Here is a 72,089-nt window from a genome sequence, read left to right on the forward strand (position 1 = left end):
TTATTGTTACAATTTGTAAGTTGTAATTTGAAACACTGACGATGTAAATAGGTTAAAGTTCTTAAATGTGGTACATTTGTTATTTAGAAAATATATGGATTATATTCATTAATACATAATTAATTACAGGGTATTTCAGAATTAGATTAACATAGATTTCAAGATTATATTAGCATAACTTCAACATTATATTTACATAATTTCAAAATTATATTAACATTATATAAAAGAGAATTCCAGCAACAAAGGCTATGTGTGCAGGAGCATTTGAGTCACACTGTGGCCGTGGACCCACACAGCTTAGAGGGAACAGTGCCGTGAAAGATTTTTGGGGTCAAACGTATGGATAAGGAGGAAGGTTTTGAGGAGAGCGTTGAAGAAACGGGAAGTGTGGAGATTACGGAGATAATTGCAAATATACTTGGTAAACTGAATTTAAAATCCAGTAAACACTAGTCACCAAAAAGATCAAAGCTTCACGCTGGAATAAGTGAGGTTATTTAAGGAATACAAGTTACAATAGAACTGCCACAAGTTAAGACTCCGGTGCATGTAAGACTGGTTAATGGGCATGAGCTTCACAGTGGTCAGTCCATTGCAGGAAGTCGGAAATTTTGATCAGCAATCCTTGCGACAGAAACATTTGTTAAACTTCTTGCTAAAATAAAATGAATGAAACAACAACGTTGGTGAAACGAAGAAGTAAAGGGAATACACTTGGGGGGAGTGGTGTGGGTCCTTGTCGAAGACCTCCTCCTTCCCTTGCTCTTCACAGTACAATGCACAATCACAGCTGAGGATTTGGTCCCTTTGGGACCTCAAACAAGGAATCGTGCTGCGCCATTTCAGGCGTCTCTTCAAACAGCCCCTCGGGGCTGGAAAAGCAGCCGCAGCTCGACGTCTTCCGGGTCGATCAGGTCAACGGGTAGCTCCCCATCGTCATTCACTGAATCCACTCGAGCTCCCTGGGACAATAGGTACCTGGAAGGGCGAAAGGCAGAGTGAAACACTGCTACAAGAACAATTAAAGTGGAGATAATAACTTCTGCCTCTGCGCAAACATAACCGGGGCTTCGAGACAAAGTTAAGTTTATTTTCATACGCATGTGTGTACACATAAAGCCCACACAAAGTGGCCAGGAAAATACCTCCCCGCCACGGAGCGCATCTACAAAGAGCGCTGCCGCAAGAAGGCAGCATCCATCGTCAGGGACCCCGCCACCCAGGCCATGCTCTCTTCTCACTGCTACCATCAGGAAGGAGTTACAGGAACCTTAGGTCCCACGCTACCAGATGCAGGAGCAGTTATTACCCCCCAAACGTCAAGCTGCTGAACCAGAGTGGGTAACGTCACTCGCCACAACGCTGAAATGATCACTGAACACAACCTATTTCAAGGACTCACATTCTCAGTATCAGTTTTTAGAATTAATTAGTATTATATATTTTGTATTTATTCAGCTTGTCTTCTTTTGCACATTGGTTGTTTGTCAGTCTTAGTTTGGGTGCGGTTTTCATGAATCCTATTGTATTTTACTGTGAATATCTGAAAGAACATGAATCTCAGTGTGTGATAACAAATATACATTTTGATAATGAATTCACTTAGAACTTTGAACTTACACAGATGTAATAAAATTCTCTCTTGCCGTAGCATCATTATGATATAATATTAGGGACACAACAATCATCTGGAACACATAAATTAAGTGCAATTTTTACAAGAAAGACAGATTAAACAGAAGTTTTACAAAGAAGAACACAATTAGAAGAAAAAAACATAGTCCATTGTAGCACAAAGTGGTCATGGTATTATACTGACTAGGGTTGTACTGGTTGGCTCAAGAACCAAATGGTTGAAAGGAAGTAGATGTTCTTGAAGCAGGTGATGTGGGACTTCGGGCTTCTGGACCTTGTGGCTGAAGGGGACGTGGGCTGAGTGGTGGGAGACTGGAGCACCCAGGGGAAGCTCATACAGGGAGAACACATGAACTCCTTACAGACAGTGGCAGAGATTGGAAGCGGGTCGCCGGCGCTGTAATAGAGTCATTCTAACCGCTATGCTACTGATGGATGAGGAGGAACCACTAACGTCCCGCCATGCTCCGACAGATGTTTCAAACATTGACCTTCAGTTGTCAGTGTTGGGGTGAGTTTGCGCCTTACTTTGCAATCTCCACGTGTCCGTCACTGCAGGCTATGTGGAGGGCCGTCCAGCCATTCTCGTCCCTCTGTTGAATATCAGCTCCGTACCTGAGGAGCAGCTTCACGCAGTCCAGGTTGCCCGTGAGGACCGCCTCGTGAAGAGCTGCCATTCCTGAAATTAAAACACATGCAGCATTATGACACAGTGCAGAACCTTCAACCTACTCCAAGGTCCTTCTAACCCCTCCCTCCTACATTTGCCTTCCAGTTTTCTATCACCCTTTCGTGTTTGTTTTGCTTACCACCCTCGATTTTGTTCTCTTAGGCGGTGCTGTTGATGAATGTTGAGGATTAGCTGGGTAGAGAAAGTTTCAAATGAGCGGGGTTTGCCCGAAGCTGAGAGACCATGGACATTGCTGAAGAAGATTATGAAGTTAAAAGTTGCTTATTGCGGGCACGTTACGCGGAGAGATAACATCTTGTCGGACTTGCTATATGGAAAGGTGGAGGAGGGAAAGAAAGGAAGAAGAAGGGAAAGAACAACGTGGCTGGATAACATCAAGGATTGGACCAAGCTGGACAAGACTAGGGATATTGTGGACAAGTGTCAGGACAGAGCGGCGTGGAGGGAAATCGTCCGCCAACTGGAAATTACAGGTGCGACCTTACGACGACCACCAGGTGCCTATATAATAGTCTCTCAAATTTCCCTAATGTTTCTGCCTCTACCACCAACCCTGGCACATATTCCACACGCCACTCTCAGTGCAAAAGAAAGCCCTGCCTCTGAACCAAAAACCTGAAGTTACGCCCCCTCGTGTTAGCTATTTCCGCTCTGGGAAAAGATCTGTGGCTGTCCACTCAATCTATGCCTCTTATCTTCAACACCTCTATAAAATCACTTCTCACACCCTCCTTGAAAGAGAAACACCCCTAGCTCACTCTGCCTTTCCTCATAAGACATGTTCTATAATCTGCATCTTCCCTTAAGTTTCCACATCCTTCCCATGATGAGGCGACCAGAACTGAACACAATGTCCCAAGTGTGGTCTAACCAGAGTTTTCCGGAGCTGCAGCTTTTGAACTCGATCTCCTGACTAAGGAAGACCTTAATCACCCTTTCAACCTGCGCGGCAACATTGGGGGATATTTGGACGTGGGCGCCAAGATCCGGTGTCCTATCAATTTGTTTTTCACAGCTGAACTGACCAACAATAGCGCTGAACAGGATTTTGTTTTTTTTTAACTCGGCCTGAAAGCTGCACCGCACATTATTTAAGAGAAAACTCCGGCTGCGCAGCAACAATGGCGACGTGCGCGGGAGCATTGCGGATACCGTGCGGCTCAGAGGGAAGAGTGCGAAGATCCCTCTGTTCCTCCACACTACTAAGAACCCTGTGTATCATCTCCAAGTTTTACCTTCCAACCTGAATTACTTCACGCACTTTTCTAGGTTGAATTCCATCTCTCAGCTCAGCTCCGCATCCTGTCAATGTCCCGTTGTAACCTCCAACAACCTTGTACACTATCCACGACACCACCAGCCTCCAGGTCATCTGCAAACTTACTCAACCCTCCCCTCCACTTTCCCGTCCGTCGTTCGCGAAGAGCAGGAATCCCAACACAAGTCCCTGCAGAAACCCACTGGTCAGGCAGAACTCGCTCCATCTACGACCACACTCTGCCTTCTGATTGGTTAGGAAAAACAGCCAATTACACTGATTAATTTTCAAGGACTATTTTCAATTCCTGTTCTCAGTATTATTTTTATTTGTAGCTTGTCCTCTTGCACCTTGGTTGTTTGTACGACTTTGTCCGTTTATGTATAGTGTTTCGTATCGCATTTTCCCCCATCAATGTCTGCGAGATAATGAATTTCAAGGCAGTATACGGTAACATATACTACATACATTGGTAATAAATTGACTTTGAACTTTAAAGATGGTCAGAAGCTTTTTTCCCACGTGGAAATATCAATCACTTCCACACAGCTTTGAAGTAAGGGAGGGGGTTGAAGGAGCTCTGTAGTTGAGAGTAGTAGGTACCTCAGTACCTGAGGGTGGTGCGTGCCTGGAACGCGCTGTCAGGTGAGCTGGTATAGGCCACATCGTTTAAGAGGCGTTTAGACAGACACGCGAACAGGCAGGCATTGGAGGGATATGGACCATGTGCAGGCAGATAGATTAGTTTAAAATGGCATCATGGTCGGTGCAGACGTTTGGGCCGAACTATTCTATGTTCTAAAACCTGCTCCATACTTTGGCCCTCTCACCTTAAGACACGCCCTCTAGAATTGTCTGGGATTACTCTCCCCGCTTCCCTTTACACACAAGGGCAAAGGTTTCTCATCTCCTCCGAGGGCTGTCCGCAACACAAGAGGAGGAGGTGCCCCTTAGGGAAATTACTCCCATGGCGCCTTTTCCAGCGCCGAGGGGCAGAGAGTGACCACATTCCCCCCTACAAAACCCTCGGATCGGAAACTCACCAGACGGGTAGATGGAGTCCAGCTTCACCTTGCTCGCTCTGATGAAGCGCCCGACCTGCTCCAGATCGCCCTGCCGAATGTGATCCTGAAATACTATATCGTTCGGGAAACGGACGGCGCGGGTGGACTTCAGGCTGGCGGGAGCCACCGCGTACCTGGCCCGGGTCGAATAGTACTTCATGGTAATCGGTTTGGACGAAGGGCGATAAACCGCAGATAACTCCTCGCACTCGGATCGGCGGCGAGAACTCCCGTGCGCTCTTGCGCACTTGCCTATATACCGCTGTCCGCTCTATTTATGGGAACCTTGTCTCACTGGCCGTGCGCCCCACCTCCCTCCACACCCCCACCCTTCGGCCTCAGTCGCCAGCCAGAGGAGGGGGGGGGGAGGGTTTATTATCGAGTGGCCCATTAAAGGGTATGATAAAAGACTCTGAGACACGAGTTGCATTTATGTAGCCTGTTGACGCTGGCACAGACCATCCGGAGTGGTGGCCCAAAATCTGGCGTCATCTCCTGCCGTGGTTGATCAGGGCAGGGTCAGAAAGTGGCGGGGGTAGGATAAGAAGAGCGGGGAGGTTTGGGGAAGGGGGTCTCATTTATTTGACCCCCTCTTTGAATAGAATGGACGTGGAGAGGATGTTTCATATGGTGGAGGAGTCCAAGACCAGAGGGCACGGTCTCAGAGTACAAGGACGTCCCTTTAGAACTGAGATGAGGAGGAATTCCTGTGGAATGAATTGCTACCGACGGCTGTGGAGGCAAAGTCATTTGGGTATATTTAAAGTGGAGATTAATAGGTTCTTGATTGGTCAGGGTGTCAAGGTTATGGGGAGAAGGCAGGAGAATGGGGTTGAGGGGGATAGTAAATCAGCCTTGATGGAATGGCGGAGCAGACTCGATGGGCTGAATGGGCTCCTTCATCTCATGGTCTTATGGAGGGCCAAAACAAGTCATGGCGGGAATATCTGCCATCAGCAGCAAATAATCTGCCGGAGGAACACAGCGGATCGAGCAGAGTCTGTGGGAGGAAAGGGTCCTGATGCAGGATTTCCACTCGGCTCCTTTTCTTCCGCGGATGCTGCTCGACCCGCTGATCCCCTCCCGCAAATTATTTCTTGCTGCGAATCCCTGCACCCGCAGTGTTCGTGTTTCTCTAATATTAGACCCCGCTACTTCCAGGGGCCTTGGCCGCGCTGTGAAGCCTTCCCGTGTGACCTTGAGCTAACCGATATGCCGCCAGATTCTGCAGCATCATTAGATTACCGCAACTGAGACCTCGGGGGTGACCTTATGTTACAGAGCTCCAGTCAGGTTTCACGGTGTTGCAACCGTCCCTGTTTACAACTCAGCGTGTTGCCAGTCTTTGCCTCTCGCCTCACGTGTTCTGAAAACCGCGGTTACAGAGCGCAGTCCGTAAATCCAAAAGCGAACGATTAACCCGTACAACAGTGGGGAACCCACTGGTCAAAAAGCGGAGGGAGGGTGTGTGGCTGTAAGATCAAGGGTGTGCAGCGGTTACTGTAAGATCGGGGTTCCATTGACCCTGTGGGTTCCGGTTTCCTCCCACATTCCGAAGGGTTAGGGTTAGTAAATTGTGGCGCTGGAAGCGTGGCGAAACTTGTAGGCTGTCCCCGTCACGCCCCCGATGTACTTCACTGAATGTAACGGTGTTGCGACGCACACGTGACAAATAAAGCTCATCTTTCTTTCGTCTTTATTATAAACACTGACAGGCACTGACTAGGCCAAGTGACCTGTTTTGGGTTGTGTCACGGGAGAAGGTGCGAAGGGCCAGATTGATTGACCAAGAGATCCAGACAAGTATTTCGCTGACCACCCAAAGGTCACAGTACAAACCTCCGCGCGCGCTTCATTCGTACATAAGACTCTCTAATTCCATGTGCGAACTTGCAATAGAGTCTGACACACGTACACAAGTTGTTTAACCCTGCCGCCTGGTTCCGAATCAGAATTTCACAACTCGGCATGGACGACGAGTTCTCACATCCACACAGTAACCGCCCTGGGAAGTACAACGGTCAAAGCAATAGAGCAAACAGAAAGTGCGTTGAAGAAAGCTGTTTCTCTTCCCACAATGCCGAGTGCCTTTGGAATTACTAATATCTGTGGAAAGTCTTCACCGGAGTTGGACAAGCAAAGAAGCAAGTTCTCGAGAGTTGATTGAGTGCTTAAGAGGGTCGGAGCATTGAGTTCAAGGGCCGTGAGGTAATGTTGCAGCTCTATAAAACGCCAACTCTAGTTAGAACATTAGAAAGTTTCTGACAGCAGGCCATTCGGCCCACAAAGCGGGCCAAATTCCTATTCACGTAGCGCGTTGAAATAACTATTGAGTTTAGATTTGAAAGTCTCTAAGGCGCTACTCTCAGCTACACAACTAGGTAGTTTGTTCCATGTGCCCATAGCTCATGTGTAAAGAAATGCTTCCTGATGTTAGTCTGAAATCTCCCCTTAACCAATGTCCACCTGTGGCCCCGTGTCCTTGATTCATTTTCAAGTAGCACCTGTCATCCAATTATACCCTTAAGGATTTTGAACACTCCTATCATGTCTCCTCTCATTCTACGTCTACTTAGACTAAAAAGATTAATTATTTCAATCTTTCTTCTCGCTCATACCCTGCAGACCTGGAATGAGTCTGGTCGCCCTTCTCTGGACCCTCTCCAGCGCCTTGATATCCCTCACACAATATGGAGACCAAAATTGTACACAGTACTCAAGCTGTGGCCTCACACGCGCATTGTACAGCTGAGGGAGAACGTCTCTTGACGTGAACTCCTCAGCGCATTATATAGCGCAATATTCTATTTCGCTTCTGTGCATCGTCCAGATGTTGATAGTGATGGGTCTACCAGGACGCCAAATCCTTCTCATTCAGTGCGCTGTCTAACTCAAGAACCCCCTCCCCCCCACTGTATATCTATATCTAACATTTCTACTTCCTATATGTAATACTTCACATTTATTTACATTGAATTTCATCTGCCCATATCTGGATTTTGTTTAGATCTAACGGTATTGATTCAGCTGCCTGAATGTTATCAGTCCGTCCCACTAATTTTGTGAATTCGGCAAACTTTACTAGTTTATATGTTATCCTAATCATTAATGTAAATTAAAAACAGCAGCGAACCCACAATCGATCCCTGTGGAACCCCACTTCTAACATCTTCTAGATGTGAAAATTATCCTCTCCCCGTACCTCGTTGTTTCTGTTTTTGAGCCAATAGTAATCCTTACTTCCTGTAATTTGAATATTAACCTCTCATGGGGTGCCTTGTCAAAAGCCCTCTGAAAGTCCAAGTACATGATATCAACTGCTCTTTGTTATCATAAATTTTAGTTGCCTCTTCATAGAATTCCAGCATAGACCACAGTTCCGGTCGCCTCCTCATCGGAAGGGTGAGGAAGCCTCGGAGAGGGCGCGGAGGAGATTTACCAGGATAACACACACAACGTGCTGGAGGAACGCAGCAACAATAGAACTTGATAAACAGTCGACATTTCGAGCGAGGCCCTTCGCCAGGACTGGAAAGGACGATGACTGGTGAAGTGGTTAGGAAAGGTAAAGGGCTGGAGATGAAGGACTCTGATTGGAGAGGACCAAAGAGGAAAGGGAGGGAGGAGGGGACCCAGGGGAGCTGATATGCGGGTGAGAAGAGGTAAGAGGCCAGAGTGGGAATAGAAGAGGAGAGACGTAGGAGAAATCGATGCCCATGCCATCAGGTTGGAGGCTGCCAACCGGCACGCAAGGTGGTTCTCCTCCACCCTGAGGGTGACCTCATCTTGGCATGGGCCGACAAGCCGGAACGGGACTGGGAATCGGAATTAAAAGATTTAGCCACCGGGAAGTTCCGCTTTTGGCTGTTGAAACGGAGGTGCTCGACAAAGCTGTTCCCCAATTTATGGCGGGTCTCACTTACAAGTATACAGAGGCCGCATCGGGAACACTGGACACCAGCAGATTCGCGGGTGAAGTGTTGCCTCACCTGGAAGGACTGTTTGGGGCCCTGAATGGAGGCGAGGGAGGGGGGTGTATGGGCAGGTGTAACGCTTAGGCCGCTTGCAAGGTAAGTGCCGGGAGGGAGATTAGTGGGGAGGGACGTATGAACATTCATGATTTGGGGTGCTGCTTGGATTAGAGAGAACGTGTTTTACGAGGGTAGATTGAGCGAGCTCGGGCTCTTTGGAGTGAAGGATGCGAAGTAGCTTGATAGAGTGTGCACGGTAAGAGACACAAACAGACCCGAGAGCCGGTGATTATTTTCCGAGGGTAGAAGTGGCTAATACGAGAGAGTGAATTGATTCCTAAGCTCTGGAACCTGGGTCTTAGCTCTCAGATCTGCAGCTGGATCTTCAACTTCCTCACAGACAGGACCCAGGCTGTAAAAATGGGGGACAAGCTCTCCTCTACAATCACTCTGAGCACCGGTGCCCCACAAGGCTGTGACTCAGCCCCCTGCTGTACTCACTGTACACCCATGATTGTGCAGCCAAGTTTCCATCAAACTCAATATATAAGTTTGCTGATGACACCACAATTGTGGGACGTATCTTGGGTTATGATGAGTCTGGGTACAGAGAGGAAATTAAGAACTTGGTGGCATGGTGCGAAGACAATAACCTATCCCTCAATGTCAGCAAGATGAAGGAATTGGTTGTTGACTTCAGAAGGAGTAGCGGACCGCATGACCCCCATCTACATCGGTGATGCGCAGGTGGAACAGGTCAAAAGCTTTAAGTTCCTCGGGGTGAATATCACAAATGACCTGACTTGGTCTAACCAAGCAGAGTCCGCTGCCAAGAAGGCCCACCAGCGCCTTTACTTCCTGAGAAAGCTGAAGAAGTTTGGCCTGTCCCCTAAAACCCTCACTAATTTTTATAGGTGCACCGTAGAAAGCATTCTTCTAGGGTGCATCACAACCTGGTATGGAAGTTGTCCTGTCCAAGACCGGAAGAAGCTACAGAAGATCGTGAACATAGCCCAGCACATCACACAAACCAATCTTCCATCCTTGGACTCACTTTACACCGCACGCTGTCGGAGCAGTGCTGCCAGGATAATCAAGGACACGACCCACCCAGCCAACACACTTTTTGTCCCTCTTCCCTCCGAGAGAAGGTTCAGGAGCTAGAAGATTCGTACGGCCAGATTTGGGAACAGCTTCTTTCTAACTGTGATAAGACTGCTGAACAGATCCTGACCCGGATCTGGGCCAAACCTTCCAAATATCCGGACCTGACTTGCACTATCTTACTTTCCCTTTTCTATTTTCTAATTATGCTTTATAATATAAATTTTTATTATATTTACTTTGATTTGTACTTCAGGGAGCGCGAAGCGCAGAATCAAATATCGCTGTGATGATTGTACGCTCTAGTATCAATTGTTTGGTGACAATAAAGTGTAATTTTAAAATGATTAGAGGAAAGTGTTGGGGGGCGGTAAATGCCGGAAGTAGGTATTTAACACGGAGTGGCGGGTGGGTGGAGCTCAGGGTGCCGGAGTGAATGATCCCCAGGATGACACATTCCCGTCTTCTCCAGCACTCAAACAGGTTCTGTTATTCCTGTGGTCTGGCTCTTCAGTTACTAGACTGGGAATCCAGCAGACCGGTGAGCTCACAACTGCGGGAGGTAAGGAGTTAACTGAATGATCCGGAGTCAAAGTCCAACATAAATTTATTATCAAAGTACATATGCGTCACCATATGTAACCCCGAGATTCATTTTCTTGCGGGCATACTCAATAAGTCCATAACAGAGTAATAATCATAATAGAATTAACGAAAGAGCGCGCCGACTTGGGCGTTCAACCAGTGTGCAAAAAAAAAAAACCCAAACCGGACTGCTGAAATAGAAAAAGAAGGAAATAATAAATAAATAAGCGATAAAGATGAGATGAAGAGCCCCTGGAAGTGAGTCTATAGGTTGTGGGTGCACCTCGGTGATGGGGCAAGTGAAGTTATCCTCTTTGGCTCAGAAGTCTGATGTTTGAGGCGTAATAACTGTTCCCGAACCTGGTGGTGTGAGTCCTGAGCCTCCTGTACCACCTTCTTGATGGCAGCAACGAGAAGAGAGCATGGCCTGGGTGGTGGTGGGTGTCCCTGATGATGGACGCTGCTTTCCTGCGTCAACGCTCCATGTAGATATGCTCAATAGTGGTGGGGGGGGGGGGGAGAGTTAGTTTTACTCATCGTGGACTGGGCTGTAGCCACCACTTTTAGGGTTTTCCAAGCAGAGGGCATTGGTGTTTCCATACCAGGCCGGTCAGCACACATCTGTAGAAGTTTATCAACGTTTCAGATGTCCCGCCGAATCTTCGCAGTAAAACCAGCATTAATAAAAATGGGTTCGGGCGATGTGGTTTGCGCCGTGTCACTTTCTGTAGTTTGTCATCTTACTGCCAGTGACCGAGGAAACGTTAACGCAAAAGAGTTTGCAGAGGCTGGAAGTTTCGATCAACAATGCCAAATGCTGAAGGAACTCAGCAATTCAGGCAGCATCTATGTAGGAACAAACAGCTGCGCTTTCGGGCCGAGATCCTTCCCCAGGACTGGAAAGGAAAGGGGAAAGAAGCCCGAACAAGAAAGTGGGGTGGGGGTGGGATGGACTCCAAGCTCTGAAGAATCCTGATTAAATATTTCCGGTTACACGCAAGGTTGACTTTAAGCAATGTGTGCGTTCCCACCTGGCGGAGTCCATGTGTTTTGAAGGACACGGGAGAGTAGCGGGAATTTACATCACCCAGTTACAGCGAAGAAGAAGCGGAGCACAGTGGGTGGTGATGGGTCTCACACGCACACTATCAGGGTCTCACACGCACACTATCACGTTGACAGCATCTGCGGAATCCGGACGGATTTGTAGCGTGTGGGATGGCGACCCGGACGTCGCAATTGGGAGCAGCCATTTCACAACGCTTGGTTTGAAATCAGCGTTGCTTTTCGTTGCAAAGACCTGGCGATTCTAATAGGTCATTTTGTCCTTCCTGAGAATAATCAGCTGGGGCGCCGTGCTCTGGCGGACTCAGTACCCGCTGTCAGTTGCGGGAAAGACATTAGACGGACGGAACAGAATCCCACGTGGAGAAGGGTAGAACAATCCGAGAAATAACTCCCCGAACGACCAAAATACCCTAGTACAAGGGGCAAGATGGGCCCAGAGTGCAAAGAAAATTTACAAGGATGTTGCCGGGTCTTGAGTTATAAGGAAAGGACCTTATTTCCTGGAGTGTAAGAGCATGAGGGCAGATTTGATAGAGCTATACAAAATGATGAGGGATATAGATAGGCTGAATATAAGCAGGCTGGATGAGGTTACAACTCAGGGGAATATGGGTTAAGGGCGAAGGATGAACTGTTTAAGGGGAACCTCCTTCTTCGGAGACTGGAACAAGCTGCTGGTGAAGTGGAGGATGTGGGTTCAATTTCTACATTTAAGGGAAGTTTCGGAGAGGTGGGGGGGGGCTATGGTTCAGGTGCGGGCTTGTAGGACTAGGGGCAGAATAATAATTCCTGTTTCTGTGCTGTAATCAGTATTCACAGTGCTAGGGAAAATCAAAATGAGTGAAAAACTGCTAGCACCCAATATAAAAATTGTTTTTTTTTTCTAATCGACGTATATTAACTGTTAAGAGAAGCGGGGATCCTTAACTGGCCGCAGGTAAAGACAATGTTAACATGAACAAGTTACAAGTCCGAGCACAGAAGTACAGAAGAGTCACAAGAGTCAATCTGTGGCGTCAACTAAAGGTGATGATCCCCAACACATTGAAGGCAACCGCACAGGCGACTCCCTCGTGCCAAATGATGACAGATAATTCACTTTTACTGCATCATTGAATTTGACAAAAGTTTTTTTTTGTTTTAAATTTCTCCATAATTCATCTCTAGGACGCCAGTTTCATCATCTTTTGTCTACTTCAGGGAGGCCAACAGATCAAGTGAGCTCTTTACACCAATCTCGAAGGTGGGATGGATAGATGGATAGATGGATAGATGGATAGATGGATAGATGGATAGATGGATAGATGGATAGATGGATAGATGGATAGATGGATAGATGGATAGATGGATAGATGGATAGATGGATAGATGGATAGATGGATAGATGGATAGATGGATAGATGCTTTATTCATCCCCATGGGGAAATTCAAATTTTTTCCAACGTCCCATACACTTGTTGTAGCAAAACTAATTACATACAATACTTAACTCAGTAAAAAAAAATATGATATGCATCTAAATCACCATCTCAAAAAGCATTAATAATAGCTTTAAAAAGTTCTTAAGTCCTGGCGGTAGAATTGTAAAGCCTAATGGCATTGGGGAGTATTGACCTCTTCATTGACAAGTTAGCAACAACTTCTTCCCCTCGACCATCCGATTCCAAAATAGATATTGAACCCGTGAACACTACCTCACTTTTAAAATATATTATTGGCTTTACACTGTTTTAAACTATTCAGTATACAGTACTTACTGTAATCTATTTATTTGTCCTATATTATCATTGTACTGCTGAAGTTCACAAATTTCACGACACATGCTGGTGATAATAAGCCCGATTCTAGTCCAGGAAAGGCTGGCAGTGGGTGACAGTTGGCCCGGATCGAATGCATCCTTGGTTGGTGAGAGTAAACAAAAATCGCAAAAGACCCTGACATAATCTCCCAAAGATCTACTGGGGGCAGAAGAGGTGGAGAATTGCAAATGTTAACCCATTCATTCAGAAATGAGGAAGGATGGACCCAGCCTCCACGGGAGAGTCAGTTTAACTTCAGCTGTGGGAGACAATAATCAGGGTGGAATTAATTACCGGTCCGAATTTCGGTCCTTATCACATTAAGCACCATTCTTCCCTGTACCTGCCCAACTACTTAAACACTAGTACACCTGCCTCAACCACCTCGTTCCATATAATCACCTCCTGTATGGGGTTAAAAAAAAATGCCCTTCAACATTTGGTGAATTGTTTCTTCCTCAGCCAGGTACAATTGTGGAAAGCGAATACGTTAGCTTCAGATTTTTTTTAATGGTGCAGGAACTGAGGCGAATGTGGTGCACATGGAACTGTGAAAAGGCATTTGGCAGGCTACTGTATAATAGGAACTTTAAGATGCAAGACCATGCAATCGAAGACTGCGGCAGCGAGTGGTAGCTTTATTGGACCGCAGGGGGATTTCCTATGGCTTCCACCCTCTTCCTTTCCACGTATGATGAAGGGTCGACTTCCTTTCCATAGTTGCTGGCTGACCTGCTGAGTTCCTCCAGCATTTCATGTTAATAATTTCCTGCATCTGCAGTACGTTATTTTACTATAAAGATCAATTTTAATGTAAACGATACAATTCTCAGATCTACAGCTGACATAACAGTGAATTGTGAGGTTGACTGGAGGATATGATAGATGGGTCCCATCGTGGATGAAATTTAAAGGTTCTCGCTGAATACAACAGTGAGCACATAGCAGGAGCGATGCTCGAAAATAGACTGAATGCAGAGAGCCGAAAGGTGACAATTTCCGCAGAGGACAGCAGGAAATTCCGGACAGTCAGCAATGCAACTGGAACCCTGTAGTTGACCCAATAAAACCCAGTAAAGCAGGGGGCTACCTCACCCCCTCACCTGGTCCAATTCAAAGCCTTTGCACTGTGTGGAGGCTGTCAAGTAATCACTAGCCGCTGGGGATCCGCAGATACACATTTCCTCTTGTACTCCAAAGACATGCTGGTTACTAGCTTAACCAGTCTAGAGGTGATTACCTGTGGTGTAGGTGTAGCCAGCCACATCCACACCCATAGCCATGCCCGGTCACAACTGCTTTGCCTGGGTGAACCACTTCCCGCACCGAGGGCAACATAATGATTAGCATAAGGCTTTACAGCAACAGCAATCCCCAAATGGGTCACATACACATACAACTCGCACTTCGACAACCTGCCAACCTTCAGGCTGTGCTATTCAAGGATTTGTGCTAATACTTAGTGACTGTGCTGGGTCGCAACTGTTTTGCACCTTGGCCCTAGAGGAATGATGTTTTGTTTAGCTGTATTAACGTGTATGGCTGAATTACAATAAACTTTAATTCCAACTGCTGCCTGAAAGGAGTTGGTACGTTTCCCCCGTGACTCCAGATTCCTTCCACATCCTAAACAGATATGGTCGACGAGCTTCAGGCTGGGACATCCTCTGACTGTCGGTCATTGATGCAAACGAGCAGTGGGTACCATCTAGAAGGACGAGTTACCCAGAAACACCACCACTTGGAAATCCCCAAGCCACTCACCACCCTGACTTGGAAACATATCACAATTCCTTGTCGCTGGGTCAAAATCATGGAATGCCCTCACCAAGAGCACTATGGGTGTACCCACACCTCAGGGACTGCAGCAGCTCACCACCACCTTCTCAAGGGCAACTAGGGATGGGAAATAAATGCTGGCTTAGCTGGCAACATCTACATTCCATAAATCAATAAATTAAAAATAACTTCCAATGTATACATGGTATAAAGCGAATCATCAACGGGGATGATCAGGGGAATTAATTGAAAGGTGATAAATTACAGGTAAATTAGGGGTACGGGATTGACTGAATTGAGCCACAGATTTGACAGGCTGAATGGCAAATATCAAAGTACAAACCTCAGCTGTTCTCCAATTGCTGGATGAGAACATATTACAACAGAGGCCACAGTAGTGGACTGTGTCCAGCTTGTATCAGATGTCCTGTCCCGTCCAGTCCACGTGGTGGACAAAACTTCAAACGGCCTTCTAGGAACTCTGGCAGGTGTAAACTGAAAATAGTGGTTCAGACCCACTTCAAACACCGGTGTGGTTCACCACCCCGCATGCGGCAGGAACCATTACTTTCTCATTGACAACACAGACAGCCACTCCTACTGAAGCCTGTGAAAGATTTGTGCCCAGCACCTCATTAAGACAAGCAGGTTGAGGTTGTGCCTGGGGAATGCTGAGGGTGGGGGTGCAACAGGGCAGCCTGGTAGAGTGGCAATTAGCACAGCACCAGCGACCCAGGTTCTATTGCTGCTGCTGTCTGCACAGTTTGTACATTTTCCTTATGGCCCTGTGGGTGTAAACAGGTAGTGCCGGCTCATTGGTCAGGAAGGACCCATTACTACTGTACTTCTAAATAAAAAATGAAGTAACCAAACAGCTGAGAACAGCTTCAATGACACTGGAGCTTGTCTGTAGGTTACAAACCCCCAATTACAAATGAACAAGCTCCCATATTAAACTCAAAAGTGATGTACACAAGTTTGTCCTTTGGAGAAGCAGAACTAGCTCCTTTCTTTCTCTACTTGAGATTGTTCTTCATCAATCTTACACATGTGACTCTATTCATTACAATAATATGGCAACGTTACCGATCAAGTGAGTGTACAATTCCAACTTGCAGACTAAATCAACAATTGACAAACTGGGACTGTGTGGAGGGATGGTCTGCAGAGAAAAATGAAATATACAGATTTCAGATTTGGTTCAGAATAGTGTGCGGTGTTTGTGTCTGATCATGTGACATTTTTTTCCCATTTTACATTAATCAGAAAAATAAAACTGGTGGATGAAGTGCAAAATAGGCTCAAAGTAACAAGTGGAATGGACTGCCAAGGGCTAGCATAAACTCAATGGGCTGAACAATCTTTGCCTAAGAAATACATCAGCTATTGCTGATACTTTGGGTGGCAGGTTGGAGATGTGTCTCTATCAAAAGAGGTGCAAGGTGCTCCTTCCCTCCAATAGCTTGCAGGTCACCCTTGGGTAAGCCTGATCATGGTCACATGAAACCATGGGAACAGGTGGATGGTCATATGAGCAGCTGGTGCATATCACAAGCCCTGGTTGTGTGACCACTGATGCCAAGCAGACAATCTCTGAGGTATTGATAATGGCTAGGATCATCCATCTTGTAAAGACATTGCCCAGAAGGATCTAATTAGCCTAGATCTACCACGGTCATGAGACCACGATCATCCACGTGATATGACAGCACTTAATAATAACTGCTGCTGTTGCAAACTCCAAAATGCAGATTACGACTGAAGCAGATCCAGCTGAGTTCACTACACGAGATAGTCAACAGACGCTTATTTGAATGGGGAAGAACAGAATCCTGTGAGCAGCATTTAGTCACTGGCCCCATACTTACCATGGGTAACATTTTACCACTGGCACCATGCTTGTTATGGGAATCACAACCCAAATACCTTTGGCTCGGGGGGGGGGGGGGGGGAAGAGAAACAGAAAAGACAACCAACCAGCTTGACAAAATGCCCCCCATTCCTGATGAAGGGTCTCAGCCCAAAACATTGGCTACTCTTTTCTCACGGATGCTGCCTGGCCTGCTGAGTTCTTCCAGCGTTGTGTATATATTCTTTGATCCACAGCATCTGCAGTTGTATTTTTGTGTTTTGACAAAATGCAACCAGGAGTCTCAGAATGGAAAAGTTTAATCTTTCTTTAATTTCATCCTGGCCACCAAATTTTTGCCTCCATTTAAGCACATCGGAATGCTTGAAGAATTGCACAACTCAGATGAAGCCCTCTCCCTCTGCTTCATCTACTGCGTGATCCCATCTGCCCCACCCACCAAAAAAAAAGCTGATCTTGGGTCCAGATTTTGAAACTGAAATAGAAGAGTCCCTGAGTTATAAAACTAGATGCCTCTTCCTTTAAACTTCTGAACAACCCCAAAGCCCTCCCCCCCTCTAATTCTTTTTCTTCCCCCAGCAGTGGCCTCTAGTTCACTCACCTCTATTTAGGCACTCAGACAAGTGCGAGAAAACTGTCCATCACCAGGTAAAGACGCAATGTTAATACAAACAAGTTAAAAATCTGTACAAAAGTACATTACATGAATCAGTAACAGGAAACAAAAAAAGTCCAAAGTATAGATGTGGCTTGAACAATTAAGGATGGTGATCCCTAATAAATTAACAAAATGAAAACTGCACAATGTGCACTGACAATTGGCTGCATATTCCCTGGTTTTATCAACTTAGACTTGATGCCGAATATTTCATGTTTACTGCATTTTGAATTGTACAAAAAGCTGTAGTGTTTTTGGTTGCAATTTTATAATTCATCTTTAAGATGATCAGCTTCTTCATCATCTGTTTCCCCATCTGTCTCTTCATCTCCTTCCTCCTCCTCTTCCATGTCTTCAAGGTCCTACAGGACAGGAGGTGGGGGTGAGTAAGAGGCAGCAATCCAGGCAAGTTGCTCACAGCATTACATCAGACTCATCCCCACACCAACCTCCCCCTCATTTCCAGGAAAGTCCCACAACCCACCAATACTGGCAGAGCTTTGGAATGGGAAAGGCATCTGTAGACGTCACTTGCTAAACTCAGAGCGCAAATAATAGTAGCATTCTTAGCAGCCAATGGCATCTTACTGAAAATAAAATCTCAGCCTCCCCACCCACTTTCCAAACGTTAAGGCAACATCCCAAGTTGCGAAGCTCAAGATTCAATGTAAGCATCTCTTCGCCTGAGCAGTGACACTAAACTGCCCACAGTGGATAAAGAAAAAGCTTAGCAACAGGTTATTAAATCAGATTATGGATATGGGTGGCAGGGTGGTGATATATCTCTACCAAAGTAGGCACAAGGCACTCCTTCCCTCTGCCAGCCTGCAGATCACCCTTGGGCGAGGTGTAGCACCTGCTCAGTCCCCTCCGACCACTCAGGGTCACGTGAGGCCATGGGAGCAGGTGGCGGATGGTCAAATGGACAGCTGGTACATATCACAAGTCCTGGTTACGTGACCACTGATGCCAGGCAGCCTCTGAATATTGATAAAGGCATCTTGAAGACACTGCCCACTACTTTTACAGAAAAAATTACTAAGATGACTGCCCACGTCATACGACAGTACATAATGATGAGGAGTCTTTAAATTCTGGCTGTGCATCTCATTAGATCAGATTACTGTGTGATTCATGTAGCAACCAATCTAGTGCTGACACATCCAGATTTGTATACCTAAAGATAAATCAGCCGGTCAAATATTCAATGCTCTGGGAATAGGTACTGACTTCACAATACTCTACACATCTCCCTTCCCACATTACAATGAAGTAATTGCAATACTGTCAACCAGCAAGTGAATAACAACACAGCAGAGAGAAAACTCCAAAGGTAGTGGGGTGGGGAAGGGGATTGGGGCATTACCCAGCGACAGTTCATACTGAAGGCAAAAACACAGCAATACACTCTGGAAGTACGTAACTGACTGAAGCTCACCACAAATTGCCCCAGAGCAAGCTGCAATTAGCAGCAACCACATTAATCAACACTCAGTTAATTAGCCACAGCAGCCAGAACCATTTCGGCTCCTGGTTACAGGGAAGATCTCAGAAGGACACAAAAGCTTTAGGGGGCGCAAAAGAGGTTTCCCAGGATGCTGCCCAAATTTGAGAGCATACCTCATGAGCAGAAATTAGACAAACTTCAGATGTTTTCTCTAGAACAGGCTGAGGGGAGACAGGACAGCAGCTGAACATTGTGGGTAGATTTGGTACAAAGCCAGCTTCTTTCAGGGTCAAAATCTCTAACATGCATTATGGTGAAGGGGGCAAGTCCACGGAGATGCACAGGGCAGAGGCTTTTTTTAAATATACACTGGTGGGCTCCTGGAATGCACTGCTAAGCAGAGAAATAAATACATGACGTTCAAGAGGCACACAACTGCAGAGAATAGAGGGATACAAAGTGGGCAGAAAGGATTAGTTTAGCCAGGCATTTAACTACTAGTTCAATTAGTATGGCACATCATGGGCTGAAGATCCAACACCCGTACGGCAAGAGGCAGCACCTGTGCTTCCCACAGAACAATGGAACACACGGTACCTGGCCAGACTACAAATCACCTTGCTGTGTTTCAGCTGTTGTCGTGAGAGGAGCTTTTCTCCTTCCCCCGAAGCCCCAGGCTGGCAGTAAGCACCCAGACCAACTAAACCAATCTGACAGTGGATGACCCCATGTAGTACTCACCTCCTCTGCAGCACCTCCATCTTTTCCTCCACTTTCTAAGAATTTGATGAACGCTTCAAGTGTTCTCTCGCCATTGTAATCTATGACCTGCAAATACAAATTCACATTTCAGGAAAAAAACAACCACTTCAACACTCTGGTTACTGCTGACTTCATGTGATGTGGAAAAATCATTAGGAAGATTAAAGATAACTCCTTCAAACTACAGGTAATATTTCTAAATAAACTGAAATGCACATCAGAACATCCCTTTCAAAGCAGTATTTACCCCAGAGTTGCAGCTCTATAAACGCAAGGTAGTTCACACTTGGGAGTACACGTTCAGCTCTGGTCGCCACATTTTAAGACAATTGTGGAATAATTAGCGAGGGCTACAGAGGAGACTTACCAGGATAAATAACAATCCTGGGGGTGTGGTGTGGGGAGAAAGTTGGATCACTAGTTAACAGGCAAAGCACTGGACAATAGAGTGGTGCACAGCTAGAACTGATGGCAGAGGCTGATTCGATAAGGGCATTTGGGACTCTTCGATAGGCACATGGATGAACGAAAAATTGAGGCTTATGGGCTATGTAGGAGAGGGGGGCTGGATTGATCATAAAGTTTACACAGGTCAGCAAAAAAACCACGGGCTGAAGGGCCAGCAGTGTACTATTCCATCTTAACCATTAGAGGCCTATGCACATTAGTCACCAAAGGACAACAGGTGGAACAAGCTATTAGAAAGGCAAATCACATATAGAGCCTTTATTGTGAGGTTTGTGTACTGAAGTGAAAATGACTTACTGCAAATATACAAGGCCTTCACCTGAAGTACATGTAGAATTTCTGACCCCTACTACCCAAGATACACACTACATCTTAGCAAAGATCTATCAGACTGGTTGCAGGACCAATGGGTTCATCCTAAGCAGAGATAAAGATAAGGGAAGATAGCTGTCCAAACTTACAAGAAGAGATCTAACTAATAGTTAGATCTGACAGGCTCAATGCTAGATATTAGCTGGATGTTATTCTCTGGCTGAGAAGCCCAAGCTGGTAGGATGGTCAATCTCAGACCAAGGAGGTGGCTATTTGGAACATGAATGGGAGAATTTCTTCTCAGGAGAGTGGCAAATCTTTTAATTTCTCCATCACCAGGCCAAGTCATCAAGGTCATTCAAAACAGACCTTGAAAAAAACATTTTCAAAACAGACTGCAGGGTGAGAATCAAGGGATATGGAGATAGTGCAGGAAGTGGCAGTAAGGGAGATCAAACAGATTTTGCAGATGCTGAAAACCTTGAGCAACATTACTGCCCAACTTGAATTCCTCCAGCAGCTTGTGCATGTCTAAAGGAGATCAGACTGATGACCATAAGATAGTGGTCGCCAACCTTTTTTAAGCCCAAGATCCCCTACCTCCGCCTTAGTGAAAGGCAAGATCGACCTACTAAATCGTTTAGACACTAAGTATTTAAGTAAACTACTTAAGAACTTTTAAAAGCTATTATTAATGCTTTTTGAGAGAGTGATTTAGATGCATATCATATTTTTACTGAGTTAAGTATTGTATGTAATTAGTTTTGCTACAACAAGTGTATGGGACATTGGAAAAAATGTTGAATTTCCCCATGGGGATGAATAAAGTATCTATCTATCTAGACACACGCATGCGCACTGGGCAGAAGGGACCGGAAGTCAAACCCCGCAGCCCCGGAAGCAGTCCTCTTTGCAGGTGGCTTTCCGTAGCAGGAGAGTTGCTATGTTACCATTACCTTAATTGGTATTACTTATCTTTATAATGCTCATATTACAACACCTTTAATTCTGTGTTTCATTATTTCATTTTATTTTATTTCAACACGAAAAATAAATGAATAAAAATTGACTGTTGCACTCGGTGTGATGACTGGGGCTGAATACATTCTGCTAGTTCCCTGAAATTTGGCTCATAACTACAGACAGCCAGTTTGAGAGGTGTCTGTCAGTAAGACAGCTCCTGTACTTAGATTTAATAATTGTTATCCGTTGCAGCACAGTGCCCTCACAAACCTCCTGACAAGACTGAATATTTGAATGGACTGTTTCCTTTGTTAGACTGAATGTTGAACCTGTCACGTTTTTCAGGTGTTTTGTATTGGTAAACTGTTACTGAGACACGAGTATAAGTTTGAGGTATGCAAGCTAATGACACCACTGTTTTTTGTTTCCCAGTTCTTGTACATTTGGGGAATGTTGGAATTTAAAGGGGGAGAAGTGTTATAATGAGAGCATTATCAGACATCCCACCCTGCAAAAACTCATTTCAGGGAGGTAGCACCATTAATTTGCGGTAGACTCCCAGGAGAGGTGGGATGTCTGCAATCCAGTAGCTCCTGAGCAGCGAGCCAGCTAGTTTAAATAACGTTAGCTATGCTAATGAACGAATGACACCTGTTAAACTCACCTCAGCATGTCTTTTACATTTTAACCCACCATGGGCAACAGAAAACTCACTGTTGCAAACAGTGCAGTGAGCAACACTGTCATTATTTTTGACCCCTATTAGGCAGGGGTACACTTTAGTGTAGTCTGGGGTGAAGTACATTTTACATTTTCTTTTCTCTAGGAACACTCTGCCATGGCACGCTCGCTCCTCCCTCCCCCTCTCAAAAAAAAACCGAGTTCCGGGATATTGTATATAATTTGCCGCTATCAATATGCAGGAGACTCCCAGAACTTCGGGAGAGGTGGGATGTCTGCATTATAAAGATAGGTTGATGCCGATTAGGATCATGGTGATGTAGCGGTGCTCCCGCTGCGGAGAGCTGTTTGTGGGGAGAGGTTGTTTCCGGGTTGTGGGGTTTTGCTTCCAGTCTTTTCTGCCCGATGCGCAATTTTTGTTTTTTTTTCCCCTGGGATCTACCAGGAAAGTCTCAAAGATCGACTGGTTGGCAACCACTTCCATAAGACATTGGCCATTCTGTCCAGTCTTCATTCCATCATGGCTATTTATCCTCTCACCCCATAACCACTGACATCCTTACTAAGCAAGAACCTATCATCCTCCACTTTAAATATACCCAGTGAGTTGGCCTCCACAGCTGTCTGACGCAATGAATTTGTCAGATTTGCCACCCTCTGGCTAAAGAAATTGCTCATCTGTTCTACACGGATATCCCTCAAGTCCTAGACTCTCCCATTATAGGAAATATCCTCTCCACACCCACTCTCCAGGCCTTTCAATATTTTAAAAGTTTCACTGATATTCCCTTGCATTTTTCCAAATTCCAGTGAGTACAGGCCCAGAGCCACCACTCTTCATACATTAACCTTTTCATTCCTGGAAACATTGTGAATCTCCTCTAGAGCCTTTCCAATGCCAGTACATCTTTCTTGGATAAGGAGCCCCAAAACTGCTCGCAACAGTTAGAGTGCAGCCTGACTAATGCTTTGATTACACCCCTGCTTTTATATTCCAGTCCTCTTGAAATGAATGCTAACCTTGCATCTGCCTTCCTTACACTGACTCAACTTGCAAATTAACCTTTACAGACCCCTGCACAAGGACTCCCAAGTCTCCTTGCACCTGTAATTTCTGATTTCTCCCACTTAACAATCTATACCTTTATTCCTTCTACCAACGTGCATGACTATACACTTCCCGACACCGTATCCATCTGCTGCATTGTCCATTCTCCTATTCTATCCAAGCCCTTCTGCAGGCACTCTGCCTCAACACCATCACCCATCTTCGTATTGTCTGCAAATTTGGCTACAAAGTCATTATTTCTACCTTCCAAGTCACTGACGTATAGCATGAAAAGGAACAGTCCCAACTCCAAACCCGGCAGCACACCAGTCAGTGGCGGCCAACCTAAAGCTCTATTCCCGCTCTGCCTCTTGCCAGTCAGCCTATCTTCTACCCATGTTAGTGGATCATGGATTGTGGAGTGGTTTCAAAGTCTGATGGTCCATTCAAGTTCCCACTTCTAAACCCTTATGTGACAACACTGAGTTGCATCTGATCACACAATAAACCATAGGAAACAGTCAGACTACTCTAACTATTCAAAGCATGTTTAAATATTCATTTACAGCACAGCAGACTTATCTAAGCCTCTATTTAAAATATTCAGAGTCAGTGAATAAGTTACTGTAATTCATGATTCTAAAAAAAGGAACAGGCCACCTCATTCCAGCAAAGGCAGTCACATCCAGCTTGAACCGAGCTATTTATGGCTGGAATGGTGGCTTAAATAGGCTGGTGGAGAAATGGCCAGGAATCCAAAGTCATCTCTCCTGCCCAGGGGCCAATGGCCATTACATGGTTGCTGAATCACACTGATCATTACCTTCTTCTCAGAGCCTGCAGGGAAGAACTTCAGCGTAGGGAAGCTGTGGATCTTCACAGCTTCAATTTCATTCGCTGTGGAGTCCATCTTTGCAATGACTATTTTCTCATCATCCTTGTACTTTTCTCCTAGAGATTCCCAGATTGGAGCAAGCTGTTTGCAGTGACCACACCATGGGGCATCTGGGTAGAAAAAGCAGATACTTTATGCATTGCATAATCCTAAATTTACAATGGTACAAATTTTATATAAATTCTAGTGCAATTTCAGAACACCAAGATTTAGGAGCTTTGTTCACCATTCTCAATCCTACACTAATCACCAGACATTTTAAAGTGGCACTGAGGAAACCCACGCTGTCAGGGCAGAACGTACAATTTCCTTACAGACAGCGGCAAAATTTAACCCAGGCTGTAAGCACTGTAATAGTGTTAAGCTAACTGCTACATTTAGTGCAAGATTCAAGGCTCAAGAGAAATTAGTTAATTTAAAACTCAAACCTTTTGGACTTACAGAATTCAACAAAAACATCCTTTGTTTCATCGAAGACAACTTCCTCAAAATTTTTGCCAACAAGGACCTTGACAGGTGCTTTGTTCCAGTCTTCAGAAATGTCTTGGCTCATGAGATGAGGCTAAATATCATAGACAAAATTAGCATCTTTAACTTGACACTTCAAAACTTTAAATTCAAATTTATGTACAAGCAACAGAATCTCAAAGGTCACAGCACAGATTTGGCCCATCGAGTCTGTATCAGTTCACTGTCAAGGTAGCCTCAATTCCACACCTTCTTTCACGAAAGCAAATTCTCTTGGATCTAGCACTTTAAACACTAACTGAATCTGCCTCTACTAACTACCAATGACAGCTGCACAGGACAGCTTCATCATAGGCACAAACCTCCCCAGCATAGAGGGCATCTTCACAAAGCGATGTCTCAAAGGCTGCTTCCATCATTAAAGATCCCCATCAACAGGTAATGCTCTCGTCTCATCACTACCATAATAGGAGATACAGGAGCCCAAGATAGTGTGTTCTTTTAGGATCAAACTTCTTCTTCCCCTTTACCAGATCAGTGAATGGAAAATAAACCCGTGTATACTACCTCTAATCTTGGTTCTTTTCTCATTACTTATTTAATTCAATTTTAATACACATTTCTTACTGTAATTTGTTTTTTGTACTGCTATGTACTGTGGCCACAACACATGCCAGTGATATTAAATCTGAGTCTGAACGCATTCCACGCTTTAACCACTACAAAAAACACTAATTTCTTTTGATAATCATGTTCATTCCATGTCCACTTCTTGACCTTTGACTCATGAACCTGCTAACTGTAGATTTATAAAAACTGGCGCACATTTACTATATTTACTGTAACTGATCTACAGAACTGGTCAGCTCAGGGCAGTGGCCTTAGAACTTTTCCTGTAGCTCCAGTCTGTGATCTGAGGTTTTGAATTCATCTTAGAGAACTGCACCCCATGAACCAGGAATACATGTCTAACCCTTATGAACACAAGGCACACAAATCAATGCATACAAAAATCAAGCAAACTTAGTTTAAAATCGTATTTTGCAACCTTAAAACTAGCTTTACCCTGGCCTCAAACTGATTTGCTTAATCTAAGCTCAATACCGTGGATGCACACTTCCATCCAGTGCAGCCCATTTCAATCCAGGCTTCCTTCGTACTTCTATCATTTGATACCTGTTCAAAATGATCCCAAAATGCCTTCTGCAAAAGTGCTGTGGCATCAATTCCGATTGGCACAGGACCACAATTCTGCCAGCTCCTCCACTCCTGCAATTGGGGGGGTGGACACCCCAATTGTGGAGGAAAGCATGCCTAGTTACAGTTGCAACTTTAGGACATGCTCAATTTTCACTCACTAATAGCACCCATCCTGAACTTCTTGCCTTCTCATTTGCACAAATACAGGTCCTCCCCTGGTTAGTTAGAACTGCTTGGAACCTGTACGTTTCAGAAATGAGGTACCCAATAATATATACGCATAACAGAACCAAGGGCAACATGCGGTTAAATCAGATCACCCAACATCTGCAAGTTCTAGTCCACTGAAGGCCTGTGCTGGGGTTAGAGGACTGTTTATGTGGGTGGGAAGGATGGAGGGAAGTAAAGATCTTTTTCTGCCATTCTGCTGCTTGTGTTCTGTTGACGAGCATGGTAAGCTGGTACTGGGATATGGCGCAACACTTGCACATCCTTAGGTTGCTGGTTAAAGCAAATCACATTCACGGCATGTAAGTAAATGAATCTGATCTCTCCAAATCCAGCAGGTCCCCCGAGGACATGCAGCCTCAATTTCTCCAAGCTCTACACCATCAACTTTCCCTTTACACTAGGGCAAACGTTTTTCATTGCAGATTCATGCAGATGATGAAAGGCCTCACCTTCAGCTTCCCTTCCAAGAACTGGCTGCAGAAGTTTTTGACATTCTCCACTGTGATGTCTTCTGTCTCTGGCTTGTACTTGGTCATTTCCTCCTCAAGTGTGATGAGGCGAATGGCAGGACATTCCTCCTTCTTCAAGCCAAAGAACTCCAGAACCCTCTGGTTGTCTTCAACTTCGCTGTCAATGTAGATGAACAGAACCTATCAGGAAAGTCGAGGGGAAGAAAGTCAATTGACCGAAGGAACAAACTGCATTTCAGCTCAAGACAATAATTGTACACCATGTTTTCCTCCATCTGAACCTCCAATAGGATACACCAGTAAACTTCTCACAACCTTCTCTGATCCAAGAGCCACACCTCACCTGTTTAGTCTTACTTGATTGGTTTCAGTACACCATCTACTCTTCCTGAAACATTCATTTCTGCCCAGGTTTGGGGACTGAATGGTCAATGTTCCCATTGTAGGTTAATCTAAATTTGTACTAATACCACATGAACATCTACACCAAATGTCCCTAACCTGGGGTCCATGGCATAGAGGTTGGGAACCCCTGCCTCACACCATGAATCAGTGACTACCAAGGCCCTACAAAATTTGCCAACTTATTCAATACAGCCCAAAACTTTATGTGCACACCCAGATACGAAAAGGCACATCATTCTTAAACTGGCAAGCTCTAAAGAATGACCATTGTAGATTTATCTGGCCAACATAAATTAGGAATCATAATGACAACTTCAAATACCCGATTCATATAACAAGGGAATACAAATCTAATACGAAACCCAGTTCCTATAACTAATGTATGATTTGGCAGACAAGTTGAAAATTTCCATAATGCTCCGTACAACTAAGATTTCCACTTGTTCACTGAAACTTGCCACTGTCTCAAAATGGTAGGAATACAATTTGTACCCAGGCACAACTTATACCCTGATGCACTAACATTTAGAACTGGCTCTCAGAACCAGAGTGAACAACAACTTCATGCCAACTCCAGATAAGTAAACACAATAAATCTGACTTGAGAACATGTTCCAAATGTGAAGACATGTGTTGACAGTTTCCTTTAAGGCTGGCATCTTAAGGCACTGGTAGACTTTCCCAGTTGGACAAAGATCACTGGCATACTTACATTCCCCTTAAAGTTTCCTGCTGCACTCTTGAAGTTGTTCAGTTTGTCCTCAAAGGTGCGCGAGCTCTTGGGGATGAACAGCAGCATGTGGGTTTTGATATCACCACCAAAGATCTTTGGGGCAGACTGCAAAAGAACCCAGAGCAGGCTATAGTCAGTATTGAAAAATTTTCCACAGGAACATGTCAACCACCACTCATACTTCACAGCTCCCCTGTGAATCAGCAGATTCTGGATATACCCAATTCAACCTCATTTAATTAGGTATCTATTGTTAAATTAACCTTAGAATAGGTTAAACAGTCGACAACATTGAGACGTGTACTGTGCCATACTATTCTATGTACTCACATGCTCCAAAGTCCAGCTCCTGCAAGGCCAACTTACAGAAACTGATCCACTGGCCACAGTAAACCCTCCAACACCTGTTTTCCTACAAACTTCAAGTGTTCCAAACTCCATCAATCCGAGCTTTCAAAAACTCAACATCCAGGGTGCCCAGAAGTAGCAATTTTAACAGTACGGTATGGGTTCGCATCTCTAAACAGGCAACCACTTAACCCTCAGCTCTAGATATTGAGGAAGGCACATACTCCAAATCTTTCATTCTTTCAAAGGAAAAATAAAACTAAATGTTCATGGGATGTGGATCTCACTGGCAATGACAGCAATTACTGCCCATCTAATAGTCCCAAGTTCAGGACTTGCACTCTACACTAGGTAAATGGAAGATCTCCTTCCATCAATGACATCTGCAAACCAGGTTATTCAACACAAGGCAGGCCATTCAGCCCAACTTTGCCATGGCAACTACGTTGCCTATTGAGCTGGTCCCATTTCCCTGCATTTAGTCCACATTCCTCTAAATCTGGGACTCCCAATCTGGGGTCCACAGGCCCCTTGCTTAATGGTATTGATCCATAACAGAAAAGATTGGGAACAGCTGTCCAAATGTCTTTTACATTGTACCCACCCCTTTCTACTCAAGAGCCGTCACGCATACCAGTGTCTAATAGACACTGCGTTTAGGCCAACTACAAACACAAGACTACATGTAAATTTGGGCTGAAAATGCTGATAGTGGTGAGCACAACTACAGAGTTCCTTGAAAGTGGCAACAGGTAGACAGGGTGGTGAAGATGTTTGGCACACTTCATCAGTTACAACATTGAATACTTAAGCTGTGACCACCATGCTGATCCATGTCAGCGAATCAATGGTACAAAGTTTAACTTAGCCAGGTCACCACTGCACCCCTGTCTTTAACATACCAAAAGGCCCAATGGATAGAATCTGTCTTCACACTACCCTGCCCTTAGAACCAACCACAAACAAAATTGGATAAAAAGCAGCATCTATTCAGACACTGGAGTGTGTGGTATCACTTGTGAGCTGCCCCCAGCACATCCATTGGTCATGCAAACAACACATTTCACTGTTTTGAAGTAAATGTGATAAACAAACAACATCTTCATTCCATCATTAATGGCTTAGCTCAGTGTCAGGATTATGGTTTGAGAAACAGTTCAGACCATCTGCCTACCTGCTCAGTGAACTCAATAACCAGAGGCAGTTGGTTGTTTTTGATAAATTCCACCAGACTGTCTTTAGTAATCTCTCCATCGTAGACATTACGGCCTTCATCGAACTGAAAGAGAAATAAAACAATTGAAATAACATTTGTAAGAATTAGCCCAACTACACATCTGGCAATGTGCTCAAAGAGTAATCATTTTCCTCACAATGACAGGGGGTTTCAGCTGGAAAACTGCACTAGAGACCAGTCACCTTCTTGCAATAGAGATCTGAGAGCGGTCAAACAGAGCAGCTTCCAAAGACTGAATATGTCCCATTGAATAGGCAAAAGCAAAAAGCACAATTCAAAATCAGTGTAGTAACCTCAAACTTTATGCAGTGGAAGCCGAGTTCTCAAACTGAATTAGAAGTTTTAGAATAATTTACAGGGCTCAAAGAAAACCATCAGTGTTAACGCAACACTAGTACAGCTTGGGGTGGAGCTCGGAGTTCAATCCTGGCGGGTCTATAGGGAGCTTGTACATTTTCCCTGCAGCTCTGCGGGTTTCCTCCAGGAGCTCCTGTTTCCATTCACAGTCCAAAAGATGTACATGTTAGTAGGTTAATTGTCATTGTAAATTGTCCTGTGATTAGGCTTGGGTTAAATAGGTGGGGTTGCTGGTTGGTGCAGCTCATTGGGTGGGAAGGGTTTGTTCAATACTCTAAATTAAATAAACACTATGAATTGGTCGTGATTTGCAAGGAACAGGCATGGATTTAATGACAAACTACCATACCAACTCCATCTTGCTTTCTGCAAATACCAGCACTAATTCCAGTATGGATATTAGGTCAATAGAAGTGAAAACCCCAAGATTAAGAATGGAGTTTGCATTACCAAAATTCCTACTGGCTTAAAAGCCAAATTTTAATCTGGAGGCTGAAATACTACCCGCAGTTTGTACAATATTTTTTTGCTTTCTCCCCCTCCTCCACATCCCCCACCCATTACAGACACCCATTTTAAACCCGTCCACAAGTATAGCATGTGAATATGTAGTCACTGGTAACTAGGATACAAATTCCCCCAGTCACCAGTGATCAAGGTATTACTACCCAGGAATATACTGAGGCACTGAAACTGCTCTTAACAGGAGTAACAAGATACCAATTCCTCTAATCTCTGCACAATGGCCTCTTAATTCAAAGGAAATAATAAGGATTCACAAGTGATTTCACACAAAAGTCAACAACTGAAGTTCTTGCAGACAAGGTCAGAACTCTGACAAATGCAAGCTGGTTATTAATAAATCCTACAGAGAATTATAGAGAAAGAGTGTGGAAATTACTGGAAGTAGGTAAGGTCAACATCAGAGCTAAATAAACACAAGAGGATGTGTCAACAGGATCATATTAAGGACAGGGGACAGGTGGAGCATACAAATCAGCATGACTGTGGGGAGAGACTACTATTAACTGTCTTTATTACAATGCAACCCGCAGCTGTTGACAATTAGAGCTACTGAGCCTCCCATGGGATCACTTCAGGCATCTTTCCAATTTCACTTCTACTTGGGGAAGGTGTGGGGGATGAGGGAGAGGACAAATAAGTGCCAACTCTTCTGCAGGCCTCTCACACGTCTTGCTTCAGCACAAGAAACCGCAGTTACAGATCATACCATGCACTTCAGCATTGACAAAAGGCTTGAACCCTGAACCAGATACGACTACTAGTAGCTTAAGTTTAAACTGAAGGGATTTGCGCAAAAACAAAATGATGTACATTTTCTCAGGCTTGTATATTAAGCCATGAAGGAAATAACTTCAGTATACACTCAACAGCCACTATGAGGTAACTCCAATACCCAAAAGTGTCCATTGAATGTACTATAGCCCATCCACTTCAATGTTCAACATGTTGTATTCAGAGATGCTCTTCCACACCCGTGTTGTAATGCACTCTATTTGAGTTACCGTCACCTTGCTGTCAGTTTGAGCCAGTCTGGCCATTTTCCTCTGACCTCTCATTAATAAGGTAGTCTCACTCACAGCAGCTCTCTGGGTGTATTTTGTTATTTACACCGTTCTCTTAACTTTAGAGACTGTTGTGCATGAAAATACTAGGAGAGCAGCAGTTTCTGAGATACTCAAACCATCCTGCCTGACACCTATCATTGCACTGTCAAAGTCAGATTTTCTTCCCCCCATGCTGATGTTTGGTCTGAACAACTGAACCTCGATCACACCTGTACGCTTTTATGGACTGAACTGCCACATGACTGGCTCGACCAGATATTTGCATTAATGAGAGTTGTGGCTGTGGTCTAGTCACTCATGGCACCTAAACACTATACCCATTATAAACAAGCAGCATTCCAACTACAGAACTCAAGTAGGCTCAGGCTCCCCAGTTAAGAAGGGAAGTTAAGCAGATCAACACATCCCTGTAAGACATCAAGCTGTCATAAAGGTGCAAATCCATAAGGAGGCATACAATTATTCTCCACTAGATTTAGCACCAGTGATCGAGACAGCACAAGCTCTACTGAAGCTCAAAAAATAAACACTCAATATTGGCCCTTCACATGTCCTGCAATTAGCGTGTTTAAAGCACTCCAGCTATTCTTCCCAGGAATGGCTGAAGGACAAAACCCCAGTGCTGGATTGGCAAACAAACCCCAGTGAGCCACAGCGGAGATTAGGTAGCACAACTATAGAGGTATCAGTGCACTGTTTCAAAAGGAACACATCATGCCTCAAGTGGAAGTTTTCATTTAAGTTTTGCAAATGGCCTAATAAAACACGGCACATAATGACGAATCCCAAAATTATGGCTGTGGCCTTCATTACAACAGATTGCACTGTGTGTTTCATAGCAATCAAACTGGTGCTGAAGGATCTAGGTTTTTATACCTAGAGATAAATCAGTGAGTCAAACAGGTTCAAAACTCTGGGAATAGGCACCAACTTCACAATACACATTTCTTCCTTTCCACACTAATACTGCCAAACTGGCAAGTGAACAACGTGATATGGCAGTAAGTCCTAAGACAAGAGGGCAGGCAGGGGATTGAGACTACATTACCCAGCTACTGTTTGTACTTAAGATGAACACAGCAATATACTCTGGAAGAAAATAACTAGCTAAAAGCTCACCACTAATTGCCCCGAAGCAAGTTGCAATTAGCAGCAACTGTATTAATGCTCAATTAGCCACACAGGCTAGAACCATTTCAGCTCCCAAGGAAAATATCTCATCAGGAGGAGGCAATAAAAAGGCAGACGCCACAGGTGAAATGTGGCCAGCCCCAACTATTAAATTTACAAGTAACCTAACCTTGATATTGAATTAAGTAACTCTTAAATGAGCACAACTCAAAAAGAGATTTACTTATAATTTTTTTTTTATTTCCCCCACCCAACCTTATCTTAAAGCTGAGCCCACTACACCAGTTGATGTTTCCATTATTACTTGTTCCATATTTATTGACTCATTTTTTAAACTCAAGGTCACTTTCCCCATCAAGTCTATGTTAACACTAAGCATAGAACCCAGCCTCAATCTAATACACTATTCTCTCATACTCTTCAATTTCTACTTCACCAGCTACCTCAGATCAGATAGGTTTCAGGAGCACCGTATGCAGGGCCCTTGGCATTCTCACTGACCACTCCCATCCATCCCAGAATCTCTTTTGACCCCTTACTGTAGGATTAGGGTATAGACTGTTAGGATGGGAAACAGCTTTCTCCCCCAGGCCATAAGACTACAGAACTCCCTTATCAGCACCCAGGTCTCATCATGCCCGAAGCACCATTAGTGTTACACTGTTTAAAGCTTGTTGCAAGTTAACCTCACTGTGCGTTATTTCTGGTAATATTACTGTGTTGTGTGTGTTTTATACACTGCATTGTGCACCTCGGTCCAGAGGAACGCTGCTTAGCTTGGTGGTACATGTACAGCTGAATGACAACAACCTTGAACCGAGAGGGCACTCTACAGCAGTTAATCAATAGGTAAGTGGAACGTGGGAGGAAACCAGAGTACCAAGGAGTGACAAGCTCCATCAGGGGTTAAACTCAGGATGCTGGTAGTGTTCTGTAGCAGCATTAATGCTGTGATACTGTGCCACGAAAATATTTCAACAGCACAGAAGGGATTCAAATACACACAAGGACACTCAGTATTAGAACATTAACCTCAGTAGAATGCGTAGTACCATGGGTTTCTGTACTGAGGATCTTACATGCTTCTCCCTACTATCACAGGGCCACACAGGACAGTGGCATGTTCACGCAGGAGTAAATGAGACCTACATGCACAGCACCATGTGGCATTGCATTTTTGGAGAAAATTTCAGAAATTTGATTCACTAATAGTTAACAAATATTATCTACTATCCAATCATGATGACATCACTGTGAAATGCATGAAGTTTGAAAGAGCCATCACATTCAGAACTTTGAACAAGTGATGGGTTCAAAGGCTGAGCAGATTAAAAAGTGCACTAGCATGCAAATATATATGACATTTCTAAGGACTCATTTTTACTTTGCACCAATCAAAAACACAGGAAGGGGTGGTGGTACCAGCAATGGAAACCTTGTTATCATTTCCTCTCAGCCAGCCTACATTCCTTCAGTGTTCAATTACTGCCACCTGCTGGTCACTGGTTCCAGCTCCACCACCCAACCTAATCCCGTATTAGCAGATGCACACTGCAGTCAGTATCTTCGCTGGGAGGGATTACAGGTTTATGAACAAGTTACCTTGGGTTTTAGGTCACATTTCAAACATTAGTTCATTTCAAAGAATGAACCAAAAGTTCTGAATTATTCATACTTCAAGTGTGTTTAGTCCTAAACCAGTGATCAGGCCAGTAAATGTAAATATGCTACATCAAGGAGTGAAGACCAAGCATGGACTTCTATAATCACCCTTTCACCCATTGTACTGTCAGGAAAGGCATGGACTTCATTTAAAATTAGTGAAGACACTTGGGAAGGATATTTGCTTCCAGTGTTGATTCGAGGACTGCACCTGAAACTGCTTCAACCTATTCCAGTAAAAGTTAGAGAAGGGAAGACACATTATCTCATCATGTAATTGTTTCATCCCTGATGTATACCTTTGCTCCAAATCCTTCTTTAACGGACTACCGGCACATTTGTGAAGTGTTTGACGCGATCCTCACTATTGCTAAGGCCAGCGTCCCATATTCTGATAAAGCAATCTCAATGTCCAGTAATACCTGTTCTGCTTCAATGACCAGTTAGCAAGCGGTAAGAAATTGCCTCAAGTTCATAGATTTAGAATTCAAAACCTTAAACATCAGCGTAGAAGTGTATTTGGACCGATGGAGCACGGTGACATTTTGGCATAAAAATTCCCACTGAAGAATCCCTAATATACATCTTTAGCTGAATGGTTTGGTTTGGTTTGGCAAACCTGAATACCACTGATTATCTTAAGCTGCAACATGCAATCCCACCCTCACTGCCAACTAGTGGCAATCAGGTCATTGTGAACTGGGCAGCGAAGTAACGCAGCTGTTAGCGTAATGTTATCACAGTGCTAGCGACCACCGGTTCAATTCCCGGCAGTCTCTAATAGAGTTCGTATGCTCCCCCCATGACTGCGGCGGTTTCCTCCCACATTCCAAAGATGTACGGTTAGGGTTAGTGAGCTGTGAGCATGGTATGTTACCACCAGAAACACAGCGACACTTGCAGGCAGCCCCAAGCACATCCTTGGACTGTATTGGTCACTGACACAAATGATGCATTTCACTGCCCATTTTGATGTTTTGGTGTACGTGAGACAAATAGAGCTAATTTTAATGTTCTTAAATCTGTAGGAGACAGTCAAGAGAGTGATTAGCCTGATTAGTGAACTGATTAATTGGTAGCGCAGACTCGGGCTGGAAGGGCATGTTACCGTGCTGAATCTCTAAAATAAAGATAAGCTGGGTTCAAAATTTTCAGGATTCAAAGTTGCCAACACAAACCAACTTGGATACAAGCCAAGTCAAAACTAAAGCTACAGCCCCACCCCATTTGATCAAATGCCTTTTACCTTCTTGAAAAGGATAACTCCATCCTCCTTCATATCATACTTGGCAAAGATGTCAGCACTGGAAGTGATTCCAAGCGGCACCTCGTCAATGGCCTCTGCAGCCTGAAGAAATGTTTTGGCATCATTCCCTTCCAAATCCTGCAAAAAGAGATGGCTTTGTCAGACAATTACACCCTAATCATACAAACGGTACAGAATGAGTCTGTTCCAATTAAAGTGAGAAGGGAATGGTTTCACGTTCTGCAGCAGTAGCCAAGACTCACATTAAACAGACTGTGCTTTTAACAGGTTTGAGTAAAATCAGTCTGCCAATCCAAACTTCAATTAGCACTACCACCATCTAGCTGGGAACAATTACACACCCACATGGTTACAGCTGTTCACACAATAATCAGAGCCTAAAAGCAAATTGCAAACAAACATGAATACAACAGCAATCCCAGAAAAATAAACAGAAAAGTCGTTGCTGTGACAGACAGAAATTTACTCCAGAATCAGGTTTATTTTCACTGACACATGATTAATTTGTTTTGCAGTAGCAGTACAAGACAATTAGTGGCAGGGGAGAGAGCAGAAGAGCAGCAGACTAGAATCTGTACTTGGCTGGGGCTGGCGCCTCCCAGTGCTGCCCTCCAGTGTTCGCTCAGTGGACAACTGGATTGTATTTGTCTATGGGAACTGCTATGTACTTGTTCTTGCAGAAATGTGGCTTCAGGACAACAACCCATCCACCAATCCTCAGGCCATTTCACTCAGGGACTTTGACTATTTTTGTGCTATGTGCTGAGCTGTATGTAGTTGTTGGTACTGTTTTGCACCTTGGCCCCAGAAGAACATTTTCATTTGGCCATATACATGTGCTTGCTTGAATGACAATTAACTATAGGTATGGTCATAAATGTGTAGCAGGTGCTCAGAAGTCTCACAGCTTGGACAAGAAGCCATTACCCACCCTAAAAGTCCTTGTTTTTATATTGTTGTACCTTCTGCCTGACAGCTGAGATACCACAGTCCAAAGAGATTGTGGGACAGATGGGAGGAGTTCTTGACAAGGAGTGTTCAGCGAGTGCAACATGCTCTAGATGGGACATGTGTGTTAGATTAAATCTGATGTCAGAGAGAAGCCCTTCTATACCACTGAGTTTGGACCTTTAGTCTCCTATACTTTCTTTATGGTGGTGATGTACAGGATGGTCCAGATGGTGAGCATCCTTAATGATGGATGCCGTATTCTTGAAGCACCTCCTCTTGAAGCTGTCCTCAATTGTGAGGGAAAGCTGTGCGCCTGACAACTGGCCAAGTCTATAATCTTGTTATCCTGTGCACTTAACACTTCATTCCAGGTTGTGACACTAGTCAGAAGGCTCTAAACCAAAGATCTGCAAGTCTTCAGTGACATACCAAAAGTCAAGCTCGTAAGCATAGCCACTTGTGTGCCTTCACCATGATTGCATCAACACAGGGCCTCAAAATATATCCATTGAGACGTTGACACCCAGGAACCTGAAGCCAGGATATAATAATGCAGAAACCGAGAACACCAAGCCAATTTCTAATTTGCTGACAAGCAGAAGCCAACATATTCTAACCAGGTCAGCTATATACAGATAAACAAGTCCTTCAGCCTGTTCAGTCCCTAGGCTAATGTAGGAGATACTACTTCCACCACACACCCCACCCGAAGGAAGAATGGACTCTGGAGGTCATCAGAAAACAAAGGGAGAACATGGTCATGAGGGCTGCATTGTGGACTAATTTTTTTGGGAAGTTTACTATAAAAGAGCCAAGGGATCCAATTTAATCAGTCAGACTCCAGTGGGCCAGCCTCACTGGACTTTTTGCTAGAGAAAAACTGATCTCAAACCACAAGCCCACAGTAGGATGACACTATTACAGGTCAGAGTTCAATTCTAGCTCCATCTGCAAGGAGTTTGTACATTCTCCCTGTGAATGCATGGGTTTCCTCCTCCGGCTTCCTTCTGCAGTCCAAAGGCATTACAATTAGTAGATTAATTGGTCAAATTATTCTGTAACTAGACCAGTTTTAAATAGGTGGGTCACTGGGCATTGGGCTGAAAGAGTCCATTCTGTGCTGTCTCTCCAAATAAACCTGCCTGAAGATCCAATAATTACCAACCTTCCTACCAGGGACAACAACTGCCCATCTGCATTTCAAACCCAGCAGCATGCAGTAGCACAGCAAGTTTTGGGATTAATGCACATGTCCTCGATCAGAATCCATATCACACTCACTACCTGTAGGAATGATGCCTAGTTCCCATCATGCACAGAAATCAAGCAGCCAAATGGGATTATTATTTTATTTTTTATTTTTTTAAAGACTGAGATCAGTTTGCTTAACATTCTAATTGGAAGCCAACTGCAAACTATTCCAACGGGAATTTTGGCAAAGTGGTAAAAACATCAAAAAAAACATTCCAGCTTGTCACGAATGCTGTTTAAACCTTTATCAAAAGGTAGGATGTTGGCAGACTAGAGGGCCTGAGTCACAACGAGAATTTGGCCAGGCTAGGGACCTTATTCCTTTGAAACACAGGAGAAAGAGGGACAACCTTATAGAAATGATTAAATTATGATAGACAGGGTGGTCTTCAGCCTCCTTCCCTCCCCCCCAGGATAGAGTCGATTTAGGGGAATCAAAAAGATTTAAGAGCAACAAGTGGTAACATTTAGCACTCAGGTGGAGAGAGTGCAGAATGAACTGCCAGAAGTAGTTGAGCCAGGTACAATAGTATCGTTTAAGAAGAACGCAACTAGGTACAGACGGGTGGGTTTTTAAGAGGAACATGGGCCAAATGCAGGAAATTTGGGCACTGGTCAGCATAGACTTGAAGGGCTGAAGGGCCTGTAGCTGTGCTGTATTGGTCGATGGCTCATTGTTTTCTACCTCAGACTTTAAATGGCAAGATTAGAAACATCGACAAAATGGAAACAATACCAGTCCAATTCTACGCAATCCTTGATGGTAAACAGCAGTTCAGCTCCTGAGCTCAGTATATCCAACAGTCAATTCTCCCCACAGACAGTATTCAGCCCCAAATAAAAAACAGCAAAGTATGAAATGTAATTTGCAGTTTCTAAAAGCGTATTCAAACACATGGCAGGTTAACATACACCGAGTCTGCTGTACACTACACGGACAGGTAGCTAGTAACACTACAGCTCCCTTACCCGGATTATTTAGTGCCCTCACTGTGGCAGAGCTGCATTAGCTTGTCCATGTTTCACATATCTTGAAGCAATAATTAGTACCTTGAAAAACCCTATGACAACCACTTCAGAGGAGTCCACAAGCTTGTCAGCAGCGTCTGCCTCAGTGATGGTGTCAGCTGCAGGTCCAGTGCGTTTCTTCAGCCAGTTCACAATATCTTCATGCTGTCTTCCAGCTAAAAGGGAAATGTTCATTTAGAATATAGATCGAGATGTTTTTGGATATCAAGAATCAAGGGAAGCAGGGATACTGCAGGAAAATACTAAGGAATGAGTGATATCAATGAATGGCAGAGCAGACTCAATAGGCAAGATTAACTATTCTGGTTTCCATTTACTGCTCTCAGTTCTTGCTTTAAACCAAGGTTATGGTTTCCTTGCTAACCAAGTGACTGAACCCAATATTATGTTCAACGTGGGATAAGGTAATCTCATTGCCTTCAAGCCAGAACAGTACTAGACTACAGGCAGAATGGTGGCATAGGAGCTGGCATAACCTTTTACAGACCGTGCCAGTGATCAGAGTTCAATTCTTGCCACTGTCTAAAGAATCTATACACACTTCACATACCCACATGGGCTTTTTCCAGCTATCCTGGTTTTCTCCCACATTCTACACACACATTAGGGTTAAGAAGTTACGAGCATGGCAACACTCGTGGGCCGCCCCCAGCACAGCCCTGGACTGCTGGTCGTTGACAGAAATGTTGCATTTGGATGCACATTTCAATGTACTTGATAAATAAAACTAACCTCTAATAAGGATAGCACAGTGAGGCCAAGGTTGTTACAATTGTCACCAATTCTACACTGTTCTCTATTATCCCTCTTCACTTGGATCAATCACTTGCTGGCTCTTCCTCAACCCTACCCTATCACCTCTATACACTGTCTACCTCCCCACTATCTCTAGTCCACATGAAGGGTCTGCACCCAAAACATCAACTATTTTCCTCCCACAGAGGCTGCCCAAAGGTGTTTGGTGTTTGGGGCTGAAACCAGGGCAATCTGTGTATTACAGCACTGATCCAAGTGAAAAGATGACAATCTACTGTAACATTCCTGAGACATGAATTACCTCTGATCTTCCACTGCTGCTTATTAAAATTTGCTGCGAATTGATGATTAACAAGCACACACCTATCAGGGTAGAAGCAGGTAGACTAAAGGGAGGCTGCTACGGAGCACAAGCACCATCTTGAACCACTTGCGTTAGCACTGCAAATTCTACTTTTGTGTAATTTGTCTACAAGCACCAGACCTTTTAACCATTGTGGCTAGGATGTTGGTGAAAATGTGCGAGCTGTGAAATTCCAAATTCAATCTCAAATTACAACCGCAGCAGCAAAATTCATGACTCACCTGAAAACTACCTCTGTTCTTATCATTGAATGGTGTATATTACACAAATATGTAGTGGCATCTTCTGTTAAAACCACCAGCCTCATACCCCTGCCAACAGCAGTCCATTCCCAGACAGTAATCATTAAATAAAATGATTCCCCTGAGCTAGATTCCTGAAGTCACAGCAACAGCCTCTGTGGCTCCTAACCATATCATTAACTGTTTAAAACCAAAGCGAAAGGTTAGTTTAAAAATAGTTCACCTATAAACTGGGGTTTGAGGTTCAGCTAGCTGCTGCTTTGAGGGGGGACTTGGATTTCAGGAACTAACTGAGCTTTCGATGGCCAAGCAGAGCAATGTCAATCCAAGTCATAGTGCACACACTGGCACCAGCATTGAACCGGTGAGATGAGTCACAGAAAGGCATACACCCCACTCTGTAAACCAGACTGTATACCCTCTGGGGCTCAGCAAACAGTTGGGGATTGGCCAGGAAGAGCAGTGCCAGTTAAGATGTGCTGAACATTGTGGGTATGCTATGTTGGCGCTGGAATGCGTGGTGACAATTGCAGGATGCCCCAGACATCGTAGTACAAAACAGACATGTACCCCAAATGAGAGTACAGAGTAAATGCATAGCGCAAAGACTTGATCTGACTTTACGATGTACTCTTCCAATATAACAGCCACAAGAAGACAATGATACTCAAATCTTGCCCTCTCAACAAGAGCTTGCAGTGAAAAGCAACTCCAAGGAGGATTAATGAAGAAGTGACAGAGCATCTCAGTCAGAAATAGATCAGAGAATTATTCAGCATGGGTCAAGGTGCAACTAATAGTTGGATTTTGTGGTAATTAGGAGTCAGAGAGCAACTTGTGCCAAGGGGGCAAGTTCTAATTTATTCCTGATAATGAACAAAACCACACATTTCCAGGTCAAAACATCATGTAATTTGAAGGGCAACTTGTAGGTGTTACTCACACAAGCTGTTGCCCGCATCCTCAGATCAGCATTTGGGAAGCCAATTATGCCAGCATGAGAATTACAGAAGGTGCAAAACATCTGGGGAAGGCAGATCAGGCAATCTGCTATACATTCTATAATCGGATAGCAGCAACTGTGACATTACAGTGCCAGCGATCACCAATTGTGATTTAGTTCCCATCACTGTCATTCTCCCTGTGACCGTGTAGGTTTATCCAGGTGCTCCTGTTTCCTCCTGCATTCCAAAGATGTACGACCGGGGTTTGTGAGTCGAGGCATCAGGAGCACGGTGACACTTGTGGGCTGCCCCCACACAACCTCACAACATATTGGTTGTTGACAAATACACATTTCACTGAATAGTTCATGTATGTGTGACTGATAAAACTGGTCTTTAGAAGGGAACATTTTGTAGAAAATACAAATAGTTTAAGATTAATAAAGGAACAAACATTTTGGGACACCAGTGGCCGAGATGGTTTCACTGTTGCCTCAGCTCTAGCAAACTTGCATTCAATCCTGATCTCTCAGGTGCTCCATTTATCTGTTCTCCATGTGACTGGGTGGGTTCCCCCTCAGATGCTCCGAATTCCTCCCACAGCCTGACAATTTGCTAGTTAGTGGGTCACTAAATTGTCCTAGTACCAGAATCAAGATGGTTAATGGCCAGCAGATGGTTTTCAAATATGCCATGGAGCTGCATACCTGACTTTACAAATCAAAATTAAAACAATGCAAAAGACAGATGAAGACTAAGTATAGTGTACAATTAGTCAGGCCACACGGAGTATTGTGAGCATTTCTGGGCCCCTTAGAAAGCAAGGGGAGATCTCCTTGAAACTTATCAAACACTGAAAGGCCTAGATTGAGTAAATGCAGAGAGGATGTGGGGCGGTCTCTAGGACCAGAGGGCACAGGCTCAGAATTGAGGGATGTCCATTTAGAACAGATGGGGTAGTTTCTTTAGCCAGAGGGTGGTGAATCAGTTGGATTCATTGCTGTGGACAACTGTGCAAGCCAAGTCATTGAGTATATTTAAAGCAGGCGTTGATAGGTTCTTGATTAATCAGAGCGTGAACAGTTATGGGAAGAAGGCAGGAGAGTGGGGTTGAGGGGGATAATAAATAAGTCATGATGAAATAGCAGAGAATGGTCTAATTCTCTCCTTTTAATGCAAGAGGTGTTGTGAACAAAGCGGATCAGCACTTGGAGATATGATGTGGTGGCCATTACAAAGACTTGGATGGCTCAGGGACAGGAATGGTTACTTCAAGTGCCGGGCTTTAGATGTTTCAGAAAAGACAGGGAGGGAGGCAAAAGAGGTGGGGGCGTGGCACTGTTGATCAGAGATAGTGTCACAGCTGCAGAAAGGGTGGACGCCATGGAGGGATTGTCTATGGAGTCTCTGTGGGTGGAGATTAGGAACAGGAAGGGGTCAATAACTTTACTGTGTGTTTTTTTTTTTATGGGCTGCCTAATAGTAACAGGGATATCAAGGAGCAGATAGGGAAAAAGAACCTGGAAAGGAGTAATAAGAGTTGTCGTGATGGGAGATTTTAATTTCCCAAATATTGATTGGCATCTCCCTAGAGCAAGGGGTTTAGATGGGGTGGAGTTTGTTAGGTGTGTTCAGGAAGGTTTCTTGACACAATATGTAGATAAGCTTACAAGAGTAGAGTTGTACTTGATTTAGTATTGGGAAATGTGGTGGAGGTGGATACGATAGGGTCTTTTAAGAGGCTTTTAGATAGGTACACGGAGCTTAGTAAAATAGAAGTCACATGTCAGATCTCTCAGTGGGAGAGCATTTTGGAGATAGTGATCATAATTCTATTTCCTTTACAATAGCATTGGAGAGAGATAGGAACAGACAAGTTAGAAAAGCATTTAATTGGAGTAAGGGGAATTATGAGGCTATCAGGCCGGAAATTGGAGGCCGAAATTGGAAACAGTTGTTCTCAGGGAAAAGAACAGAAGAAATATGGCAAATATTCAGGGGATATTTGTGTACAGCTCTGTATAGGTACATTCCAATGAGACAAGGAAGTTAAGGTAGGGTACAGGGACCGTGGTGTAAAAAGGCTGTAATAAGTCTGGTCAAGGAGAAAAGAAAAGCTTACAAAAGGTTCAGAGAGCTAGGTAATGTTAGCGATCTAGAAGATTATAAGGCTACTAGGAAGGAACTTAAGGAAATTAAGAGAGCCAGAAGGGGCCATGAGAAGGCATTCTACAAGTATGTGAGGAGCAAGAGGATAAGACATGAAAGAATAGGACCTATCAAATGTGACAGTGGGAAAATGCGTATGGAACCAGAGGAAATAGCAGAGGTACTTAATGAATACTTTACTTCAGTATTCATTATGGAAAAGGATCTTTGTGATTGTAGTGATGACTTGTAGCAGACTGAAAAGCTTGAGCATATAGACATTAAGAAAGAGGATGTGCTGGAGCTTTGGGAAAGCATCAAGTTGGATAAGTCACCGGGACCGGACAAAATTTACTCCAGCTACTGTGGGAGGCGAGGGAGGAGATTGCTGAGCCTCTGGTGATGATCTTTGCATCATCAATGGGGATGGGAGAGGTTCCCGAGGATTGGAGGGTTGCGGATTTTGTTCCCTTATTCAAGAAAGAGAATAGGGATAGCTCAGGTAATTATAGAGCAGTGAGTCTTACCTTAGTGGTTGGTAAGTTGATGAAGATCCTGAGAGGCAGGATTTATGAACATTTGGTGAGGTATAATATGATTAGGAGTAGTCAGCATGGCTTTGTAAAAGGCAGGTCATGCCTTACGAGCCTGATTGAATTTTTTGAGGATGTGACTAAACACACACATTGAAGGTAGAGCAATAGATGTAGTGTATATGGATTTCAGCAAGGCTTTTGATAAGGTGCCCCATGCAAGGCTTATTGAGAAAGTAAGGAGGCATAGGATCCAAGGGGACATTGCTTTGTGGATCCAGAACTGGCTTGCCCACAGAAGGCAAAGAGTGGTTGTAGACGGGTCATATTCTGCATGGAAGTCGGTGACCAGTGGTGTGCCTCAGGGATCTGTTGTGGGACCCTTGCTCTTCATAATTTTTATAAATGTCCTGGATGAGTAAGTGGAGGGATGGGTTAGTAAGTTTGCTGATGACACAAAGGTTGGAGGTGTTGTGGATAGTGTGGAGGGCTGTCAGAGGTTACAGCAGGACATTGATAGGATGCAAAACTGGGTTGAGAAGTAGCAGATGGAGTTCAACCCCAAATAAGTGTGAAGTGGTTCATTCTGGTAGGTCAGATATGATGGCAGAATATAGTACTAATGGCAAGACAGTGTGGAGGATCAGAGGGATCTTGGGGTCCGAGACCATAGGACGCTCAAAGCAGCTGCACAGGTTGACTCTGGTTAAGGTGGCGTATGGTGTACTGGCCTTCATCAATCGTGGAATTGAATTTAGGGGCCAAGAGGTAATGTTGCAGCTATATGAGATCCTGGTCAGACCCCACTGTGCTTAGTTCTGGCCGCCTCACTACAGGATGGATGCGGAAGCCATAGAAAGGGTGCAGAGGAGATTTACAAGGATGTTGCCTGGATTGGGGAGCATGCCCTTTGAGAATAGGTTGAGTGAACTCAGCCTTTCCTCCTTGGAGCAAAGGAGAATGAGAGGTGACCTGATAGAGGTGTACAAGATGATGAGAGGCATTGATTATGTGGATAGTCAGAGGCTTTTTCCCAGGGCTGAAATAGTTGCCAGAAGAGGACACAGGTTTAAGCTGCTGGGGAGTAGGTACAGAGGAGATGTCAGGGGTAAGTTTTTTTTTACTCAGAGCAGTGAGTGCGTGGAATGGGCTGCTGGCAACGATGGTGGAGGTGGATATGATAGGGTCTTTTAAGAGGCTTTTAGATAGGTACATGGAGCTTGGTAAAATAGAGGGCTATAGGTAAGCCTAGTAGTTTAAGGTAGGGACGTGTTTGGCACAACTTTGTGGGCTGAAGGGCCTGTATCATGCTGTAGGTTTTCTATGTTTCTAATTCTTCTTTTATGTCTTGCGTTCTAATTCTGCTCAAATTTAAAATAAAAAAGGTGATGTTCTAATGAAGAGTTTTGCCTAAAACATTCTGTTCATTCTTCTCCACAGATGCTGCCCGACTTGTCAATGAGTACTTCCAATATTCTGAATGTGCCATTTAAGGTTCTGCAGAATCTCTTGTGTGATGACACTAGATTGGGCATGGTTCCTTAAGGTTGTCACAGCCTGCTTTGGTGCAAGATAGCGGGATAAGCTCCCACTACTTATTAAATGTTAATTCCAAAGGAAATAGAACAACTCTAAATGAAACGAATCCAATGGACAATCAATTCAACTAATATTTTTATTTAAATTATAGCCAGCAAAATATTTACCACATTACAACACACTGGCCTTACCTGCATAGTCCTTTGGGTTTTTCTTATCTCCATTTTTAAAAAACTTTATGGTCGGGTATCCCCTGACGAGAAATGTCTGCGCCAGCTCAGATTCTTCAGTGGCATCTACTTTTGCCAGTCTAATGTCAGACCCCTCTTCCTTCAGCTTCGCTGCAGCTTTACTGTATTCTGGAGCAAGAGCTTTGCAGTGACCGCACCAGGGAGCATCTGTGGGGAGAAACAGCAAAAATGCCAGTTACAATTCAGGTCACAGACTAACATCAAGCAATCATTAAATTACACACACCATTGGTACACCTCACCACACAGTGCAAGACCCCAAACCCAAATTAAAATATGCATGATGAAAGCATACAAATATTCTAGTCATGTTAAAGCCACAATTCGAAAATTGTCCATTTTTCATTCAGGAGCAGAGTGACATTGAATGTTTACTTCCCTGCATAGATGTTACCTAACTTGCTGAGTTCCTCCAGCAATGAAATATGCTCAAGATCTCCAGCATCTGCAGAATCCAGAATCCCATCCAGATTATAGCAATTAATTTTTAGAAAGATTTCACAGAAACGGTGCAGCAATGCTGCTGAACTCAGGCCAGCACAGTAGACAAATTCAGCTTGAGTTGAGGCTTTTAGCAAATTGGACTGTGCCACCATGCAATAACATGGAACACCATGAGTGCAATGAATGTGGTACAAAGCTTAAACTCAGTTTTTCAGCAAAATCATATCTCCTTAAAACAATTTCACACAGATCCCCGGGTGGCATGACCTGAAGACCGATGTTGTCCTCGAGCTATGTTTCTGAAAGAACACGTACACAGCAGTTCATCTCTGAAATATTAGCTGGTTCACTTCCCCGATCAACATAGTGTGCGAGGTGTTTTATTTCAGATTTCTAGCATATGCAGTTGAACCATCTAGCACAATTAATACCCAGTATCACCCTGTGTGCTTATGCTTCCCAAATGTGGATACATTCCCAATGGTTGAAATCACTGCCTGCTGTAGAAGGGCCAAAGCACGGGATCAGAAAGCTGTAGAGGGCTGTAAACTTATCCAGCACCTCCACACCATCGAGGACAACTTCAAAAGGTGATGACTCAAGTTGTTGGCATCTATCATTAAGGACCCTCACCACCCAATGCATGCCCTCTTCTCACTGATGTCATCAAGGTACAGACATTTTAAGGAACAGCTTCTTCCCTTCCACCACCAGATTTCTGAATGTCCATGAATGCAATCTCAATTTGCTCCCTTTTGCACAGCTTATTTTTAAACACTTGTAGCCTACAGTAATTTTTATATATTACACAAGTGCGACAGCAAAGCAAATTTCACAATGTATCAAAACTTGTTTCTGGACTACTTCAAATTCAGCTCAACACAATCAGCTGCCATACAGTATCAAAATGCTACACAATCCAAAACAAATAGTTTGTAACGCCGAGACACCTGCAGCCATTCATCCTAACAGTATATCCTCTTACCAACCAGAGTATCATTTCAATACAAAGTAATCCTTTACAAACAAGTCTGTGCCAGGCGGAGAACTGCCAAGGAAATTACACCACCGTACAATATACAAGAACAGTTAAGGGATTAATGAGGGACTTGGCTTGTTTTATAGGTGGACCTGACATCAGGGAATCTGCGAGGACTAGGCCAGTGTCACCCATTTGCAGCAGACCAGGAGAACGGTATTGGAATCAGTGCCAGAGGTGGTGTGGCACGGCACCCATGCTGGCAGAAGACTAAGCCTCAAGCCATGGTGTTGCCTACTTGCAGCCAGCCAGTTGGCTCTGCACGGTGCCCATGCTGCTCTCCAGTGTTTGCTCAGCAGAAGACAAGCTATATTGCATTCAAATGCAGACTGCTCCAACATTTATGGACTTGGGGACTTGGAAATTTTTTTTTGTGATTATTTTACTGCCATCTTATATGTAATATATGTGCCTTGTGCAGCGCTGCGTACCTTGGCCCCTGGAGTAACACTGTTTAGCTGTATTCATGTATGGGTGAATGACAATTAAACTTGGAATTATCTTTTGAAACAGTGCTCTGTAGATGACAGTGCAGTTAACAAAGGGCTCTGAGAAACTGGCAGTGTCAACTGCAACCATAAAATGACACTATCAGAACAAACTAACTTAGAAATTCCACCTTCCCAAAAACAGCTGGTAGCAAAGCTTGCCCCTCCCCCAAGATCCCCTACCCCCGCACTGCCAATTTATTTTTAAAATCAAGAAACTCACCATCAGCAACCTTTGAAAGATCAGATACATTTTAATGAACAGCTGTATACAGAACACTAGATAACTTCCCAAGACTAATTAATAGTGCTAAATCAAATTTAGCCAAACCACAGAAACAGAATTACTAAACAATAAAACTACTCAACTCTGTACTCTGTATTTTGTACTCTGAAGAAAAAAAAATATTGAACTAAAGAAACTGACGAGCAATTATCATTGCTGAAAACAATATCTTGTCACAAGACAGGTTTTCAATCTAATCAGTCTTAGGAAACAAGGCCTCAAAGCCTAGGTAATGTAAACAACTGAACATAAACTTTAAAAGCTGCAAGAGCATTATTAATTACAGAAACAAAGACAATCAGAGAAATAGCAGTAAGATACTATACAGTATGCCACAATGTGCTCATTATTCTGGGCCACATGACATCTTTATTTAACGTGCCAAATCTGGTGAATCTTGCCAATCCTTATAAGCACCATAAGATAAAGTGTGCTGGCTCCCAGGAGCTTCAGTCACCTCAGTAAAACAAATCAAAGTCTTGCATGGTTACAAGGGATGATGTGATGCAAGACCAGCATCTTCTTTAGGACAGCGGAGACTCCAGTGCATTCCCGATTCCAACCTCAAACATCAAAAGGCATGGATATAATGGATACGGAGAGGAAGTTCCATCAGAATAAAGGGATGTCCATTTAGAGCAGATGAGGAACTTTTTCAGCCAGAGGGGAGAGAATCTGTGGAATTTGTTGCCAGACAACTGCAGGCCAAGTTACTGCATGTATAAGGCAGAGATTGATAAGTTTTTAAACTGGTAAAGTGGTTAATTATGGGGGGAAATGAGAGAATGGTGTTAAAAATCAGGTAAGATTGAATGGCTGGGCAGATTTAATGGGCCAAATGATGTAACTTGCTCTTACATTTTATGGTCACATGCTGCATCTTTGTCACACAAATCTCGTCCCCTTTGAAAAATGAACAGATTATGACCCCTTCAAGGAGATCCCTCACTATTCAGCCCCTTTATTTTATATGCTTCTAGCAAATCTCGCTTTATCTTTAAACACTCATTCCACATCAAACCAAAACGACTTGGGTGTCTGCAATTACTCAATACTTGCAGCTATTTGTTTCTTGTATTTGCAGAGTTTGTATTTTGCATGATGACTGTTCGTCAGTCTGTGTAGTTGGTTATTGATTCTATTGCACGTCTGGGATTTACTGTGAATACCTGCAACCAAATGAATCTCAGAACGGTATATGGTGGCACAATAGACAATAGGTGCAGGAGTAGGCCATTTGGCCCTTCTAGCCAGCACCGCCATTCAGTGTGATCAGGCTGATCAATTACAATCAGTACCCCGCACCTGCCCTCTCCCCATATCCCTTGACCCCGCTATCTATAAGAGCTCTATCTAACTCTCTCTCGAATGCACCCAGAGACTTGGGCTCCACTGCCTTCTGGGGCAGAGCATTCCACATATCCACCACTCTGGGTGAAAAAGTTATTCCCGCATCTCTGTTCTAAATGGCCTACCCCTTATTCTTAAACTGTGACCTCTAGTTCTGGACTCACCCATCAGCGGGAACATGCTTCCTGCCTCCAGCGTGTCCAATCCCTTAATAATCTTATATGTTTCAATCAGATCCTCTCTCATCCTTCTAAATTCCAGTACTTTACTTGTACTTCAATAATGTACTTTATGCACATGTACTTTAATAAATTTACTTTGACTTGAGGGCATCCTACCCGCAATGATCATTTACAGTTAGGAAACTATTTAGCATCAGAAGCACTGCCCTCAAAAAGGCAAACAATACTTCATGAATTGAATTGACTTTATTTCTTCCATTCTTTACGTACACAAGTAAAAATCTAAATGTGCAATCATAGTGATACATAATTTGTAATAGAACAGTCAATGTAACATAGAAATACACTCAAGTAAGCGCAAGTTCATCAGGCTGATGGCCTGGTGGAAGACGCAGTCCCGGAGCCTGTTGGTCCTGGTTTTTATACTGCAGTACCATTTTCTGGATGAAAGCAGCTGGAACAGATTGTGGTTGGGGTGACTCGGGTCCCCAAAGTTCCTTCAGGCCTTTTTTTAAAAACACCTGTCTTTGTAAATGTCCTGAATCATGGGAAGTTCACATCTGCAAATGAGCTGGGCTGCCCACACCACTCTCTGCAGAATCTGATTAAGGGAAGTACAGTTCCCACACCAGGCAGTTTTGCAGCCAGTCAGGATGCTCTCAACTGTGCTCCCCAATGGCTTAGTGGGTCAAAGCCTTCCAGAACTATTATCCCCAGTCTGCCCTGATTAAAGGGACCTCTTCCAGAACAACCTCAGCCCAAAGGAGCAGTCACAATAAGTCCAGATGTTTACAGTAAATAACCAAACGGGATTGGATTCCTCCAAATAGGAGATCAGAAGAAAAACCATCTGATCCAAGAAAACCAGAGACGAGCAAAATGATTGCAAGGGACAGCATACCTGCTTACTCTATTCAGAGACTCCATTATACCAATCTAGGTAGCATTTTTTTTCAGTGTGCAGAAACAGCAGCAAGATTGCTTGCTGTACAAGGGTCACGGCAAGAGGACTCCACATCCCCTTTTTACTTGATGATCTGCATAATCAGATAAAAATTTGTGATGCACAGTAGGAGACTTCAATTTTGTACTTTGTACGTACACTAATGCTGTCATCACACTAATCTTCACCCGTTTACGACATGAATACCAGAAGAATCAGTCAAGTAGCAAACAATTACAGCCTGTAAAGCTTCAATAGGGACAATCCAATCACGGCCATCAATGGGAAATTCGAAAACAGTTGAAGCCTTGGGGATTAGACAGGATGAAGACCTCCAGTGCCCTCAACTTACAACTCATCCCTTAGATTTGCACCACTCACCTCAGTTGCTGCAGGTTCTTTATTCTAACTTCACTGGTTAAAGCATTTCTCCTGATTTCCATTAGATTTTTTAAGAGACCAGCTTTAAGATATACAACCCGCAGAATCAATCTCAATCTCTGGTCCATCAAATCCTGCTCAAATATCTATTAAACCCCTCTGTTAACATTCCAGCTGATGGCTTCTGGCATCATCTTTCTCCATAAACTGCAGTGCTAAAAGTGTTTTGAAGTCTTACACATGCCCAACCTGGAGGAAGCCATGAGAAACATCATCTTCAAACACATCACCCTTTTCCAACAGAAGCAAGCATTGCTTTGGCTTGCTTTCAGAATCAGAACAGGTTTATTATCACTGGCATACGTCTTGAAATTTGTTAGCTTTACAGCAGCAGGACAATGAAATACATGGTAAACAAATATAGAGAAAAAAGAACCGATTAAAGTATAAATGTCTGTTAAATAATTAAGTTAAATTAAGTAATGTAAAAAAAGTGAAGTAGTGTTCATGGGTTCAATGCCCATTCAGAAATCAGATAGCAGAGGGGAAGAAGGTGTTCCTGAATCATTGAGTATGCCCCTTCAGGCTCCTGTACCTGAAGGGGGCATGTCCTGGGTGGTGGTGGGGGGGGGTCCTTAATAATGGACGACACCTTCCTAAGGCACCACTCCTTCAAGACATCTTGGATACTACGGAGGCCAGTATCCATCGATGGAGCTGACTAACCCTACAAGTTTTTGTAATTAACTTCAATCATGTACTGCCCCCCCCCCCCCCATACCGGATGGTCATGCAGCCAGTTTGCTCTCCATGGTACATTTGTAGCAGTTTTGAGTGTTTTAGTTGAACTCAAATTCAAATTAAATATAGTCTCTGCCTTGCCTTCTCTATAGCTGCATCAGTATGTTGTGTCCAGGTTAGGTCCTCAGAGATGTTGACACCCTGGAACTTGAAATTGCTCACTCTCCACTTCTGATCCCTCTATTTCGTTCCTTTGTCTTACCCTTCCTGAAGTCCACAATCAACTTGTTGATCTTGTTGGCGTTTCATGCAAGGTTGTTGCTGCAACACCACTCAACTAACTGGTATCTCTCACTCTGGTATGCACTCTCATCACCATCTGAAATCTGCCAGTGGTTGTATCAACAGCAAATTTATAGACAGCACTGGAGTCACAGAGGTGTGTAGAGAGTACAGCAGTGGGCTAAGCACACATCCTTGTGGTGCACCAGTACAGATTGATTCTCATTACAAAAAATAATAAAGAAAAACAAAAATAAAAAACTGATGGCTTTCCTACCTTCATTTACTTAGATAATACACATTATCTTTGTGGCTGCTCCTCTTAACAATACTGCACAAAAATGTCACCATTGATACTGAACCCTTCTGCTGTTAAACCACGCCTAAAATCCAGTTGCTTGTAAAGATCCTACAAATGGTACGGCTGCTGTCTCTATTGTGGACCTCAACCATCCAGATTAAAAATTACTCCCCTAACCACTGCTGTTCCTTGTGCAACCAGTTTACAACCATTCAGGAGAGGGTTGGTGTGCTCCACCAGAGGAGCCACTGCGTGGCATCCAAGCTCGAGTTGGTGCTGTTTCTCAGCTTTCACCGCAGAACACAAGCTGTATTAGGACCAATTGCAGATTTCTGCATCATTCATGGACTGTCTTGGACTATATTTTTTGTGTGATTATTTTACTGATATCATATGTGCTATTTCAGGTAGACGGAGCTCATCAGCCTGGGAAGGCAGTCTACCTAAGAGAGGGAAAACCCTGATTTCAAACCTCCACTGCCTTGCGGCCATACCCACTCATGGGAAAAGCTTCGGGAGTAAACCCTGAGACAAATCCGGAGCTGGAGTCCCTAAGGTAGTCCGACATTGCCTTCAACTTCATTCTGGCAACTCCTGCAACAACACTGGTGCCAAGCTGTATCGGCCCTTGACCTTCCCTTGGACAACATCAGTGGCATGGAGAGGGGAAACTTGCTGCATGGGCAACTGCTGGTCTTTCATACAACCTTGCCCAGGCCTGCGCCCTGGAAACCATTCCAGGCACAGATCCATGGTCTCACGAGACTAACGGATGCCACCATGTGCTATATGCAGTTCAAGAAAAACCTTTGCAGTTACCTGTTTTTCTGCATTAATTACTAAATGTAGTCTCCATTTAAATCACAATAGACAAAAACAATCTGCCTCAGCTAATAATACACCAACAATTATACTTCTCATGTCTTATTGAGCACATTGTTTAATCATTCAGTCGAGGCTGGAAAAAGTATGTGAACCCTTGTATTTAGAAATTGGCAGAACCTTAGCAGCAATGACCTCCAAACGTTTCCTGTAGCTGCTAATCAGACTTGCACAACAGCGAGGAGGAATTTTAGACCATTCCTCCATTAAACTGTTCCCATTCATCAATATATCTGGGATACCTTGCATGAACAGCCGCTTCAGGTCATGCCACAGCATCTCAATTGGGTTAAGGCCTGGACTCTGACTTGGCCATTCCAGAATTAATTCTCTTACATGTAAACCATTCTGCTGTTGACTTGCTGTGTTTTGATTCATTATCTTGTTGCATCATCCAACTTCTGTTCAGCTTCAGGTGACGGACCACTACCCTGACACTTTCCTGTAAAATGTCTCGATACTATTTTGAATTCATTGTTCCCTCAATGACTTCAAGCTATTCAGGCCCTGAGGCCCCAAACCACGATGTTCCCTCCCACCACTCTTCACAGTTGGGAAGAGTTCCCTCCCATCACTCTTCACTCTTTTCTGACAAATTTAGCAATGTGCATTTCTGCCAAAAAGTTCAACTTTTGCCTGATCTGTCCACAGAATATTGTCCCAGAAGCATTGTGGAACATCTGGGTGGTCTTTTGCAAACTTGAGGTGCGCAGCAATGGGTTTTTTTTGGGAGAGCAGCGGCTTCCTCCATAGTGTCCTTCCACGAACACCATTCTTAAGTGTTTCCTTAGTGGAAACAGGAAGAAAATTTAGCAAGTTCTAGAGATTTCTGCAGGTCTTTTGTTGTCACCCTTGGGTTCATTTTCACCTCCACCAGCATTGCACATTGTGCTCTTTGCAGGATATCCACTGCTGGGTTTCCTCCATCTGCAGACAATCTCTTACTGCGGACTGATGAATATTCAAGAATTTAGAGATGCACAAAGTTGAAAAAGGCTACAAAAGCATTTCTAAAGACCCAAAAGGCCATCTGAAAGTTGTTTTGATCAAGATACGGTACACAAACAGATCTTTCTTGAGAAGAGCAGGCTGTCAGTAACCTGACTTTTGTGCCCTCTACAACCACACCTCCAATCTCATTGGAACACCTGACTCCAAACAGCTTTTGTGGAAGGCATTACCCAGAGTTTCACATACTTTTCTGAAGTGAGATTGATTGCTTAAATGGTGTACTCAGTATTGACAAGTAGCACAATTTTGTGTGTGTTATTATTTTAGGCAGATTGCGCTCGTCTATTATTGTGACTTAGATGAAGATCAGATGAGAAATATAGAAAACCAGGTAATTGCAAAGGGATCACAAACTTTCTTGCAACTGTATACCTTGTGCTGTGTGTAACTGTTGGTACTGCATTGTGCACCCTGGACCCGGAGCAACACTGTTTCATTTGGCTGTATTCATGTATGGTTGAATAACAAATTTGAAATGAAAGTATTTCCAAAATATTCCATTCTTCCCTCTCCCTATTCTGACCAAACTGCTACCTGGCCCAATATCTGAAAAAAATTTACAAACTCACCCTTGGAAAATTTCAGTATACCCTACAAATGCTGGGCACCTGTGTTGTGTAGATTTTCTAACACAACCAAATGATTAAAATTAAATAGATGTACTGAAGGTCAACTTTTGCAAAAGGACACCCGGGCAACAAATCAACAGTAATTTTACTTACAGTAAGCGTTCTTCTTTTGAAGAGGTGTCAATCTTATTTAACACTCAACTATTTAAAGCCATTTCAACAGTTTACACATATCTACATACAAAAGTTCCTAACAAGTCTGGTGGTGGCTGTTACCCAAAACTGACAACTTCCCAATTCAGGCTCTGATCAAGTGACATGCTGTTAAACAGGGCAAAACCACTATCTGATTTTCAAATCAGCTGCACTCAAAATCCAGCTTACAAAATGTTCAGAAAGCTCTTTCAGGTCAAATATCTGCCCCAATTTGGAGCAGGATCCAGGTAGCCTTGGCGGATTCCCAATCTCTCAGCTGATCCTGGCACACTTCAAAAACTGGCAATTAAATCACAACTGCCCTAGCAAACTGAAATCACTGAGGGTAATAATTACAAACAGAGGCCGCTCTGGGGCCTAGGCAGTCTGTCTTTGTGTGAAGGTGGGAAAGGAGTTTGTGTTGTGCTGAACACTGGGCACGCTACACTGGCACCACAATGCACGGTGACACTTGAAAGTTGCTCTCAGCACATCTATGGGTGCATTGGTTGTTACCACAAATGACATTTCATTGTATGTTTTGATAAATTAACCCAAAACCCTCATCCCCCATGTTCAGCCTTGCGATTTAAACAGCTTCCTTCAATCTTTCCATTCTGAATTTCATTAAAAGGCAATGAGAAGCATTCAATTCAGAGGCGATAACAAATTTCAATCATTCTACACCTTCAGCTACAATCGAGATAATTTAACCAATATTTAAATCAATCGATAGTCAGCGAAGTGCGGAACCCTCCCTAACGTTTCAGCTCATTCTTGTGGTTTGAAAATGTTTGACACAATTCAAACTTTTAAGAGCAGAGGACACACCCTCTCCCACTATCTCCATGGAAGCCGAGACAAGGAAGCGGGCCACTGGTTTTCGCACACGTCAACTTAAAAGTTGTCGCAGAACGTCCGCCCCCCTCCATTTTTCCGAATCGCTAGTGGACATCTCGAGCTATCAATTAGCCCGGTCCCTCCCGTGCCAACCAACAACTTTCCTCGCCGCGAGTACGTGCTATTTAGCGCAAACGCACTCGTCAGCAAAGGTTACGGGGGCGAAGGCTGAGGAATGGGGTCGAGGGATAATCGATCAGCCATGATGGAATGGGCGAGCGGCCTAATTCTAATTAGCAGGAAGCATTAAGAGTCCGAGTTTAAGCAAACAAACTGTCGAATAAAAAACGCAAATCAGTTCGGTTCTAACGAAATCTTCCCGTCACACCGCATAGAAATTGAGCACGTCCAGCGTACGCTACGCTTGTAAATTCCAGCATTTCAGTTGCCCTCCCCGCCCTGCATGTAGACAATGCAGATGAATACCAGACAGAACACCATGAAAAACACTTCCTCTTTAAAGTGCAAACAAGGGAAAATCTGCAGATGCTGGAAATCCGAGCAACATGCACACAAAATGCTGGAGGAACTCAGCAGGCCAGGCAGCATCTATAGAGAGAGTACAGTCGATGTTTCAGGCCGAGACCCTTCCTAAAGGACCTCGAGTCCTGTCGAAGGGTCTCAGCCCGAAACGTCGGCTGCATTCTTAACCATTGATGCTGCCTGGCTTGCCGAGCTGGTTTGTCCGTGTTGCTCCTCTTTAAAGAGTCTGGAGAGAAAGATGAACAGTGAAAACTTCACTGCAACCCCTCCTCCAGGCGGAAAGCGAATCTAGATCAGTTAACTCGCCCTCAATGCGTTAAAGGAATGCAACGACTAGTTTTCCAACTTTGCACCGCCGGGCTACCAGACGTGCCCACGGGCTCCCGGGGACACATCCATCCACATCGCCCGGTCCAGCCCCTCCCCTCTACGGCCATTTGCCCATTTCCCTTTCCCCATTTCCCTTTCCCCACACGGCCCTCACCTCCCTACCCCTGCAGACCCGGACTGATAGACCGTCACTCTACTCCCTTTCCCCGTCCCCAGTTCCATAAGGACTCTTGACCACCATCGCTGGCCCTAGAGGCCCAGGCCACCGCTCCTGTAGCTCTACGAGCAACCCCGGCCGCGGCACAATGCGAAGAGACACAAGGACGCTATTTCCTCGTTACGAGAACCAGACTGACAGGCTGAAGCTTCCAGGTCAATAGCCCGGACTCTTCCATCCTCCGCCCCCATGCAGCATCAGCCCAACTCCCCGGCCGCGGCCGCCCCTCTCCCCAGGCCGCACTCACAGAACTCCACCAGCAGATGCCGGTACTGCTGCAGCGCCTCATCGAAGTTGTCCTTCTTCAGGACCAGCACGTCGTCCTCCTCGGGGATGTCGGCGGCCAGGGCCAGGGCGACGAGACACAGCAGGCGTGCGGGCCACATCGCGGCTTGGGAGGCGGCGGTGAGCGCGGGGGCGGGGGCCGGGGCCGGGGCTCGTCGGTCGGTCGGTCAGTCCAGGCGGTAGGAACGTGGCAGCGGAGACGCGGGCGGACGGCACAGAGGGGCGAGGGCGACTGCGCAGGCGCTTAAATCCCGTTTAGCGGCTCGTGGAGCAACCTGATTGGCCGCCACCCGCCGCCGGAAGTGAAACTCGAGAACGCGCAGAGTGTGCCGTGTCAAAGGACAGCGGCGTCTGCCAGCATCAATCATGGTCGGTGGTCCAGGAGGTTAAGGAGAGAAAGAAAAAAAGTCATGGAGTTACTCGGTGGTTTAGGCTGTGGGAGCCTCCCCTCACAGCGAGAACTTCTACACCCTGTCTTGACCCGCCCCCTTCCATCGAGGGAGGCTCCCCGTCCCATTTCACAGCGGGAGAGAGGAGTTGGCCCCAGGTTCAGAAGGGGGAGATGCCCCTGACCCAGAGACTCGTGGAGAGAAAACCTCTTTTGGACTAGCTGCGCTGCAGGGAGAGAAACCTCCCCTGGATTAGTCCAACTGCACCCAAAGAAATCACGTAGACTGGGCTCTCTGAACCCAAAGTAAGAGAGAGAGAAATACACACCTCTCCCTACCTCATCCCCACCCATCCCAATCCACTCAGAGAAAGGAGAAACTGCTACCTGTTCCACTGAACCAGTGCAAGTCCAGAGAGCGAGGGAGAGACAAGATGACACTGGTGATCAGTGGTGACGTTTTTCAGACAGCTCACAAATCTACTAGATACTCCGGTAGAAATATTTCCCCAGAACTGCAGTCGCTGCATCCTGTAGTTTCCCTTTTAAGGATGTACTCTTGAACTGACTAAATAATCTGGCGTTTTTGTGCTCTGGGCTTTTCTGCAAACTGGACTCAGGCGAATGCAGGTATGGCTGGGGTGGGTGCTGCATCGAGGCCCGATAGCAGGAGGTGAACCCGTGGTCGGCACCTATTAAATCATCAAGCGAGATTAAAATTGTCAAGGATAAGGGCAAAAACCAGACAGGTGTCCAGCGCTGCCTGCCTGTGTTTGACTGGCCTCCCTCTCCTGTCACAGATACCATCGGACAGGAGGTGCAGGAGTCTTGGGTATCGCACCGCCAGGTTCAGGAGCAGTAGATGCCCCACAGCCACCGGCCTTCAGTTGCCCCAGCGCTGAGCAGGCTCCGTGGGCTGTGGACTCACTTTCGGAGCCTCCAGAGTCCATGTTCCGTGTGTTTTTGTTGACATTTTTTACCCAACTATTTGTGCGATTTTTATTTTTTTCTCTCCTCTTCCAGAAGAGGTGGTCTTGTGTGTGTGTTGAATTGTATTATGTTTGTTTTGTGGGTGCCTGCAGGAAGATGAATGTCTATGTTGTATAAGATGTAGTTACTGCACCCTGATAATAAATTTGAACTTTGACTCACCACGGGGAAACACAATCTGCTGGAGGAACTCAGCAAGTCAAGAAGCTTGGCGAGGGGAACTAAATCGTCAGTTGTTTTGTGTTGAAACATATCCTGTAAACTTCTGTCATGCTGTCCACTTACTTGTTAAGTGTATTTAATGTACATGCCTCAACCACTTCCTCTGGCAGTTGGCTCCATGTATTTATCACCTGCCGTGTACTGCACTTGCATTTCAGGTTTTGCAGCAGCCTTTCAACTGGAAATGGAGATGAGTTCTTTCTTTCTCACCGATGGTGCTTGACCTGCTGAGTTCTTCCAGCAGATCGTGTGTTTCTCCATATCCCAACATCGGCCGTCTCTTGTGCCTCCACCGTGGGGTGACCTCTCCTGGGCCAGGAGCAGAATTAGGTCGATCGGCCCACCTCCCATCCTGGCTGATTTATTGTCCCTATCAGCCTCCGCGTTAAATGCACCCAATGACACGGTCCCCACAGCCGAGATTCACCACCTTCTGCTAAGAAGTTCTTCCTCATCTCTGTTCCAAATGAGTATCCCTCTATTCTGAGGTTGTGCCCTCTGGTCCTAGACTCCCCCACTGTAGGAAACATCCTCCCCAATTTCACCCAGAGGGAGAGAGGGGTGGTGGAGGGAGTAGGGAGTGTGCACGTAACTTCTAGACCAGTCCCACTGTATGGACATTTGTCAGAGAGACTTGCCCTGACCACCAACCCTGCTTCAAAGAAAAATAAGTTTCCACTCCACCCGAGGAAGGGATGTGGGAGCAGATTCCACCAATCCCAGCCGATAGGGACTGATACCCCAGAGAGAAATTCCCCTAGAACAGAGAGAGAGGCTTTCGTTTGACCAACTTCACCCCCCAGAGACAGTCAAATGTAAACTGGGTGAAGATTAGGTACAAGTTTACATACAACGGTGCACATCTGTCTCAAGGCTGCTGAGACAATTTCTTTCTTTAAAAATACAAAACTTGCAAACAAGAAAGGAAGTAGAAAATGCTGAAAGTTGAAAGATGGGTTTTGGTTTGATCTGTCATTGGAAGTGGGGACTAGTTGGGGAAGCCCCTTCAAGGGTTTAATCAAAACAAACGCAAGTGGCAGAACTAGAAGATGTGAAAGGGTGAAAACAGTTACTGAAAGTAAACATGTGCCCACAATATCTACACAGAGCTGGTCTGTGAAACGGCGTCTATTTCTGAATGGCTCTGGGCCTTGGGTTTCACCTAGGACATTTGAACGAAACAGTTCCTCCATCACAAAGCTTTCAGCACAGAGTATCAATTGGATCAGTCACTTACCTTGCTTCATTATCACAGGTGCACGTGGGTTGAGATGTAAGTAAATTTCCTGATTCACAGTTCACACGTTGCTGTTAAACATCATTTCTTTATGCTGAATACCAAGGCTGCATTAACAGAATGTGAGCCTGCTTCCCGCTTTTGAGCAACGATTAACTGTTCTCCCTACTAACAGCCTCCTTAACATTACTCCACTCCGCTCATTCAGATCATCCGTGGCCGCAGCCCTCGACCTTGCCTTTGGCCTGCATCATTACTGACGATTCAGAAAATGTGGAAGTGTCATTGGCCCAGAACGTTAACTGCTTTTCTCTCGCAGCAGTGTTGCCTTGACCCACCGAGGACTCGCAGCATTTAAGTTGAAGATCTCAAGATTAGTTTTGTTTGTCACGTGTACATCAAAATATACAGTGAAATGCGTCGTTTGCATCAAATCAGCAAGGATTGTGCTGGGGCAGCCTGCAAGTGTCTCTCTGCTTCCATCGCGAACATCGCATGGCCACAACTTACTAACCCCAACCTGTACGTCTTTGGACTAAACCCAACCTCTCAATCTTTGGACTGTGGGAAGAACCCGGAGGAAACCCATGCGGTCACGGGGAGAAATGTACAAAATCCTTACAGACAGTGGTGGGAATTGAACCCCGATTAGCTGCTGTACTAATTGCTATGCTAATGTGCAAACCATTAGAAATCGGATAGCTGAGGGGAAGAAGCTGTTCCTGAATCGCTGAGTGTGTGCCTTCAGGTTTCTGTACCTCCTTCCTGACGGTAACAGTGAGAAAAGGGCATGTCCTGGGTGGTAGGGGTCCTTAATAACAGACACCACCTTTCTGAAGATGCCTTGGGTACTACAGAGCTGACTAACAACTTTCTGTAGCTTTTTTCGATCCTCTGCAGTAGCTCCTCACCCCCTGCCCCCATACCGGACAGTGACGTCGTCTGTCAGAATGCTCTCCACAGTACCTTTGTAGAATCTTTTGAGTATTTTAGGTGACAAACCAAATCTCCTTAAACTCCTAATGAAATATAACTGCTGTCTTGCCTTCTTTATAACTGCATTGATATGTTGGAACCAGGTTAGACCCTCAGAAATCCCCAGGAACTTGAAATTACTCACTCTCTCCACCTCTGATCCCTCTATGAGGATTGGTCCATGGTCCCTCGTCGTACCCTTTCCGAAATCCACAATCAGCTCTTTGGTCTTACGGACGTTGAGTGCAAGGTTGTTGCTGCGACACCACTCATATCTCGCTCCTGTACGACCTCTCGCCTCCATCTGAGATTCTGCCAATAATGGTTGCATCATCAGCAAATTTTAGATGGCATTTGAGCTAAGCCTAGCCACACAGTGATGGGTATAAAGGGAGTAGAGCAGAGGGCTTCCCTGAGGTGCGCCAGTGTTGATCGTCAGCAAAGAGGAGGTATTATCACCAATCTGCACAGATTGTGGTCTTCTGGTTAGGAAGTCGAGGATCCAGTTTCGGGGGGAGGTACACAGGCTCAAGTTCGGTAGCTTATCAATCAGGACTGTAGGAATGATTGTATTAAACTCTGAACTATAGTCAATGAACTGCATCCTGACATAGGTCAAGGTGATTTAAGGTCACGTGAAGAGCCATTGAGATTGCATCTACCATAGACCTATTGTGGCAATATGCAAATTGCAGTGGGGCCAGATCCTTGCTGAGGCAGGAATTTATTCTGGCCATGACCAACCTCTCGTAGTATTTCATCACCATAGATGTGAGTGCTCCTGGGCAATAGTCATTACAGCAGCTCAGTCTACTCTTCTTTGGCACTGGTATAATTGTTGCCTTTTTGAAACTGGTGGGAATTTCCAACCACAGCAGAGAGAGGTTGAAAATGTCCTTGGATACTCCCGCCAGCGGGCTGGCCCAAGTTTTCAGAGGCTTACCACGTACTCCATCGGGGCCAGACATCGGCCTCCGAGACAGAGATCACAGTGACACCTGGTGCAGCAGGGATCTTCTGCAGCTATATTTTCCCTTTCAAAGCGGGTGTAGAAGGCGTTGAGCTCATCTGGTAGTGAAGCATCGCTGCCTTTCATCCTATTGGGTTTTGCATTGTGAAAAGTAAGGTTCTGCAAACCCTGCCAAAGTTGACATGCACTTGATGTTTCAGCTCTTGGCCATCACCAGTCCCACCCCCCCCCCCCCACCTTCCCTTTCCAGTACCTCATGGTTATTACTGCTCCGCTGTCCCTTTCCCTCACCAGTATGTCTTGCTCACCTAATCTCCCCCTTATCAATGCCAATTTGCCTAGGGCTCCGGCAGGAAGGCAGAAACAGGTTTCCTTTGCAGCACAGCTCTTTGTTTTATTCAAATCCTGATCTGCAGGTGAACCTAAGCACGTCACCTTCAGGGACACAGCTAACAGGGCTGCCACCACACAGCTCCAGTGGTCCGGTTTCAACACCAGCCCCCAGTGTGGAGTCTGCACGTGGGACACAGCTAACAGGGCTGCCACCACACAGCTCCAGTGGTCCGGTTTCAACACCAGCCCCCAGTGTGGAGTCTGCACGTTCCCCCGTGACAGTAAGGACTGCCTCTGGGTGCTCCAGTTTCTTGCATCTGAAAGGAGAGTGGGTAGAGAGGTCCATTGCCCCCTGGTGAGCTCTTATTTATTTATTGAGATTCAGTGCGGATTAACCCTTCTCGCTCTTCGAGCTGTGCCACCCGACAACCCCTGATTTAACTTTAGCCTATCCACAGGCCAATTAACTTACTATCTGCTACATAGTTGGACTGTGGGATGAAACCTGGGGAAAACAAGGAGGGCGTACAAACTCCCGAGAGAGGACATCAGAATTGGACCGGAAATCTGGTGCCCCGACCTGTGACAGTGTTTGCACTAACTGCTACGCTATCGTGGCGCCCCGAGTAGGGTGGGACATAGAGACGCCACCCAGCCTGAACATTGTCTCCTCTCCCCTCTGCCAGTGGGCAGCAGACATGAAGTACCACAAGGCTCCGTCCCACCGTTGCTTTGCTTCTGCAGGTGGCTCCACAGATCCCTGTTGTGACCTTCCCCCCCGCCCCCAGGAAGTCTGGATGTCCAGCTTCTTCCCCAGTACTGTCAGTCTCCTGATCCAGTTGCCTCTTTCACACCCCCTTCCCTGAGGTGCTGCCACATGAACTCTAACATCTCTCAGTTATTCCATTACAGTTACTACAGACTTTCTTTATTTTTAAATGTATTTATTGAGATAATCACACCCTTCCGGCCCCTTGAGCCTTGCTGCTCAGCTATCTCCCAATTGTTAATCCTGGTCTAATCAATTAATCTACCAATTGAAAGGTCTTTGGACTGTGGGAGGAAACTGGAGCACCCGGAGGAAACCCACACGTACATGCAAACTGCTTACAGACAGCGGTGGGTATCGAACCCAGCTCACCTTTTGTTACGACTTCAGACTGCACCACGGTCTTCGCACTATCCTACTGAACTATGCACCATTCTGTCATCTTGTGTTCCTTTCCATATTTAACATGACCTCATGCAGTGTTTGTCCTGGTCTTCACAGGAGCAAGGAGCTTCATGCTGATCTAAGCTCATCTGAATCCGGAGAATTCCAAACATTCATGTCCTTCTGAGTGAGAAAATACCGTTCAACACTTCTGACTGAAATGGCAACCCCTCATTCTAAAATGGTGCCCTACCCCTGGGTGTAGATACCCCCACCAGAGGAAACACGCTCCCAGAAACTACTTGTAAACCTCCTCGCAACTGCTCAAAGCCGCAGGAAACCGAAGAGAGTTGTGGAGCCAGCTCAGCACATCATGCAAACCAGCTTCCCCTTCATTATCTCTATTCTTATTTAGAGATACAGGCTCTTCGGGCCCAGCGAGCCCAGCAACCCACCTACTAAACCCCAGCCTAATCACGGGACAATTTACAATGACCAATTAACCTACCAACCTGTGGGCCTTTGGACAGCGGGAGGAAACCAGAGCACCTGGAGGAAACCCGCGCGGTTACAGGGAGAACATACAAACTCCTGAGAGATGAAGCCGGAGTTGGACCCGGGAGAAGGGCGTTGGAGTCGGCACACTCTATTGGAGTGCCAGGGGTGGTGTGGCATGGTGTCCAAGCTGGAGTCGGTGCTGCCCTCCACTGTTCACTTGGCAGAAGACAAGTCAGATTGTGTTCGACCGCAGACTGCTGCAACGTTCACGGACTCGGATTCCTGGGCTATATTTATTTTACCGATATCCACGTGCTTGTTATGTAATATGCACCTTGAGCTGTGTGTGACTGTTGGTAATGAATTTTGCACTTTGGCCCCAGAGTAATGCTGTTGCATTTGGCTGTATTCATGGATGGTTGAATGATGATTAAGCTTGAACTCTGAACTACATTGCCCTGATCTGTAATAGTGTTGTACTAACTGCAACATTACCCTGTGCCACGTGGCATCTACACTTCCCATTGCCTTAGGAAAGCAGCCAGAATAATCGTGGACCCCTCCCACCCCAGTTAATTTTACTTCTCCTCCCCTCCCATCAGGCAAAAGATGGAAATGCCTAAGAATACTTACACCATGCTCAGCGACTGCCTCTGTCCCGCTGTTATCAGATGGTTGAATGCTAAAAGACGAAATCTTGATCTCCCTGCACTGTCAGACAAAATACTAAACTGAAACCACCTGCTCCTGTGCCCATAGCCCAACTCTCTCACACTTTGTTACACTGTGAATGCAAATAACATTGCTGAAAATTATCATCATGGGATTTCTGAGAGGGTGTAATAAAATATCTTAGCAAGTTTTTCCATCCAAACTCCCTCCATTTCTGTGAACTGGTACACTTCCATTGATATCTCCATATTGTTGTCCATTCTTCCTCAGATATAATTATCCCTCCTTCCTTCTCCCATTTTGTTTTAATGTATGAAGTTGAATGTGTTTTAAGATTTGACAACCCCTTATACATGCTTGAAATGATTCTACTACCATTATCTGAATTATATGCTTTTCTAAAGAGCTCTATCAAGCATGTATTTGCCTTGGTTACATTTTTAAGCGTCTTATTAACATATTGTCGCATCTGTAAATACCGATAAAAATCTTGTTTTTCTAATAAGTGTTTCTCTTTAAGCATTTCAAAGCTGAACAGTGTTCCTTCTTACATTATGTTGCAAAGAACTGTTATTCCTTTAGCTGTCCAGTCCTTAAATCTAGCATCCAATTTATTTGGTGTAAAATCCGAGTCATATGCACACCATTTAAGAATTGCAGTATCTCCCTCTAGATTATATTCTTTTATAGTAGTTTTCCATATTTTAAGAGTCAATTTCACCCATGGGTTATCAATAGTATTTATGTACCTTTGCAGGTTGTTGTCAGCCAAAATTGCTTGTATGGGGATGGGAAGTACCCGCTCCTCAATGTTTTTCCATTGAGCGTCATATGATGGGTTGCACCAACATACCACAGCTCTCAACTGTGCTGCAAAATAATAACCTCTAAGAGAAGGTACACCCTCTCAGAAATCCCATCATGATAGTAACCTCCCTGTTTGCTGGAGAAATTGTGGAAATCAAAATGCAAATCATTATCATATTTTTTGGGACTGCCCTGTTATCAAAAACTATTGGAGGGGGATACATAGTGCCCTACAAGACATCTTTACGTGTGAAATACCCTTAGAGAGTAAGACCATATATTTTGGATATATACCTCAAGAATGGTTAAAAAGAGATAAATATTTAATGAATATACTGTTGGTGGCTGGTAAAAAGACTCTTACTAGGAAATGGTTATCACAGGAGAGCCCAGCTTTAAATACATGGATGGAAATTACAATGGACATTTACAAAATGGAGAAGATAACAGCATCTGTTAACCATAAGCGGGAACAATTTGATTCATACTGGGAAAAATGGTTTAACTACATAACGCCTCATAGGCCTGATTTTATTCTCACAAATCAATGAATCTGTTGTAAAAGAAAAAGATCACTCCCTACTTGCACATAGTTCTTTCCTTTTGCTTGTTTTTTTTCTTTCCATTCTTTTCTATAAGTGTATACCCCAGATAAATACTTTGTGGAGATTTGTGATATATATGATTATATGATATATATGTACAGTATCTGAAACACATCTTATGGAAATATTTGTTTGATGATGAACTTCAATTAAAAAAAATTACAAAAACAGAAAAAAAAAAGAAAACTGCTGAAAACAAGAGGCAGCTTTATGAGGAAATAATGCTGAAGTTGGCAACTTCATTTAAAGCCATTCTGATTTATTGATCCTCTCTCTGTCTGAGTAAACCTTGTTTCACTTGCTGGTCACCAAGGTACCTGCTTACTGCAATGCAATACCATTCCTCTATATAGTAACCTCTTGTGGAATCTATAGCAGTAGTGATTATTTAAGAAGTTTAGTTAACACTATATTACTATTTCATTGCAGTAAGTGTTCAATATTCAAAGATCAAAGTAAATTTATTATCAAAGTACATATATGTCACCATATACAACCCTGAGATTCATTTTCTTCCGGGCATACTCAATAAATCTATAGAATAAAAACCATAACAGAATCAATGAAAGACCACACGGTAATGGAGTTGTTAGCACGATGCTTTACAGTCCAGGCAACCTGAGTTCAATTCCTGACGCTGCCTGTAGGAGTTTGTCATTCACCCCATGACCACACAGGTTTCTTCCAGGTGCTCTGGTTTCCTCCCACAGTCCAAAGACGTACCAGTTGGTAGGTTAATTGGCTTTGTAAACTGTCCCGTGATTAAGCTAGGATTAAATCGGGGGATTGGTGGCTGGCGCGGCTCGAAGGGCCATTTGCGCTGTAATTTGCTCTCAATGAACAAAATAAATAACTTGGGTGTTCAACCAGTGTGCAATAAAACAACAAATTGTGCAAATACAAAAAGAAAATAAATAAATAAATAAGCAATAAATATCAAGAGCATGAGATGGAGAATCCTTGAAAGTGAGTCTTTTGGTTGTGGGAACATTTCAAAGATTGGCCAAGTGAAGTTATCCCCTCTGGTTCACGAGCCTGATGGTTGAGGAGTGATAACTGTTCCTGAACCTGGTTGTGCGAGTCCTGAGGCTCCTGTACCGTCTTCCTGATGGCAGCAGTGAGAAGAGAGCGTGTGCTGGGTGGTGGTGGTGTCTCTAATGATGGATGCTGCTTTCCTGCAACAACATTTCATGTAGATATAAAGTTACAATAATATGTTTAGCTAAAATTTAAGACCATAAAACTCCGAGGCCATTTGGCCCATCGAGTCTCCTTCATCATTTCATCATATATTTTTCCTCAAAACCCCACTCTCCTGCCTTCTCACCGTAATCTTTGACACTCTTACTAATCAAGAACCTATCAACGTCTGTTTTAAATACTGTTCACCCAATGACTTCTCCTCCACAGCAGTCCGTGCCATTAATTCCACAGATTCAGAATCTGGTTCATTATCACTGATATACACTCAGTGGCCACTTTATTATGAACTTTTTGTACCTAATAAAGTGGCCTCTGGGCGTGTGTTCCTGGTCTTCTGTTGCTGTAGCCCAGCCACTTCAAGGTTTGACGTGTTGTGTGTTCAGAGATGCTCTTCGGTACACCACTGTGGTTACTTGAGTTACTGTCGCCTTCCTGTCAGCTTGAACCAGTCTGGCCGTTCTCCTCTGACCTCCCTCATTAACGAGGTGTTTTCACCCACAGAACCACTGCTCGCTTGGATTCTTTTGTTTCTTGTGCCATTCTCTGTAAACTCTAGGAACTGTTGTGCATGGAAGTCCCAGGAGATTAGCAGGTTCTTCGATACTCAAACCACCCTGTCTGGCACCAACAATCATTCCACAATCAAAGTGATTTAGAATCGCATTTCTTCCCCGTTCTGAACAACAACTCAACCTCTTGGCCGAGTCTGCATGCTTTTATGCACTGAGTTGCTGTCACATTATGGGCTGATTAGATACTTGCATTAACGAGCAGGTGTACTGGTGTACCTCGCGAAGAGGCCGCAGAGAGTACGTCGTGCGTTATGCTGCTTTGGAGCAGCAGCACAGAGCAGTACGACAAATAGTGCGAATAAGAAGTGCAAAAATAAATGTATGGTGCTGGAAGAGATCAAAATGGGGAGGTAGTGTTCACGGGTTCATTGTCTGTTCAGAAATCTGACAGCAAAGGGGGAGAAGCTTTTCCTAAACCATTGAGAGCGTGTTTCCATGCCTCCGTACCTCAGCACCCTCGACCTAAAGAAACTCCACCTTATCGCTATTCTAAAGGGACGTCCCTCTATTCTGAGGCCGTGCCCTCTGGTCCTTTTAACGTAGTTACATTAAAAGACGAGTAAATACTGTTCAGAATTATGTGTGCTTTAGTGGGCTGCGTTGTTAATTTGACTATCGGGAGTACAATAAATTCATCCAGACTTGATAAAACAATATAAAGTCTCACACAATTACTGTTAACATCGTAAAAAATTCCAAGGAACGTTGCGGGAAGATTACCAAACAAATTTGACCTTGAGCAATAAACGGACTGTGCAAAGCGGGGGGTGGTTGTCTGAGTGAAAGGAGATCTGTGCAGGAGAGTGTTTAAAGAGGAAGAGCCGCTGAACTGGGGCATTTCCACTCTCTCGATCGCGGAGGTGCGGTCTAGTGGGACGAATAAGCGGCACAAACTGGGGCCTTCCTCCGTGGCGGCGAATGACCGTGATGCCCTCTGCGCCTTGTCGTGCCCGTCGCCCTCCCCGCAGCGTTGCAAAGTCAGCTGCCCGGCCGTTTGGGTCTGACTGTAGATCTCATCCGCCGGGGCTGACTGTGCACGCCAGGACATGGAGGCCCCTCTCCCGCCGTCTGCACTCACCCGGTTTAGCCCACGTGCCCAAGTGTTGTACTGGGGGGTGGCTGTCGTCGCTGTAAGCAGGAGCCACAGGTGAGAGCTGAGTGTCCGGTGGGGCCCAAAGGTGAGTGAGCTGCCCCGGAATGGACACGACAAGCCCCTTCACCAGAGGTGCTACCCCTCCCTGGCCAGGTGGGTGTAAACAGCTGTGGTAGAAGGGAGAGGTGAGGAGGCAGGTGGTGTAGAGGTTAGGGTAACTCTTTGCTGCACCAGCATTGAGGGTTCTATTTCTGCTACTGTCATGAAGAGTTTGCACGTTCTCCCCGTGACCGCACAGGTTTCCTCCGGGTTCTCTGGCTTCCTCCCAGAGAAATATTTAAGGGGAACCAGAGGCGGGGAGCTTCTTCACTCCGAACGTGGTGCCAGAGGAAATGGTGAACACGGGTTTGATTGCAACATCTACTGTGGGAGAAGTTTGGATGGGAAGAGAGGGGTCTGGAGGGCCGTGGCCCAAGCACAGTCCATGGGTTTGGCGCAGACCAGATCGTGGTTGCTGGACAGCGCGGCTCAAAGGGCCGATTCCCCACTCTTTCCCAATAAATAAATAAATAAAGTGAGAGAGGAAGCTGATGATATGAGAATGGTCAACCAAGACCTGCAGTCAGGAGTACGAATCCAGCCACAGCAGCTTAGCACATTAAATTCACTCTAGTCGCAGAATCATAGAACACTACAGCACAGAAACAGGCCTTCTGGCCCTTCTAGTCCATGCCAAACTATTAATCTTCCTACTCCCATTGACCTCCACCCAAATCATAGTCCCCCCATCCATGTACCTATCCAAATGTCTCTTTGATGTTGAAATGGAACTGGCGTCCATCACTTCAGCTGGCAGCTCATTCCACACTCTGAGTGGAAAAGTTCCCCCTCACGTTCCCCTTAAACGTTTCACCTTTCACCTTCAACCCAAGACCTCTAGTTCTATTCTCACCCAACCTAAGTGGAAAAAGCCTGCTTGCATTTATCCAGACTATACTTGTCATAATTTTGTATATCTCTGCCAGATCTCCCCTCATTCTCCTACAGTCTAAGGAATAAAGTCCTAACCTATTCAACCTTCCCTCAATTACATCAAAACTTAGAGCTTTTGAAATGAAAATCTCCTGTTGGTAAAGATGACTGAATTGCTTAGCTTAATGGCTTTAGGGAAGGAAAGTGGTTTATTATAAAGATAAAGATTATCTTTGGAATTTCCTGTGGTCGAGACAGCTGCAATGGAGAAACAACTCTATCGTCCTTTTTCTGGACCCCGGAGAGGGTCTAGATAATGATCCCAGGAATGAAAGGGTTAATATATGAGGCGTGTTTGATGAAAACCCACTTGGTCACAGGGAGTGCCTGTGGAATTCATTACTTTGACAGCTGTGGAGGCCAAGTCACTGGGTATTTTTAAAGCGGGGGTTGAAAGGTTCTTGATTAGTAAGGGTGTCAAAGGTTACAGAGAGAAAGCAGAAGAGTGGGATTGAGGAGGATAATAAATCAGCCATGATAGAATGATGGAACAGATTCAATGGGCTGAATGGCCTTATTCTGCTCCTACGTCTTATGTTCTTTTCATGGTTCTCCTCGGCAACATGGCATCACAGATACCAACGTGCGTGGGTTCCAGACTTCTCATCAACATATTCCTAACTCCATTTCATCAGCACCTGCTTTTCCTTCCCACATGCTCTTTAAACACAGGCCACTGTCAACACTCTGTCCTTACAGGTTGACAGTAGCTGATCCAGACTGTCCCCATTGGCATCTGCCAGTCTCTGCCCCGCACTTCTTAATCAGAATCAGGGTGGATATCGCTGGCATTTGTCGTGAAAGTTGTTGACTTTTCAGCAGCAGTACAATGCAATACATAATAACAGAGGGAAAAAACTGTGAATTACATAACATATATATATATAGTAGTTAAATAAATAGTGCAAAAATTAGAAATTAAAGAAGTAGTGAGGTAGTGTTCATGGGTTCAATGTCCATTCAGAAAATAGAGGGCAGGGGGAAGAAGCTGTTCCAGAATCATTGAGTGTGTGACTTTGGGATTCTGTACCTCCTTCTTGACGGTAACAATGAGAACAAGGCATGACCTTGGTGATTAGGGTCCTTAATGATGGACGCCGCCTTTCTGAGGCATCACTCCTTGAAGTTGACCTGGATACTACGGAAGCTACTGCTCATGATGGAGCTGACTAAGTTTACACCTCCTGTAGCTTACTTCGATCCTGTGCAGTAGCACCCCCCCCACCACCACCACTCCCCAACACCAAATGGTAACGCAGCCAGTCAGAACGCTCTCTACCGTACATCCGTAGAAATTTTCAAGTGTTTTCTGGAGACATACCAAATCTTTTCAAGTTCTTAATGAAATATAGCTGCTGTTTTGCCTTCTTTGTAGCTGCATCAATATATTGGGTCCAAGCTAGATTCTCAGAGATACTGACACCCAGGAATTTGAAATTGCAAATTCTTTCCAACTCTGATCCCCTTATGAGGACTGATGTGTGTTCCCTTATCTTACCCTGTCTGAAGTCCACAATCAGTTCTTACTGACGTTGAGTGCAAGGATGTTGCCACGACACCACTCAACCAGCTGGTGTATCTCGCTACTGTACGCCCTCTCATCACCGTCTGAAATTCCACCAACGATGGTTGTAACATCTGCAAATTTACAGATGGTATTTGAGCTATGCCTAGCCACACAGTCATGGGTGTGGAGAGAGTAGGGCAGTGGGTTAAGCACACACCCCTGAGGTGCGTCAGTGTTGACTGTTAGCAAGTGGAGATGTTGTTTCTGATCCACATAGATGTGGACTTCTGGTTAGGAAGTCAAGAATCAAGTTGCAGAGAGAGGTACAGAGGCCCATAATAAGATAATAACCATAACAGAATCAATGAAAGACCTCACCAACTGGATGTTCAACCAGTGTGCAAAAGACGCAATCTGTACAAATACTGAAAAGAGATAATAATAATAATAAATAAATAAGCAGTAAATATTGAGAACACGAGATGAAGAGTCTTTGAAAGTGAGACAAAACTTTGTGACCACACGAACACCAGCTCCCACCTGATGCTTTGGTTTCCTCCCACATCCGAAAGATGTGTGTTAACTGGCCACCGTAAGTTGCCCCGGAGTGTGGGTGAGTGGTGGCTAACGGGAATGTAGAGTCAAACTCAAGTTCCGATTCAGATTTACTTATCACGTGGACGTTGAAACACACAGTGAAATGCGTCGTTTGCGTTAACAACCCGCAAAGAGTTCGCCGGGGGGGAGGGCAGCCCGCAAGTGTTGCCACACGTTCTGGTGGCCGCAGAGCATGCCGACTGCTCGGCAGAACTCAAAAAACAAAACAACAACAGCAAAACAAGACCCGTTCCTCCCTCCTGCCCACACAGTCAGTGTATAAATGGATAGGCAAGGGTCACCTAGGACTGGGTGGGCCAAAGGGTCTGTTCTCCTGCTGTATCCATCATTCTGACACACAGTCTGATACTGACGTGTCTGATATGAGCTGTAAGACAAACAGTGCAACAAAAGGAGGCATTGTTCTCTCTAAGCTCCCGTGCACACAGCCTTTATTGAGCTACTGGAATTTTCTTTTTATATAATTTAAATATAATTTAGAAATTATGCTAATAGTTGACATCTATGTTAATATAATTGTGAAAAACCCTGTAATTAACTATGAGATTATGAATATAATTCATAAATTTTCTATATAATAAGCATGCCACAAACTTTACTTTGAAACAGTTTAGAGCTTCAAACTATTTACGTTGTCAGTGTTTCGAATTACAACTCTGTTACAAATTGTAAAAATAAACACAGAATGGAAGTCGGTGGCTCATTGTTATTAAACCATCAGCCCGCTGAACGCCGACA

General features: G+C 44.6%; 2 protein-coding genes across 2 annotated transcripts in view; both read right to left on the minus strand.

Moving 5' to 3' along the window:
• Positions 1–4,906, minus strand: part of ppp1r27a (protein phosphatase 1, regulatory subunit 27a) — a 5,212-nt gene extending 306 nt beyond the window's left edge. Inside the window, exons 1-3 of the mRNA XM_073026353.1 lie at positions 4,631–4,906; positions 2,167–2,317; positions 1–981 (exon numbers count right to left, since the gene is read on the minus strand). The exon at positions 1–981 is cut by the window's left edge and continues 306 nt beyond it. Of these exons, the coding sequence (XP_072882454.1) occupies positions 858–981; positions 2,167–2,317; positions 4,631–4,811 (456 nt within the window). The 5' untranslated portion in view covers positions 4,812–4,906 and the 3' untranslated portion in view covers positions 1–857. The remainder of the gene's footprint in view (positions 982–2,166; positions 2,318–4,630) is intronic.
• A 12,210-nt stretch (positions 4,907–17,116) lies between these two features.
• p4hb (prolyl 4-hydroxylase, beta polypeptide) lies at positions 17,117–56,694 on the minus strand. The gene is made up of 11 exons (XM_073026354.1): positions 56,439–56,694; positions 45,108–45,314; positions 38,412–38,545; positions 35,139–35,276; positions 29,091–29,195; positions 27,548–27,673; positions 26,410–26,610; positions 24,503–24,623; positions 23,990–24,171; positions 19,674–19,760; positions 17,117–17,847 (listed from the first exon to the last, which is right to left on the minus strand). Exons 1-11 carry the CDS (start codon positions 56,575–56,577, stop codon positions 17,752–17,754), a joined length of 1,536 nt encoding a protein of 511 aa, XP_072882455.1. The 5' UTR covers positions 56,578–56,694; the 3' UTR covers positions 17,117–17,751.
• Positions 56,695–72,089: the final 15,395 nt, after the last annotated feature.

The sequence above is a fragment of the Hemitrygon akajei genome, chromosome 22 (genome assembly GCF_048418815.1).
Source record: "Hemitrygon akajei chromosome 22, sHemAka1.3, whole genome shotgun sequence".
Taxonomy (NCBI): domain Eukaryota; kingdom Metazoa; phylum Chordata; class Chondrichthyes; order Myliobatiformes; family Dasyatidae; genus Hemitrygon; species Hemitrygon akajei.

Coding starts and splice junctions, on each gene's coding strand:
- p4hb (XM_073026354.1), bottom strand. CDS start 56,577: ATGTGGCCCGCACGCCTGCTGTGTCTCGTCGCCCTGGCCCTGGCCGCC. Junction 29,196..35,138: donor GAGTTATCCTTTTCAAGAAG/GTAAAAGGCATT, acceptor TTTCTCTTTCAG/TTCGATGAAGGCCGTAATGT. Junction 24,624..26,409: donor TCTTGGAAGGGAAGCTGAAG/GTGAGGCCTTTC, acceptor TATGATATTTAG/CCTCATCTCATGAGCCAAGA.